This window comes from Osmerus eperlanus, chromosome 13, assembly GCF_963692335.1.
Source record: "Osmerus eperlanus chromosome 13, fOsmEpe2.1, whole genome shotgun sequence".
Classification (NCBI taxonomy): domain Eukaryota; kingdom Metazoa; phylum Chordata; class Actinopteri; order Osmeriformes; family Osmeridae; genus Osmerus; species Osmerus eperlanus.
Window position 1 is genome coordinate 15597940 of NC_085030.1, and position 60948 is coordinate 15658887.

Sequence of the window (60948 nt, forward strand, 5' to 3'; positions counted from 1 at the left end):
TTCACACTGAAAAGTGTTTGAATGCATTACGGACGATATGGACGTTCCCCGATTAACTCCAACCTCTGATAACACCAGTGGCGAAAATCTGCTATCAACTTTGGGGGGGACAATTATATGACATTTTCTCAAGAGCAATTTCTGAGGGGGACACCAAAATTACTGCTGTAACACATAGCACAGTAAAATGCGCCATTGTGTCCATAATCAACTAAGCGCTTTCATTGCGTATAATTAATATGATTGAAATGACATATTTATGTTTACAGTGATTTATTGGGGGGGACAAATCATATTTTTCCCAGGATGGGGGGGGTCGTGTCCCCCCTGTCCCCCCCCGGATTTCCGCATATGGATAACACCTCCGAAGACTTCATAAGTGTTGTGTGATTTGGCTTTTCTCTCTTTGGGAGATTTTCATTAGCTTCTCTGAGGATTTAGGTTGCTTAGTAGGTGCTGATATGTGGGCATCATGGGGGTCAGATGGCTGAGTGGTTAGGGAATCGGGCTATTAATTAGAAGGTTGCCGGTTCGATTACAGGCCATGCAAAATGACGTTGTGTCCTTGGGCAAGGCACTTCACCCTACTTGCCGCGGGGGGAATGTCCCTGTACTTACTGTAAGTCGCTCTGGATAAGAGCGTCTGCTAAATGACTAAATGTAACTGCATCTGTGAAGCCCTCTGTGTCATTGCTTGTATATAGGGTTATAAAAATAAAATGTGATTTGATTGAGATATGTTTTACTGTTACATTTTAGAAAAGCAATAATATGAAAATATCTACATGGTCGAACACAGGAATACCCTAATGTTAAAGCCTCTTGTTCTTTCAGGATAAAAAATATCAATATTTGTCCTAACTTCTTGCCACTGAATACTGTTGATACAAAAACTGAAATCGATTTTGCACACCATTCTTGGTTTTGGTTTTCATCAGTGAAGACAAAACGTTACAAAAGCCTTTTCACCATCGGTCCAAGACAAAGTATAGAACCGAGTGACACTGTAAAATCGACTAAATAATGGTTTATTCACCACTAGCAGGCCTGTGTGCTTGTTTGTGATCATTCTTATCTGAGCAGGGCCCTGCTTCCTAGGCATCAGATAGGCTACGGGAGCTCGTTTTCTTCTTAGTCTTATCGGCTCTTCTCATAGCAGGAAGAATCTGTTATCTTTAAATCAGATATCTGTTCTGGTCCATCTCAACCGATGTGTCATACCTCAGAACGGTGCCGTGCTGCAGGAAGATAAAAAAAGGTAATGTTGTTTCGGTTTCAAGGGCTTCGCACACTCTACGAGTGTTTTCTAGAGCGGCTACATCAAAGCCATATAACATGCTGTCGAAATGGAAAGGGTTAAACCCTTCATACCGTACACACTTTGCTACACATGACAATCGCTCGAGAGTTATGGTTGCACACACGGCGAGTGATTCCAGACACATGCGTTCAGAGTGGAATCTCAAGCTACGCAAGTAGGCAGATTTATGACACGTCCTCTCGCACGTTGCTGTGTCTGTATGCGAGTAATTGTGTTTACTCTGCACCTGTGCTGTATTTCACACCGATACACGGTTAGCACAAGCACCACATGGTCTCCTTCATCCCTTTGATATGTTAGGGAGATTTTGTCTTTCTCACCTGGAACGGTGAGACAACCAGTTTAGGTTCAGTTTTGTTTTTAAATATAGAACATGCCTAGAAATAATACAGGCCTAGACTACCACATCTGATGCATATCTTCAGATTAACAGGGAAAGATTATCCATAGGAAATAATAATTGTCCCTTGTTGTTTTTGGTTTTGCCCTGCCCTAGTGTTTCCCTGTGTCTGTCATTGTCTTCACCTGTGTCTCGTTGGGTTAGGGTTCTCTAGTGTGGTTTCAGTTCTCGTTTGTCTCATCATGTCCACCTATGTCTTGTTTGGTTCTGTGTATTTAGGTTCCTGTTTTGTGTCCAGTATTTGTCTTGTCCTTGCCCTTTTTACTGTGATTATCTGTTTCCCCATTATTAATAAATCCCTTGTTTTGAACTCAGCCTGCCGACTTCTCCTGTGTTTGGGTCCACCATCCCCCCCACCCACACTCCTCGTAACAATAATATACAAATGTATACAAAATGACGAAAGGCATTACCAAAGACTATCCAGAAATGATGAGTGAATACGTGAAAATGAAAACCAAGACGCACTTGTTCCGGGAGTACAACGGCACTTAGGAATGCTTGGCTGGACCTGATGTTAGTTTCCTCCAGGATCACAATGACTCGTATTGAGAGACTTGTTGCTCTTGTTGGTTAGTTGTAACGGTTTTTAAATTCTTGTACTCGCTGTGAAATATTTTTACTGTTGATTGTTTTTCTACAGGTACACTCTTGCACTTTTTGAGTTTCATGTTGTTTAATTGTAACTTGTTTAACTGCATGCTCTTATGGTTCTTCCCTTTGGCACTTGTTTGGTTTTTCACAATATGCTTCATGTTTTGGCTGCTCGCAATGTTTGGGGCTATCTCGTTGTTATGATCATTGACCTATGCTCTTTTGTAAAGCTCTCTCTTGGAAGTCGCTTTGGATAAAAGCGTCTGCTAAATGCATAAATGTAAATAAAAGCGTATACAGCATCTCACCCTCACAAAGGACTGGCATGCACTGTGCGACATTCCTCTTGGTTTTTATTTATGAGACAGGTTATTATTCCCTGTGTTCCTCCAGGCAGGATAGACGGAACCCCCACGCAGAGAAACCCAGGGGACAGGAGACCATGGAGGCTTAGTTCACCTCCACACAACACCACCTCCGGGAGCCGCAATCTCCCACACATCCATCCTGAAAGCTCCCATCTCCGCTTAATGTCTGCAATAATGCCGAACACACACAAACACACACATACAAACAAACACACACATGTGCAATCACACGCACACATACAGGGACACACACATACACAGCGTCTATACACACGCGCGCACACAGACACGCACAATTGAGAACTGCAAAGACGGCAGACGCCTCACACAGATTCCATTTAATCTCACCAACTTTAGCAACAGTTGGGGGATTTAAACTGCAGCAATAAGAGAATCAGAGCAGCACTTTCCTGGGATTTCTCCTTGTTTGGCATGCAGCTGTACTCCCCCACATCACCTCAATCACAGGAGCTTCCTTGGTTAGGATACATCAAAACACATTTGACAGTGCGACTTGTCTTTGTCAAACTACACTGGCTTCAATGCCAACCATAAAAATAACATGCATTCCGGGCCACATTCTGTATTGTGTGGTAACATTACTGTGTCAGAGAAATAGAAAATTATGACACAAAAATTCTAAACTATTTCTATAGATTTAAATATACAGAATTACAGTGATACATTTAGATTTAGCAGATGCTCTTATCCAGAGCGACTTAAAGTAGGTACAGGGACATTCTCCCTGAGGCAAGTAGGATGAAGTGTCTTGCCCAAGGACACAACTTTATTTGGAACGGCCGGGAATCGAACCAACAACCTTCTGATTAATAGCCCGACTCCCTAACCGCTCAGCCATCTGACCCCCTCAGCGAAGCAATAATCATTTATAGTGATTCTCCATGCCATTCCTTCTCCAAACAACTGTCCAAGCATTCTAGATTGCTGTCCAAGCATTCTGGATTGCCTCGCTAAGTCTCCTATCATTTTTATCAATTTTCTCCATCTGTCATTTCCCTCCTCCATGTTCCTCCTCCTTTCACAGCCCTCGCCAGTGACCCACCCCGCAGCGAACCTCCCCGTCAGAAACTACACCAGGAATTGCTGTCTGTCTGTCTGACGATCCTCTGCAGCAGATCCTGCTGTCCTCCAAGATAGTGACGGGTTCATGCTGCTCACTAGAGAGGCCGTCAGCCTTGCTCTGGTGACTGCTGACTGAACATAATACAGTGTATTGTATTTCGGGAACGTCCCTGCTGTTGCAGAGTAGGAGAGGAGGAGAACAGCAGTGGATGGCGTGTGCGGCAGTCAGCACAAGTGACTATGAAGTAGGGTAATATCTCAGAGTGTAATGAGGCTTTCTCCTCTCTCTCCGGGCCACCCATGGGCATCTGTGAGGAGAGAGGACTAACGTTTACAAAGTGCAGTGAATACATGGAGAGCAGCTTCGTAGCAACCTGTGTTTATCGCTACATCACAGAGGAGTTGAGGAAGTGAGAATCACAGCAGCCATCTTGTCTGGTCAGAAGCAGGACTTACTGAAGTGAAGATGTACCTTAGTGGTTTCACTATCCAGCTGCTTCATGTGGAGGGTTTTGGCATAACTTATAGTAGATATTCATGGGTTTCGGTTGGCACTGAGAGTTTCAGAAGAACTGCAGTCTAACAAGAACACACTTTAGAATGCAAATTAGAGCATGCCAGATTGTAAACTAGTATAGCTTTTCTGTTTTTATACAATTTGGACAAACAAAGCCCTCTGTCGCTACATACTTGTTGGTTGTTGTTCAAGTTAAACAGAACAAAAACACCATTACGAAATACAGTACATTGGATTATGAATTAAAGAAGTGCTTAAACCTGTCAGATATTAAAAGCTTGAGCATTCTTGTTATTTTCCAGGGAAAATAGCACAGCAGAACAATAATGAAATGCATTGCATTACAGTATATGCTAAAAACTGACAATTTCCCATACCATGAATAGTAACTACTAGGGGTGGGAATCTTTTGGTACCTCATGATTCGATTCAAATCGATTCTTATGATCACGAATCGATAAAAAATCGATTTACGATTTTTTGCGATTTTGAAAAACAAAAAAACAAAATATTTGTGAATCGGTAGAAAGACTGAATCGCGATTCAAATGTGAATCGATTTTTTCCCCCACCCCTAATAACTACACAGCATCAGTCTCCTTCTTCAGGTAACCTGAGGGAGTGGATAGCTCAGGGATGGAGTATTTCACAATTCAAAATCAACCCCATCTATTAGATAAAATTGGATACACACAAACAATCAGAGCATCATAATGTCTTCTTAGTTTCTTATGAAAATGCCTCAACGGTGCTCTTCTGCACAGTCATCGTGTTAAACCCTCCCCATATCAAATAAACGGTTGTGATTGGCCAAGTTAATTCCAGGCCAGGTGGAAGTCTGGTTGAACGGGAGGATGGCCAGACCCATCTGCCAGAGCAAATAAAACATGAGCTACCAGATTCGTCTGGTTCCCAGGGTAATAAAGGGCAGTCCAAGGTTGAGTTACCAAAACAAGATCAATGTTAACATCCAATTACCCCTGGAAAGCCCAGCCTCTAACATACAAAGTTTCACTTGTACAACTACACAGCAGTCCTTTTCAATGTATTATGTTACGACTTCGGGTATTGCTACATGGTAGTTTATGTACTTGATATAATGTGTTGCTCAAATATCTTCCTGTTTGATCAATTTCCCACAGTTCATCTATGAGTCTGTGCAGTGAGATACATCTACACCCCCCACGTTTAAATGCAGAAGAAAGGAGGATGACAACCAACCAGAAAAGGCTGTGTAATTATCCGGTTTTCCAACATTACCAGATCATATCCTAGACAAGTCTGCCCCCTGCTAGATAATTGACCCTTTGATAAGCACTGAACCTAGGACCAGCATGAAGACTAATGACTAAATAAGCAGGCCCCAAAGCCCAGATGAAAGCATTGTGTTTACTTCACAGCTGCAGTTCTCCCAGGTCTTATGGTTCACACTTCCCCTAGGGTGGATGCTGTGTATGTTTGGCTACCTGGATTTCAAGTTCTTTATGGTCAGGTGCACAGAACAACACAATGTCAGACTGGGCACTGAAATTCTTGGGACAAGTAAACCCAAGCAACCTGGCATAACATAACATATAAGTACTAAGAACATAGATGACATCTATGATAAGCTAAAATAGAATATAAATAAAATAATAATAAACCTCCTAAATATACAAAATAGTATGCGATATACAATATAATATACTAGACCTCTAATACACATAATGACCTATACTAACCTTATAGACCTAACTAACCTAAGACAAGACCTATACTAACCTAAGACAAGTGGGGTAAGTTAGTGCAATAGTGGGGGGGGGGGGGGGGGGGGGCTGCCCGGCGCAGGAGACGAAGGAGAAGATGGGGGTCAGATGGCTGAGCGGTTAGGGAGTCGGGCTATTAATCAGAAGGTTGCCGGTTCGATTCCCGGCGTGAGAAATTACATTGTGTCCTTGGGCAAGGCACTTCACCCTACTTTCCTCGGGGGAGAATGTCCCTGTACTTACTGGAAGTCGCTCTGGATAAGAGCGTCTGCTAAATGTGAATGTAAGAAGATACACGTGTTTAAGAAAGATGTCTTTATTGGTGAGAAAGTCCAGGCCGTGGACATTGCTCTGCGGTTACAGCTATGACTTCAGAACAAGAGGTTGCAGGTTTACATCCCGCCTGCACTGTATATCACCTTGGATGAAAGCGTCTGCCAAACTAATCCGTCACAGCAGTGGTCTTCAACCCTGGTCCTCTTGGCCCACTGATTCTGATTCTGTCCTGTATGTTTTAGATGTCTCCCTGCTCCAACACACCTGATTCAAAAGACTCATTCATTTTAATCAGGTGTAGGTTGAATCAGGTGTTCTGGAGCAGGGAAACTATTTATATTTAGTCATTTAGCAGACGCTCTTATCCAGAGCGACTTACAGTAAGTACAGGGACATTCCCCCGAGGCAAGTAGGACACAGCGTCAGTTGGCATGACCGGGAATCGAACTGGCAACCTTCGGATTACTACCCCGATTCCCTCACCGCTCAGCCACCTGACTCCCCATTTAAACACATAGGACAGTGGGCCCTGAGGACCAGGACTGAAGACCACTGTGTTACAGGATGATCGGGCCTCAAAAGACCAACACCTTGTTTCAGACACAAAGGGAGAGCCCAGTAGACCAAGCCCATAGAATTATTAGTTTTAATACAACATATTCAAAAAATGTATGATCGACTAATAAGATAAGCTTGAAAAATCTGAGGGTTTTATAGTGTTGAGATGAACCCACAGGAATTGTCCTCATGCATATTGGATTCCTTATCTTGCCCACATCGAGCCTCATCCACCTTTTCCTTCCAATTACGACTTTATATTCTGAGAAATAAACCTTTACACGGTGAAGAAGTATATTTCTTTGAACTGCCAATGAGTAATAGGTCCCATTGCTCATAACCTGTATTCAATCTGCTTTTTTACCAAGAACTGAAGGAATGTGTCAATCATGGACTATTCATTATGCATGCCTACAGATATGAGTACAAAAGAAGTCAGAGAAATTATGTTAAATATATGTATTTACATTTAAAACATACCACGCTCTGTGTATGTGCATAGGCATGTCGTTTAAGGATAGCTCTATGCCGAAAACATCATAACAAATATCATAACAACATGGACCTATAGTCATAGACCTACGTGTTGCCACTGAAGACCTGCTGGTTGGTATCTATTCTCCTCAAGATTTGTTTTGGGCTCAAGAGATTTACATACAGAATTTGGTATAATGAGACGTAGGTGTTCCATCTGCTTCTCATCTTTCCAACACTCTCGTGCAATTTGGCAGGATAATTGATCTACAAAGAAGGCGCTCCGCGCACGTGCCTCCGCTGTCGCGCGCGAAAAGATTTACGAAACCATTCGCAGTCCATCAGCAGGACCGTAATATGTGCACTTTAGGAAGGGCTTGGCAGAGAGGAGGGAGATGTTTATCATGCGTGTCACGAAGAGAATGACTGAGATCGTCTGGATATCACTGTCTGTAAGGGCTTTTTTGAAGCTATTGTTGTTTTAGCCCTTTAGCCCGTTTCTGGAATAAAATTGTATTTTCACTTGTCTCTGGGGTCAGATGGCTGAGCGGTTAGGGAGTCGGGGTATTAATCAGAAGGTTGCCGGTTTGATTCTCGGCCGTGACAAAGGACGTGTGTCATTTGGCAAGGCACTTCACCCTACTTGCCTTGGGGAGAATGTCCCTGTACTTACTGTAAGTCGCTCTGGATAAGAACGTCACTATCTCTGTAGATCTGTGTTATTTATCCTAGTTACCTATCATTGATGAAATGGCTCTGGCTAGAATCAATAGGATTTTTCTGAGGATACACAGGTACAGTTGTAAAACCAAAAGCTGTTTTGAAAGACCTTCTTTTTGAGAGCCAGTGTACATTTAGACTTTGACAAAATTAGAAATGTCAAGGAATCTCAAACTATGCACCAGCCTTGCTCCACATAAATGAGGTGTGGGTGTAGCACAGCGCTACAGCCCAGACTGCAGATCAAGAGGCCACAGGTTCAAACCTTATAACTGTTGGATGAAATCGTCTAATTACAAAGCACCTTGTTTTAACCTATGGGTAAGTCCTATTGCTTGTTAACTGTAAATCAGAATTGACCTCAGAGTGGATTCTGAGGTGTGAGCTTTTGGTTATTCTTCAGAAGAACTGACCCAGAAAGTACATGGAACAACTGCCTCATGTTTTAATTATGAGAGGATACTTTAAAGTGGAAAAAGTAGTCACACAACAAATAAAGAGATTTGTTTTTGGAGATGAATCAACCCTGAGCTTTTTAACCAGGGATAGGGTTGTAATTCTTTCTTTTCTTACCTACAGTACCAATAGAGCGGACTCGCCTGTAGCAAAAATCTCTCTCTCTCTCTCTCTCTCTCTCTTCTCCTCTTCTCTCTCTCTCTCTCTCTCTCTCTCATCTCTCCTCTCATCTCTCTCTCATCTCTCTCTCTCTCTTCTCTCTCTCTCTCATCTCTCTCTCTCTCTCTCTCTCTCTCGTCTCTCTCATCTCTCTCTCTCTCTCTCTCTCTCTCTCTCTCTCTCTCTCTCTCTCTCTCTCTCTCTCTCTCTCTCTCTCTCTCTCTCTCTCTCTCTCTCTCTCTCTCTCTCTCTCTCTCTCTCTCTCTCTCTCTCTCTCTCTCTCTCTCTCTCTCTCTCTCTCTCTCTCTCTCTCTCTCTCTCTCTCTCTCTCTCTCTCTCTCTCTCTCTCTCTCTCTCTCTCTCTCTCTCTCTCTCTGCATTCAAAGACCAACCGCAGTCATGCTGCAATCTTGACTTGCCATTGCTCATCTGGAGATTTGGGAACGCGCATCACATGAATATCAATGTTTAAAACACCAGGACCAATACTCATATTTAACACGGAGCATGCCATGCAGAAATAGATACACAACAACCCTGAAATACATACACATATAGTGTGATATGTATACACACAGTGATGCCTTTGTCCAGTATTCAGAATGTGTGTTTGTTCTGTCGCATTTAGGAAAAAAACAACACTGAGCTTCAGCCTTCTACCTGCTGGCTGCATGTTTTCCCAAGATGTGACCTTTTTTGATGGACTGTCTCATGTCCTTGTCTCAGGTAATATGATATGTATTCACCCAAGCGTCACTAAGACTTCCTGAATGAAGAAGCTTGCTTTCACACGAAGATTGCTTTGCTGCAAACACTCATTGGCAGAAATATAGTCTCACCATTTCAAAGACTCCCTGTATTATTGTTGGGTCTTTTTTGTGCTTGATTTACCATGACAACAATATTAGTTTTTTTTCTGTGTGTCATTGCAATTTACAAGGTGATTTTAGCTGATCGTTGATATAGTGATGTGTTCTGAACAGTTCAGCAATAAACTATATTGACAGGAAATGTTCTCATTTCAGTGGCTAAAACTGGCCTTTGCAAGACACTGGTACAGTTTAACCCTCGTGCTGCCTTCGGGTCACATGACCCAAAGGTTCATAACGAACCATTGTTGTGTTTACCCAATTTTACCCAATACAAAAACAAATAAAAATAATTTTCTTTTAACCATTCCAATGTGGGGGGTCTGAGACAGCCCGACAGTTAAAAGAAAATGCTTCACTTTGTTTTTGTATGAGGTAAATTTGTCGCAATACGACGGTGGGTCACAATGACTGATGGGTCAGAATGACCCAAAGATAACACAAGGGTTAAGGAAGAAAGTCTGTATTGCTGTTGATAATCTACCACCAAGGGCAGCATCGGTTTCATATTATCATATGGATGACGAGACAAAATGGTAAGTAATTTATGTGATATCTCAAAGGCCTATCTTAAAATAAATTGGGTTCACAGGAAGTAGAATTGGCCATGCACAATTTTATTGATGAGGCCTTGTGAATTGCATCTCTTTTTGAGACGCAATGCATGATGTAGGCTATATCTTTATCAAATGTGTGTAAAATTGCAGTAGGCACCTCAGTAACCTTGGAAGTAGTGACTTCCTTCATTAGGAAGAGACATCCTTTCCAACAGCTCAGACATAAAAAACAATTAATCAGAAATGAGGGCGAAACTTCATTTCCCCACCCACATTTGAAGATAGTAATTAGGCCTACCAGTTAAACACAAACCACAAACACTGAACGGGAAAGATTTACTGAAAGCAATACGTTTGTTTTATTGTGATTGATTCGTTTCTCATGATAATGTATTGTTTTGCCACGGCTGGAGGGCACCTGAGAGGCCGTCTCCAGCGCTCCTGCGAAACTCATTACGAGCCTCTGGGTCGTGAGGGTCCCCATCACACAGCGCTTATTTGATTTGGGGAGAAGGGCGAGATCATGTTATGTCTTCTAATGAGAGGAAAGCGCAGCGCCGGGAGCCAGCCGAGACAAGAAGGCGCGTCTCGCACTTTGTCTCGCTGACATTTCGTGCTAGCTCACGGCCAGGCTTTTGAGAGGAGACCAGGCCGAGGTTGGGGAAGGGAAGTGAGGCGAGGATCCCGGCGGAGCGGCTGTTGACGGCGTGTCATCCTCCACACGTTTCAGCCATGAGCCGTCTGGTCTTGGCTGCGCTAACGAGGACCCTGAACCCTCAGTGATCGGTCATTACCCATGCAGAAGCGACCCAGGTGAGATTATAGACACTGGGAGGAATGGACCAAGAGATAAAATGCAAGATCTGTCGGATGTTTTGCGAATAAGCCACAAGCTGGCTAAAACCCCGAACTAATCAGTTTCCCAGTCAAACATAATCCATTCATTAAAATATTATTGTTACAGATTAAATACGACTGTACTAATTCAGAAATGTTGTTTTGTTTTGAGTGTAACACAAAAATAAACCAATTGCGGGTCCATAAACAAATGTTTAGTTTGTTTATTGGGTCGGGTTGGCCCTGCCTGCTGTGTTTCATTCATTGTGAAATGTGTGATTTCACATGTTGTTTACCCTTGATGAAAATTGAGATCAGTCCAACCATTAACATTTTACACCTATCAGGGGATGATAATTACTGCTTGTGTGCTGTAAGTTATCCTGTCACAGACCTCATTTACAACAGAGGATTTGAACCTGAGGTACTACATGGAGGAGGAATGATGTCCCCTATATCAGGGAGGGTTAGTGGCCTCAGAAAGAGAGATGGTGAAGCCAGGTTAAAGAGACAGGGAATGGAGAATTGGACGTGACTTTGCAGTAAACAAAATTTTGTGCAATTTATGGCCTAACGGCCTCAATAGCTATTATAGCTGCTATTCTCACCAGCTAGAAAATGAACGTGCTGTGTGTTTTATGAACTGTAAAGTAAAGGTTTCATATTAATGATGATTCTAATGTGAGATCGGTGTTCAACAGGGTTGGCCTCCGTGAGTGTATGGGTGCCAGGGCAGGTTTTCATCTGGTTGAGGTCATGTGTAAACGTGCTCTGAATTTCACCCCAAAGCTGCCATTCCCTCTGTGGTTGGTCGGATGTTTAAGATTTTGGTCAAATGTGTGATCATTAAATATTAATATTTTCTAAAATTTAAATTGCATGAGGCCACAGCACGGAAAATCTCTGTTTCCGATTGATCACTTTAATCAAGGTTGTGGCCTGGAGTGGAAAGTCTTAGCGTGTTACTGTTAACTGAATGATGCATTGATTTTAATTCCAGGGAGGTGTGTGCGTGTGTGTTTGTAATCAATCCTAAACACAGAGCTGAAAGTAATACATCCCCTTGTATCCATGGACACATGCAGGCCAGATATCGAGTTATAAAACACTCATCTCACAATATAACTAAGCTTGATAATAAACCTTTCGCTTAATACAAATAACAGCTACACTATTAGACCTCACTGAATTCGACTGCTGCAAACAGATTTAAGCAGATATACATCTTGAGAGAGGTTACTGAGGAGGCAAGCTCAGGCAATCAGTAGATTTGATTAGAGCCTTTTAGTTTTGGAGTTGGAGCGTCTTTAGAATCACAAACGGAAGGAGACTTTTGAATGTTCTTTGGCTAGCCAATCTGATAATATAATAACAGTATCCAATTATTTCAACCCTGGAAAGGGTTTATCACACTGTAATGACCAAGGAATGACATTTAAAAGTCCACTAGTTAAATGTCCACTGACCCCCCCCACTGGGGGGGTCAGATGGCTGAGCGGTTAGGGAGTCGGGCTATTAATCAGAAGGTTGTTGGTTCGATTCCCGGCCGTGCAAGATGACATTGTGTCCTTGGGCAAGGCACTTCACCCTACTTGCCTCGGGGGAATGTCCCTGTACTTACTGTAAGTCGCTCTGGATAAGAGCGTCTGCTAAATGACTAAATGTAAATGTAAATGTAGTTCCTCTCCTCATGTACAAACAATAACATGTAATTTTATATATTCGTTCCTTTCTGTGTGTCTCAGCAATCACTAGAATGCAGGTGATGAAAAGCTGTGCCACACATCCTACAATCAGACTCCCTTCTTCCACATCCTGAGCACAGGAGGGAGAGGAGGGTGGGGAGGGGAGAGGGGGAGGGTGGGGAAGAGGAGAGGAGGGAGAGGAGGGTGTGGAGAGGAGAGGTGTGTGGGGAGGGGAGAAGAGAAGAGAGGAGGGAGAGAAGGGTGGGGAGGGGAGGATGGAAGAGAGGAAAGAGAGGAGGGTGGGGAGGGGAGGAGGGAAGAGGAATGTCGGGAAGGGGAGAGGGGGAGAAGAGGTGAGGGAAGAGAAGGGAGGAGGGGGGATCGGAGGGGAGGAGGGAAGAGGAGGGGGGATGAGGGAAGAGGAGGGTGGGGGTAAGGAGGGAGGATGAGGGGTAGGAGGGGGAAAGGGGGGAGAGGGAGGAGGAGGGAAGAGCGGGCAGGAGAAAGGGGGAGGGGAGAGACTCAGGATTTAATATCAGTCTGTGCTCTACAGTGACTGATGACTCGCCAAGTTCAAAACAGTAGGGTCCTTTACAGACACTCCCACCAAGCAAATTAAACAATACCAATCTTGCTTTCTCTTCCCAAGACAAGGAGTCAATTACACACAACACTTACACTTCTAACAAACACAGGCCCCTCCGTCTCTTACTCTTTCCACCCTCTCCAGAGAGAACCAGACAGCTTGTCAGATTATACAAGTTTACAGCTATTCAGTTTATAAGTAAAAATGTCATCAATGGAGCAAAAAAAATGTTAGGATATCTCTGTAGTTCTGTTCTGTCTAGAACAATAAAATGATCTGTTGGTTATCTAACAAGGAGAATGAAAGGTATTTTGTTGGATATTAAAGAACCTGGAGTTTGTATTTTATATGTTAGTGCCTTGAGTCTGTTTACTACAAGGTCAATGCTCAAAACTCTGTATGAATCATATTGACAAAAGTTGTCCGAAGTGCGTAGTAATACTGTTTTACAAATGTTCTCCAATGCATAAACTACTACAGTTCTTACTGAATTCTACGGACATTTCCTTGCTCTGATCATAAGAAATATCATAAACATCTGCTGCACAATCACAGCTGCATCTTTGACGTACCCCAAATCCAGTCCTTGTTTTTCTGTGATTCATCTTAACAACCCGTTCCTCTCCCCAGAGCACAACTTCAAATTACCGTTCATTGTCCAGAAAAAAACCTCCGGTGCCACAAAAACCAGATGAGAGAAAAGACAAGAAGTAGTCCCCGATGCCATCTCACACACAGGCCCAGTCCATATCCATACACAGATACGTCATCACATCCACACACAAACATATCATCACATCCTGCCAGGACTCGATGAGGAAGGGGGCGGGTTGTGGCACGAGGATCTTTGTTTTGCTGTGTGACCCAGAAATAATGCGAGAGGAGCCTGGGGAGGGCGAGGGGAGAGCTGGGAATGAGAACGGCAGACCCCTGGGAGACAGGCAGGTGGGTCGTTGGCAGCACCGCCGTCACGAGCGTGGGAGCCCGTCGAAGCAGAGTTTGGGAACGACTGACTGCATGTGTGTCCTTGAACAATGGGACCATGGAACAGATAATTTAATGGCCTCAGCTTTGAGCGGTTCACAAAAGAATATTTCACAATGTGGAGTTCGGGGGAACCGAAGTGTCGTTTTTATATCCCATTTAAGTGAGCATCCTCTAATCAGAGTGGTGACGGTGTTACGTAATGAATTCATGCGCAGCATCAGTGTGTTTCTCCAGAGCCCCATTAAGAAGTAGCAGTGAACTAATCATGGGAGCAATGATAGGAAAGGGCATGTTGTGACTCACTGTCTGAGAGCAGCCTGTCTGCGTGCGTGTGTGCGTGTACGTGCATACGTGTGTGTCTGTGCGTGGATGAGTGTGTGTGCGCCTGTGTGTGTGTACCCTACACAGCCCTTTTGGCCAATGGGAGTTCCAGGATAATTGACCATGATAATCGGAGTGTCCCGTCATTACTCTTCCCACCTTGACTCCCTGCCACGGCGCTCCCCAACTCTCCTGCAAAGCCAGGAGCTTAATGACCCCTAACTGCTAACAGAACACTTGTACAACCTACATGTCTACAGTAGCTATAGTACGCCGGCACCAAACACTGCTAATATGGCAGTTAATGGCAGCCATTCAGTCTGATGCTAACCGTAACCAAGCCAGTAGATCTGGATTTGACAAAACGAACTATTTAAGCTAACTCTTGATCATGGTTTCCAGTAAGATCCACGTTTGACTTTTAATGAAGTGCGGTTTAACTTTTCAGTTGAGGTTTCCACTGTATCTGATATTTCGATGAAGTCATTTGGGTGTCAAATCACCACACGATTACTTTCTCATTAAACTGATAACCCAAATCTCCCATGAACAACTTCAAGGTATATTATTTAATACTGAAAATTCAATAATTATAAGCGCACATCGAAAAGCCCCTTAAGCCTATAAGTGCAACTTCAATAAAATGCTGTTACACCAAAGGGACAGGCACTTCAGGGACGGTGCTTCAGTAATTATCCAAGTTAGATATTAGACAGGTTGATATTAGACTTCATTGACACTACTTGCACTGTACAATGCTGTTCAGCTGTTCAGTCATTTAGCAGACGCTCTTATCCAGAGCGACTTACAGTAAGTACAGGGACATTCCCCCGAGGCAAGTAGGGTGAAGTGCCTTGCCCAAGGACACAACATAATTTTGCACAGCCGGGAATCGAACCGGTAACCTTCAGATTACTAGCCCGACTCCCTAACCACTCAGCCACCTGACTCCTCCAATGCAACTGCATTCCTTAATGAGTTTGAGTGCTACAGAGAAATTCATTTTACAATTGTGAATTCCCGGATTCAATGCAAAAAATAATTTACAAATGTCAGCACCTTGAGTGCATTTTAACGTCTGGGTGAACCAAATTCAAATTCAGGCACAGAGGTGCAATCATGGAAAAGATTATGCAATTGTTCTACTCACAAAATGTTTATCCAAAGAAACTTTTATACCCACCCCCCCCGCCAGCACCCCTGCCCCCCTCCCTGCCCCCTCCACCCCCCCTGCCCCCCCCGCCAGCACCCCTGCCCCCCTCCCTGCCCCCTGCCAGCACCCCTGCCCCCCTCCCTGCCCCCTGCCAGCACCCCTGCCCCCCTCCCTGCCCCCCGCCAGCACCCCTGCCCCCCTCCCTGCCCCCCGCCAGCACCCCTGCCCCCCCCCCGCCAGCACCTCTGCCCCCCTCCCTGCCCCCCTCCACCCCCACTGCCCCCCGCCAGCAACCCTGCCCCCCGCCAGCACCCCTGCCCCCCTCCCTGCCCCCCTCCACCCCCCCTGCCCCCCGCCAGCACCCCTGCCCCCCTGCCAGCACCCCTGCCCCCCTCCCTGCCCCCCGCCAGCACCCCTGCCCCCCGCCAGCACCCCTGCCCCCCTCCCTCAGGTAATACTGGAGGTCAGCTTGGTTCAACACCCAGAGAGAACATTCACCATCATAGCTAGAGAGGACTAGCAACTGCAGCAGGACCTGAAGACAGCCCATTGGCTCGGTCAGGCCAAATAGTGTCCTAGGGCCAAATAGTGTCCTACCTGACGTCACAATGCCGTTCCGATGCAAGGACGCGTCCGTCGCTATGCCGACCTTAAATTCCTGAGATATCTACGCGTGCTAGCAGGAAACTGTCATGGTTGCTATACTGGTTACTAGGTTTGGCCTGACAGCTCCCCTCTGGAAACATGACCCCCGAATCTATAACATGTCTACAGCTCCATAGCTGAAATGTTCAACCATCTCAGGCCAACTGCTCCAAGTTTCACCCATATTAGTTGTTTGCATTTATATCGTAAACTGCTGAACACCATTCCTTCTAGCACTTTGAGGAAAAGATTTGGGTTGGTCCCTTTGTCCGAATGTCGAATCAAATTCACTTGATGAATGGGAATCAATATTAATTCTGGATCAATCTCAAGGGAGTTTTAGAGGTGATACATAGGTGACCTGAATGGACCTCATGTCAATCAGCAGTTTTGAGATTGAATCAACTACAAATCCCTAAACTGTGCTGAGTAAGAAACAGACCTTGAATCAACCGAAATTCAGTAGTAAACGTGGTTTCTTTTTTGATGATAAAATAGAGTTAAATTGCATCAGTATTGAGCTCTCTGTATGTTCTGTGGACTTAACAGTGAAGTTTTACTTATTTCAATCACAGTAAAACAAAAGCAATATGGCTGTTTGGTATATTTTTTCTTTATCTTCTCTTTTCAAGTCATAGGGCTTTGGAAAAGCCTCTGCAGGGACATTCGGGGTACGTCTAATTACCTGTTTTTTGGCAAGCCTGTTCAATCCATTGTTATTGTAATTCTTCAAATGAAGCGAGTGAGAGCGATAAAAAAAACGTGAGAGGATTAAAAATTCCTTACACGCGCCCTAATTTCAGGAAAGGCGTCAGTCTATTACTGACTGAATACAGGCCTTCGAAAAAGATGAAATTTACATATGCAAATACTTTAAAAAAATGATGCTGCCTGTATTCACACAGGTCTTTAATTAGGTTATGGCTAGTTCATGGACTGCAGTACAAAGCGGCTACTGTACAAAATTAGAGTTGAATATCGTCGTGCAATTGGATATTTGGAATCCCTCCTTTAGACTTCCCCCTGACCTGAGGGAGATCGTAGTATGTTGGATTTTCTCTCTTTGAGCGAAAACGTTGACTTCAAACTGCCAAACACCCGATCAAAAAACGCAGCACATTTATGTAATTAAGAAAAAAAAAAAAAAAAAGTTATCCTGATTCAGTTCCAAAGCATGAAACATTAACCCGTTTGTTTTGCCCTTCACACTGTCTGTGTGTGGGGGCCTGATTTCACGTGGGCGCGCGAGAGTACATCCGCAGATAACGGTTTTCTGCTTTTCCACACTCAGTGGGTGGAGAAAAAGAAAAACAGTAAATGCCAGGTTTTGAACTACAGCAAGAAACATCACCCACGTCGATCTGTAATCCATGCTATTACCAACGTTTAGTCTTTGAAGCGTGCGTCATCTGCTCTGGCATGAATGCAAAAATATTTGAAACAAGCTTTAGAGTTTTGTATATTAGGCTACTTCATTGTCATGGCACCGCGTTGATTGGTCGCGGATATGCTGGGAGTGTATCTGTGTGTGTGTGTGTGTGTGTGTGTGTGTGTGTGTGTGTGTGTGTGTGTGTGTGTGGGTGTGTGTGTGTGTGTGTGTGTGTGTGTGTGTGCGGCACTCAACAAACGATCCATTACACCAAAACAAGCCTACACATTTTAGACAGCATATACCCAACACTCATAAAAGAAAACACATTGGGAGGTTTGGTGATCCTGTTTAGGGTGGCTCCATAAACGAGTTGGTTCCCCTTTAAAGCAACACATGATCAAACCTACACATAGTAAAACAATTAGACCTGGTGAGAGACATAACATAGGCTAATTAAAAGGTTGGTCGTGGTTAAGAAGGTTAAATACAGTCTAATGAGTGTTTGCTACATGACCTCGCGCAAACTAGTCTTGAACGTAGCCTAGTCCATTGCAACGAAAGGGGCGGGTGCATAACGATTGACCGACGTAAATAATTGCTCGGTCTCTTTCGGTCTGAACGTGGGACGTTTCAGATAGGACCAGCACTCCATGTGATTCAGTGAGTTCGTTCATCATCAGCCGCTGCAGTTCCCTTCCTAAACACTCATACAGCTACTGTGCACGAAGAACCAAGGACGTCCTTTCTTGCCTGGAAGCTGGAGGTGCTAGGAGCGAGCATTTAACAGCCTATCACAATCTTCCATTTTATGACAATTTCATTTTCGAAGATCAGTAAATAATCGTATTTGAAAAAAAAGATTCCAATCGCCAGAAAGGTAATTATGAATGCATGAAGAAAATGCTTGCTGAACGGTTTACCCGGTTAACGGATGAGAAGGGAGCTATCCACAAGCTATGGTGCTGAAATCAGGCTTTGATCGAACAAGGAAGTGGTTTGAATCACCGATATCATTTGCACGGGGGTTTCACTATCAAGAATGCATTATATAATCGGATAAATGATACTATGATGGATATTTAAAAGCACGTTTGTGAAATTCATAAAAAGACACAGATTTGTGTAAATACCACTGTCATCAAAGGACACTGGTTTCTTATTAAGCTCATGTGCGATCGTTACACTTGGGATTGTTCATAAAACAACAGTACCAATTTCCCGTGTAAGAAAATTGAAAGTTTTTGTGTTCGTTTGGTATTTTTATATTCACCCTTAAATCATTGCATCTGGGGGGAATTGAAGACCTCCACGAGTATGAATAGTTGGGGACTGGTTTAAGTTATAGTGAGCGTATTTCAGCCTGGCATGAGCAACACGCTGGATTATAAACATCACACTCAAGTGAACTTAATGTTCTGAAAGTGAGTGCGATGGTTTCTTTTTGGTAAACTGGCTTCGACCCTGAAAGGATAGGTCTGCATGCTCGCAGTGTCCTATAAGCCTGCGTTTAGCCTGCGTGAATCTATTGACCTTGGTGTCCTTCATTTGGTCCTTTGTACCGTTATCGGTAGCCTTTTCCGTTGACAACCTCTCTGCAGTCGTCACCCTATGGGATTGTCCTTGTCTCTAACATGCAGTGATATGTAGTTTATGTTTAAAAGTTCGGTTGAGTAACAAGTTCCTACATTTTCTTCCATAGATCTGGCCTTAAAGGACTATTTCTTCTGTTCTACCTGCATGTAATATCGTGAGGATAAAGAAGGCAGGAACTAATAGTCATCATCATGAATTTTGTTATGAAGCAAGCGTTGGGAGGTAAGTGCCTTTTTTTTCCCGTCGATCGGCAACATGCGATTTAGAGTGAGGAGGTTGGTCAATTGGTGTGGAAAGCCCCTGGTCCAGCTGTTTGACTATTCGATTGCTTGTCAAAAAATAAAAAATAAAAATTGAAATCCACATGTTATCTGTATTTTGACTTGGAACTCCAGTGTCCAAGCCTCTACTACAGTTCCGTGTGGTTGCATGGTCAGACAGTTTGCGCATTTTCGCGTCTGCAGGGAATCTCTGTACACAAGGTTCAAAGCGCTGGGCCAACATAGCTGTTAACGTGAACCAGTTGCTGATATGTAACATATGTTGAACTATTAACGGATATTCTGTTCAAGACAAACCATTTTCCACATTAGCTAAAAAAAATAACGTTATTGCCTTACTCATACACAAAAGTGCTGTCATTAGGAAATGCACTTCTCAGCACAATAGAATTTATGCACATAACAGCTACATTAATTTCTTAATTGATTGTGGCAACGAGGCCAAACAATAGTATTTTAGGTGAACAGAACATATTCATTTGATATAATAATGCATACCATTGCCGTTTAAGGTGACTTATTGCCTAGGTGGCTTGTGTAGATAGATGTCTCCAGTCTAGGTGGGCTCCAGTGACAGGAACCTTTGATAAATCCTCCAGAAGCCCTATCAGACTGAAGCTGCTCCACCATTAAAATATGAGCTAGCGTGGCATCCTCTTACACAACCCTTCATCATCAGTGTTCTCCGTCACCAGGGTGACCCCGTCACCAGGGTGACCCCCTGGTCAGGCCTGTGGTGTTAGGTGAGAGAGATAGTCATGCTTCAGGAAGAGAATGAGGAAGGAAGGGAGGAGGGAGATTTGCTTCATCCAGCCAGGTGATGTCAGGGGAGGTGGGGGTGGGAGGGTGAGGGTTGGTAGTGGATCGGTGCCCCCCCAACTTCCCGGTCCAAGACACATCTCCATCGATCGAAGAAAATGACTGGAATTCACTGAGCTGCGCGTGAAGGGATTTTACGCTTGGAAAAACTGAGTGGTGTCAAGGTCCTCACCTTCAGCTGTTTCTGAAGACAAGTTTTGTTGTGTCGCCCCGGAATGGTTTCTCTGGGTAGTTGATGAAGTTTCTCTGCACCAGCCCCCCCCTTCCCCCTAAAGAGCCATCCCCTTGGTCTGCCCCCCCCCCCCCGCCCCACCGCACTGTCACTGGACCCTGTCGTAGCGTCACCATACAGCAAGGTCGTGCCTATATGGTGTGTGGTAAACAGGGGTGTGTGTGGTAAACAGGGGTGTGTGTGGTAAACAGGTGTGCGTTTTGCGTGTGTGTGGTAGACATGGGTGTGTGTGTTGCGTTTGTGCAACACCGAGTCTCATGTTACGGACAGCGTGAGGGGAGAACACAAACTCTCCAATCCTGGAGTGTTTGAATGTGGTCCGATGAGTGCCCTGGTGTACCGTAGGTCAAAATAGAACTGCGCGCTCTGCTTATTACAAAAGGGGCCGTTTATCGTGCATTACATCACCAAAACTGCTCATAGAAAGACAGATGACACCCCACACATCCCTCTACCCCCCTCCCCCTCCCATCCTGCTACTCCCAGCCTTCCAGACCGGTCCACTCCGGAGCCGGGCAGAAGATACAAAAACAGACAGATTGATCTTTAAACCGGGTTTTATATCATCTGGGTCGATGTGGCTGTAAATGCCCTGTGCCCTCTCAGGGCATCTCTCCTCCTCGGAGGTGGAGAGACCCCGCGTCCGTGACTGTAAACCTGAGGACGAGACGACCAAGTCGTTGGGGATATTCCCGGCAGGGGTGAGGCAGAGGGTGGGGGAGGATGGGGGAGAGTGGGGATTTAGAAAAAAAGACCTTTGCCAGTATTAGGTAATAAAGTCAGGGCTGAGCTGGAATGATGAAGGGGACATTAGGCCCGTGTTAAATCATCCTGGGGCTCAAGGTCACCTCAGAGGGGAGGGAGACACCGAGAGCCCCAATCTTGGAGTAATCAGGGGGGTTAGCCAGAGGCCTGCCGAGGGACTAGAATGCACAGGGAGATTGTGTGTGTGTGTGTGGGGTGGTTATGTAGACACACACACACACACACCACATACACACGCACATTGACACAACAGCGTACCCATTCCCTTCCCCAATCGGTTACATCAATAGTCCTGCATGGCCTCTCCTTTCACTCCTCTCCCTCCTCTCCTTTCCCTCCTCTCCTCTCCCTCCTCTCTTCTCCTCCCTCTCCTCCCTTTTGCCTTCCTTTTCCCTCCCTCCCTCCCTCCCTCCCTCTCCTCTTCTCTCCCTCAACTCTCTTCTCCCCCCTCCCTCTTCCCTCCCTCTCTATCCTTTCCTCTCTCTGCTTAGACAGGATGAAGGGCTGAGGGCACAGAACCAGCCTAGTTAGCCCAGTGGGCTAAAGGCTTGGTCCAGCAACAGTTACTGGTTTAACTCCCTGGCTGGGAACTAAGCAGGCTTCGACTGGATTGGTTTTCACATCATAGCTTGACTTCTGGTTAGAAGCTTATTCCAGACATGCTGCTCATGTGCAATGTGGGAAGTGTTGAGGAACAGAAGGGATAATTCTGAAAGGGAGTTGACCATCCAACATGCAAAACAACTGTAATATTGCACTGTAAGCAGGAGCTCTAGACCCAGTCTGGTCTCTCCCTGGACATGTCTAGACTGTAGACTTAAAGAAGAAAGGAAAAAGCAGAGTATACATGTTTGATTCAGAGTATCGATATCAACAGGCTCCTGTTCTCTGCCGTGGAACAGAATCGAATCAAAATCAGATCACATTTTATTTGCATAGCCCTTTTTGGTTTTTTTTACAAGCAATGTCCCAGAGGGTTTCACAGATGCCAGGAGATCGGCTCATGTAACCAATCCAGACCCTCGAGAAAGACAAGGACAAACTGTCTCCAGAACAGAAGTGCGAGGGAGAGAGAGAGAGATGGAGACGTGTCATACACCAACACCATTCCAGGATGGCGGTGTGGCAGTTTCTCCTCCATGGTGTGGACCAGAGCATGAGTCCCGTGGGCCTCCCTGCTGTACTGCTGAGATGCCAAAGGACTCGGAAACTGATGGATGGTCATAGCTCAGTGGTGGAGAGCAGATCAGGTTGCAGGTTCGAACCCCCCCCCCCCCGTAGCCTGTTCTACACTTCGACACAAGCGCCTGACGATTAAATATCTTATTTTCACTGTAAAAAACAACAACGCTGCCTTAACACCTTCGTTTTGCTGCTAAATGATTAAAAATTAAAAGCGCATACAGTCTAGTGTGCGTGATAACATGATGGTGATGATGCAGAAGGAAGGAGATAGTGCATTGCCCAAGGACAGAACAGAATTTGCACGGCCAGAATCGAACCGGCAACCTTTTGATTAATAGCCCGATTCCCTAACCGCTCAACAATCTGACTCCCTGATTGATTGATCACAGTCCTCAGCTCAGTACGGAACCAACAGAGCTAAGGCGGGGCTAAGGCGGGGCTAAGGCGGGGCTAAGGCGGAGCTAAGGTGGGGCTAAGGCGGAGCTAAGGTGGGGCTAAGGCGGAGCTAAGGCGGTGCTAAGGTGGAGCTAAGGCGGAGCTAAGGCGGGGCTAAGGCAGAGCTAAGGCGGAGCTAAGCGGCTTTACCAGACTGCTCTAGACCGGCCCAGAGGTGAGAGGAGGAGAGGGCCGTCTGAACATGATCGATGTATTGGTGGGTGTCCATCAATCCCTCGACGTCTGTCCTTGCTGCCTTCCCTGAAGGAGACAGCGTGAGGCTGTGTGTGACGGTGTAATCATGATAGATTGAGGAGGCCCAAGCCGGGTCTTGGGGCTGTTCTTGGATGTGATTGGCCTGTGAGGTTGGTGACTAGAGACTAACTGTTGAGATCCTCTGGTGGATATTCTTAGACTAACTGGCTCATCTGGTTCCCTGTGATGGAAACTGTAAAACCATGAAAGCCTTGGGAGTAAAACATTGTTTGTGTTTTAGAGCTTTTCACTGTGGATCAGGGTCGTTTCAATCCAGTTTGTCCATTGAATTCGGCACTGTGTGTTGTTTTGTACCAGTGCCAGTCTTGCTTCCTCACAAAGAAATCCTAGTTTCAAATCAAGTTGGACTTTCGAATCAGTTTGATCTAAAATAAATGTTTAGGAACACTGGCATAATTTAAGGTTATCATTTTAACATATGAATGATGTGAGGAAGTCTAAAAATCAATATGTAAAAAGCACAATCATAATGGCATTATAATAACCACCATCAGCATCAACGATAAACAAATAAACAGCACACACGCACGCACACACACACACACACAAACACAGACAAACACACGCTAAAACCACATCACAGGGCTTTTGCCCAGTCATCTGTGCAACCAAATTAATTCTTATTTGTATTCAGGTTTTTTTTTATTTTATTTTTTTTACCACAAGTACAAAAAAAACATCTTTGGCTCCGTCAGACTAATTATGTTTCCAAGTGGCTTCTCTTCTCTCTGGCTTCGAGAGGGGGCCTGGAATCCAAACAGTTGACCTGAGGCTGCGGGGAGCCAGGCGTGTATTACAGCACGCAAGCTTTACCACTCACTGATTCATGCATCGGCCTACAAATGGCTAATGGCTCACACTGAGATGGGCTGTTGTTGTTTTTAAACTGTGTTTTCTCTGCCTTTATCAGCTTTTATTATTGACATGACTATTATGGAGAGACAGGATAATCATTCCGATTCGAAGCCAGGCACCTTGTGTTAGAAATGAGCCCTAATGGTATGCGCTCTCACCAAGTGAGCTCCCGGGACGCCCCCGGACTGTTGTTTTAATGGTAACGGTTGACCAGGAAGTGTGTGGTGGGAGGACATCACACTCCAATGAACAGGCTCCCTAGACAAGCTGCTGCTTGTCACAGTTCTTGATTGTGGTGTGTGCGTCTCAGGCGAATAAAACGGCACGCACACACACACACACGTAGAAACACACCCACACACAGACATACACACACTCAGAAATACACACAAAACACACAAACGCATATTTACACAGACAACAAACGCCGCCGTCCCTCCTACAGTACACCTGCAGCATCGTCTGCCAGTGTTGACTGTCTGGCTCTCCTCCCCGGGACAGGCAGGATGTGTAGGGGGGTCAGAGGTCAGGGCCCAGACAGATCCCGCCCAGCCAGACCCAGAGTCCTCACCAGGGCCTGCTGCTTGTCCTTGGCCCAGCCCACCAGGCAGAGCCAGGGCTTCCTGGCGTCGGCCAGCGGGGATTACCAGAGAGCTCCAGACCCCTCGCTGCCATCCTGAGAGCCCTGGTGCATCAGGGAGTCAGATGGCTGAGCGGTTAAGGAATCGGGCTAGTAATCAGAAGGTTGCCAGATCGATTCCCGGCTGTGCAAAAATTACGTTGTGTCCTTGGGCAAGGCACTTCACCCTACTTGCCTCGGGGGGAATGTCCCTGTACTTACTGTAAGTCGCTCTGGATAAGAGCGTCTGCTAAATGACTAAATGTAAATGTAGTGCAGACCACAGACTCTCTTATGCACCATACGTGCATGCACACACACCATACGCACACATACACACGCACACATGCATACACCATACGTGCATGCACACATACACACATACCATATGCACACTCATGCACATGGACACACACACAAATACACCATACGCATACAGGCATACACACACACTATACACGCACACTCACAGACACACCCCAGACACATTACATTTCCATTTCCATTTAGTCATTTAAGTCATTCCCTGAGGCAAGTAGGGTGAAGTGCCTTGCCCAAGGACACAACGTCATTTTGCACGGCCAGGAATCAAACCAGCAACCTTCGGATTACTAGCCCAATTCCCTAACCGCTCAGCCACCTGACTCACAGCCACATTACTCCCAAACATTGCACCATGTGGTCTTTCTCCCGGCTGCAGTGAAAGAGCCTCGGGCGAGTGACTCATTTGTTTGGCTTGGTTGTTTGCAGTGATGCAAGCTTGCTTTGTCATCCGTATTTCCTTACTCATGGCAATTTAGCATCTAATGGTTCAGTTTAACGTAGGAGATGGTGTTCTGGTGACGTTCAGTCTGGGACAGACATATGATCCGACAGCCATGTTGTGTTTGGGTAAGAAACACACATAACAGTAGTGGTGCTGTATGTTGTAGTGTTGCTATGAACACAATATATGATATCAGTGCATCAAATAAAATGTTATTTGTGTAGACCGTTTTACGAGCAATGTCACAGAGGGCTAGGGTACAGGGTGAGACTTTAGTCAATTGTGCGCTTAAAAAGACTAATTACTAGGTGAATACTGCGCATTGGAATATGAATTGGTTACAAACGCCTCGGATTTTGCCATGATTCCAAAAGGAACCACTGTGAATGTCAAATATAGACTTGTGACGTAGACTCTTGGATAATAAGAATTTTCCGCTCAGGGTTTCCAACGCGGCAGGCAGCCGTACCCTAGCCCTTCCAGGGACAGGAGTGCGTCATCTTCTGGCAGGGTTGAAAGGTTCGAGGTCCAGGACCGTGCTGGGTCTCCTTGACCGGCATCCAAGATGGCCACCCCCCCTCGTGTGTCATCTTGGCAGAGGAGGCCTTATCTACCACGGCCAGGTTTAAACCGACCGATACAGCGTTCATGAGACCGCCTCCCTTAAGGTTCTCTGGGAGGTCTCTCTGTGGTTCTTCCCTGGCCACCGCCCCCCCGGCCTCCCCCCGCCTCCCACCTCCCCACCTCCACCTGCTCTCTCTGTGTCCTAGAACAAACACAGAGGCTAATCAGGTCCTCCAGGACTCAACTACAGGTCTACTAAATGATCTCTCTCTGTTTGGTGAGCTAGGCTGTTTATCATGTGTACTTGTGTCTGGTTGGATTGTGTGTGTGTGTGTGTGTGTGTGTGTGTACACGTCTGCATGTGGGCTATGCACACACATCCTTGCCTTACTTGTGTGTGAGTGCACAAATGTGTAATTATCTGTAACAGTGAGACATAGGGAGTGTGTGTGTTTGTGTGAGTAGGGGGTGGATTTGTGTGAAATATAGTGCAAGGTAAACATGAAGCGCTTTTGGATCCCTGTCGTAGAGCGATAGACCCCACGCTAGTTCTTCCATATAGGAGGGCCTGTGTTATCACCCTCTTCACACGCTGGTGGTACTGGCAGTTGATATGGCAGGGCGTCAGCAACAGCTCATGTATATTTCACCCAACAGAAACAATCAAATGACCATTCAGGGATGGCCGTTTAATGTAAATGTGCCTGGCCGTCAAAAGCTGCCGTAGGAGTGGACCCTGGAGGGGCTCCCAAGAGGGTCAAAACTCAAATTCAATTAGCTCAGTAATCCACTCAGTGGAGTATAGCTCTAAGCGTCATTAGATTACGTGCAAGTCTGCATGTTATTCAGAAGGGTAGGTTTGTTTTCAAACGTGGGTGGGACATCTCTTTCTAATAAAAGACGATGCCTAATAATGAAACCTCCTCCACCACCATTTTGTAACTCAACGTGGTGGATTGTTCCTTTTCCCAGTCGAAGCCGGGCACGGGTGGAGCCCCCTCGCTGGGTGTCTGTTTGCCGAGCGGGCCTTTGGCCGCTCCGCTCCACCGACTTGCAGAGTGGGACATGAGGGACATGTGGGGCTGGCTGGGTGGTGCTGGAGGGGGCAGAGCGATGCCCTGGACTCTGCTGGTGATGTAGAGCACTGTCACACGCGCCATCTGTCCTAGAGAGTGTCCTCCGATCGGGCAGGGTCGAAACTGGTCTGGATCGTCACGGAACGAGGATCAAAGGGGGATGAATTTAGCTCAGTGGTGGAGGGGTTTGACTGCGGATCGAGAGGTTGCAGGTTCAATTACCCCTCGTGGCGTGTCTGAAAATGTCTGCAAAACGACGGGAGTCAGGTGGCTGAGCGGTTAGGGAATCGGGCTAGTAATCTAAAGGTTGCCAGTTTGATTCCCGGCCGTGCAAATGACGTTGTGTCCTTGAGCAAGGCACTTCACCCTACTTGCCTCGGGGAGAATGTCCCTGTACTTACTGTAAGTCGCTCTGGATAAGAGCGTCTGCTAAATGACTAAATGTAAATGTAAAACGAACACTATTTTGTTGTTGTTGTTGCGTTGCGATCGTCCTCTGCTGCAGCGACTGCAGGAAGAAGTGAGGAAGGAGTGATGTTTCTGTCCGGCGGCTGAGGAGCCGGTAGGTTGAGAGCAGTATCGTCCAGAAAGCTCTGATATTTTGTTTTGTCAGGTTAAACGCTACCCCCCCCCCCTTCCCCTCCCCCCGGCGCTGAGTCATCCTATGATTCATCTACCCTCAGAGTAAAGATATAAGTGGGTCGGGCTGGGAGTCAAAACTCCACAACTTGCAGGTCTGTCTCTTCCAGTCGTGGTATGCGGGTTATATGGTGTGGTATCGCAGCCCTTCTGGCCACAGCATCTGTAGCCTGTTTACGTTCCGGGCAAATATGATTATGCTGCGATAAACAATTCAGAAGCCCCACTGTGTTCTTTTACTGAATGTGAAAATATGAAAATGAGTCCTTCTGCTCTCCATGGCTCATCCACACCGAGTCTAATATTCCCTTCAACAAATCTGCTCTCATAATTCATAAGCTGTATGGGTGAGGGAGAGAGGCAGTTATTTACTGAGGATGTTATTTATAAAATATTGTTTCACTCATCGACGGTTCTGCCTGCCTTGTGGGACTCACAGACACGTTCGTGTGCAGGCTTGCACTTCACCTTAAAGGATTGTTTTTGGTGTTTACCTAGCCAGATTGTGTAGAGAATGTCGACCAGTAAAATAATAAGTCATATTGTCTAAGCCTAGATAGTCCCCAGATTTTTTGGTTGGAAAAAGTTATTTTCCAATTTACGCTAGGTATGGAAAAGTTGATTGCTTTGTGTGTGTGCGATAACATTGTCCAATTTTCAACTAAAGTTCCCTTGCTGCTACAGTATACTACTCTGTGCCCTTTAAACCTGAATAACGGAGACACATTTTGAAGCTGGGTTTGCGACTTTGCGATTGGTGCCTTTGTCAACAGACACACTTGAGAGCCCTGGGTGAGTGAGAAAAGACAGCCGTGGGCAATCGAGAACCAATGTGCTGACCTCTGAAAGCCTGATGAATTCCCTGAAGCTCTCTGCCTAAAAGCCTTGCCAGAGGTGGAGGAAAAAACAAGTTCAAACCATCACTGCAGCTGTAGGGGGTCAAGGTTTAGTTACTTTTTATAACCTTATTCGCAATGCATGCAGGGTATGGCTGATTGACTGGTTTTACAGGAATAATTCGGCAAATCTCTACTGAATGTGAAGGGAAATGTCACTTTGAAGTCTTTTGATATGTAGGCCTTGTTGCATTATTTTGCAGTGGAAAAAAGCTTACGTTATTAGCATAATATTATTAACGTATGTGCAAAAGAAATAAATTAAAAAACAAATAGGTTGACAAAATCCCTGCTGGCTGATTTCTGGTCATGGGTAAACACAGTCTAAGCTGCCATTGCAAAGGGAGATACTTCTCAAAAACACAGAACAGCCAGAGGACACAATAGAGCTCTAATTAGTTTGCAGATGTGAATTAGGAGGCAAATGCCACACTTGCCACAATTTGGGGATTTTTAATTGTGCCAGTGGCTTGGGAAGAAAGTGGTTGGAATTTAGCCACTTAGCTCCATGTCCCTTTCTAATCACGAACAGCCGGCCAAACAAACCCGTCCGTTTTCGCCTAGTTTGGAAATGTCCTTCTCTGAACTATAGTGAATCAGATCACCACATCAAATGGATTATAAATTGCGGGGCTAACCTCAGACACACGTCATCCTCTTTTTCAAACACTAGGATCACGAGAGGATGAGCGAACCTCAAGTTCAAGTCTTTTATTGTCAGATGCACAGAACAATACAAAGTCAGACTGGGAACTGAAATTTGTAGGACAAGACAACACAAAGCAACCTGGCATAACGTAACATAAGTACTCAGAACATAAATGACACCTATGATAAGCAAAAATATAATAAACGTCCTAAATATACAAAATAATATACAATACAGTATACTAAAACTCTAATACACATAATAACCTACACTAACCTTAGACCTATACTAACCTAAAGACAAGAACCTCTGGCGCGATGGCAATAAGGCGTGGAGGACACAGCGGAGTGGAGATTGTTTCGTTGTTTGGATTTGTTTGGTGGCGTCACGAGCGCAGATCAAAAACAGCACTCTCCCTGGAAGAACTTTCTAGATGGTGTGATCTCATTGCACTAACATTGTTTCCACGGCCATTTAAGAATTTGATCAGTTTCCTCCACAGTGTGTTTCAGTGTGATAGCTTGTGTATGGTTTTGAATAATTTCTATGGACTGATTACAAAATATAAACACCCTTTATTTTGGAAACATATTCAGAATGTCAGCAACGAAAAGAATCGTGTCTAACGCAAAAACAACCTGTGGGTCAGGGGACTTTTTCATGTCCCCATTAGATAACTTTAATGACACGAACAAGGAAAGTAGCCCACAGTGGTCTAACTGACCACCTAATAAGGGACATGTAGCCTTCACTAACAACCATCACAACTCATAGAAGGTTCCAGACAGTGGTTTGTAAAGATCTGACAGGTTCCAATAGGAACCTCGACTTACAGCGGATGTGATGAGAGACAGGCACCTGGTTGAAAGGTCATCTGTTCCTAAAGGACCTCCCACCGGATAGCTTTTGAGACAAAACTGACCTGGATAACTGTCACTTCACAACAGGTCACTCAATCGATAGCGACTGCGTGCCGGTATCGTTGTTATTTGGTGCCCAGTAAACAGTGACTGACTGTAGGGAAGCACTGACAGGGCAGCTAGCCGCTCGGCTGAAACACAGGCCCCGGGCTTTTGTCCAGTACGACAATGGCTCAGCTGTATCTCCGTGATCCGCAACCAGGACAAAGAGACACTCCCCTGTGGCCAAATGAGCTGGAAGAAAGCCTTTTGTGTTTTAGTTGAATGTGGTGACGTATCCATGTGTGTTGGGGATGAGCTGACAGAACAAAGGGTTGTGTGGGTGATGTGTAATGTGCGGATTTCATATTGACGTGAAACGGTTTGGAATGGGCAGGGGACAATTTCATTGTACATTGTGGGCTAGGTTGCTGTTTGACAAATGTCAAATGTACACAATGTTTTATTTTACAATAGGCAAATTTACATCTCAAATAAATACATTTATAGTATGGTTATCCATAAATGCATGAGCGGGTTTTGCACAGTAGCACATGACCATATAGAGTTAGAAAGCAGTATTGATTGCCAATACTATGACCAATACCATGTGGCTACTAAGAAGCAGTGGATCAATCTTGGCACGCTCCACAGATTACAGATTACATTTTCAAGACGCGTCATTTCAGCCCACAGGGATTCTCTCAAGCAATGGATCAGAGTCAGGGTGACTCTCAGACTTTCATTACAGCTGTCCAATTGCTGCTAATGCAGACATAACAACCTAATGACACCAAATGGGGGCAAAAATGAAGAAAGTCTGTGCTTCACAGATAAATGGCTCCCACAAGAGATATTGCTGTTCACCTCGCTCTCGACTTATTTTAGATTTAGCACCTGTGTGAGTTGATCTACATTCAACAAGTTACATAAATTATGTCAGAGTTTTTATGTGTTATGTTCCATAGGGAATAATTCAGAATTCACAACAGCGCTGGCTCAAGCACTGAACCTAAAGAGTCGTTTGTGTTATTTATCTTTTTTTTCGCTTTCCATTTTGGTGGTAATGAGTCTCCTGAATGCTACAGATGATGAATGATACAATTACATCTCAAGAAACTGTGTTCGTTATTAAGAACCAGACATATTTCAAGCCACAGAGAAAAATGAGTCAGGTTTGATTAAAACGGTAAAACACACAGGAAAGGAAGAATCCTAAAATGAGGAATACACAGCAGAACAATTTGATTACTGAAAATATTGTGCCTCCTCACCTTGGGGTAGAATTGGGGTTTAAACATAAGTCATTTGGTCTTTGATTGTGCTTTGTGCAAACATACAGTACTGTATTAACTAACAAGTGTGAGAAAAATGGTTTCACAGGATTTGGGGTAAACATTTTTATTTTACTTTGAAGTGCAGTAGTGATGGTGATGTTAATCTTAAACCACTAATTACCTGCCTGGGAGTGTTGATTAATTCCTGTGTGCTCAGTGACTGTGACAACAACATCCACCTGTGCTACGTTTCACTGCAAAAAAAACCTCAAAGAAAAACAAAAGAACAGACAGAACAGCTACTTATGCGATGTTACATATGCACCAACTTCAGCCCAATCTTTGAGATCTCTCAGGAGTTTTTCCTTGTCTTCCCTGAGGGTTTAGGTTGGTTACAGGTGCTGCTGGTCTGTGGGCATTTGTGAAGCCCTCTGTGACATTGCTTGTAAAAAAGGTAACAAATTGTAACAAATTTTGATTTGAGATGCAACTGTGCAGAATCTGTCCATGTGTACGCCACACACACCAGAACAGGGACCTGTAGCTGGAGGCCAGGGTGAGGCGAGGCGAGGCCTTCTGCTTCTCATCTCTGCCGTTTAGCACCAGCTGAGATGAGCGTCACGCTCCTCTGATAGGAGATAACTCCACATCTGACACCTTCCCTCTTCACACTCGCCTGCGTTACACCAGAGTCACAAAACCTCCCCCCCCCCCCCCCCCCCCACGGAAGGATGAGAGGTTAATTTTCCAAGCGAGCAACTCCTGTCAGATGCATTAAAGTAATGATACATAAAAGCCAAGCGGAGAGAGGGCATTGTTTTTATGTACTCTGCAAGTTGCGAGCGCGTTTCTCTGAGTGAGAGGATGTCTTGAGTCACCCGGCGACAGACGCTACTGCCTGCCATCCCAGAGTGCGGCGCGGACATCCAGCTCGACAGAGCGCCCGAGTGGCGGCTAGCGTAGCTGGCATGGACTCTGAGAGGAGTTGACCAGGGCGCGTGACGATGAGTAGAAGGAGTGTGGGTGACGAGGGAACACCTGATGCTCACTTCAGGAGAGAGCCAGGCCTCCACAGAGACGCCTGCTGCACGACGAGCTAAAAATCTGTCATGGCCGCGACCGCCCTGCCACTTTCACATCAAAGTCTTTGCAATTTTCTCTCTCCCGAAAAACACACAGAGTGTCAATTTCAGGGCACTCTTGTCGCAAGGATGCCTGACTCTTCAGATGCCTGACTCTTCAGATGCCTCTGACTTTAATGCTACACTTTTTGTTCTGTACTTGTGATGTCAATATTCTCCCTGTTTGTTGCTGACTGTTGCTTTCATGTCTTTCTTTGAATTCAGGCTCAGTCTAAGACCCATCCATGATATAACACCTCTTTGTTCTGCGCCTATTTATACCTCCAGTATCCCAGCTGCCCCGGCCTTCACTGCCTCCCATGATACACATTAATTGCTCGAGGACTCAGGAAGGTGTTTCGATAAGGTGGAACATAAATAGAGCCCACAGATCTAGATACTGTCAGTACCTCTTTGTCTGCAGGACAAGGTCAGCCACACACACACACACCTGAGTCAGCATCTTTAAAGCCACCGTCCTTCTCTGAGTTTTGTCTCTGTCATCTCTGGGGCCAGTCGCAGTTCGGTCTAGGCCTGACTTGGGGGATTTTGCTTTTGACATTTAGAGCTGGACGTCCTCCCAGCTATGGCGAACTGAATGCGGCTCCCAAATGACCTTAATACAGAGCTTCCCTCTCTCAGAGAAACACTTCAAAGCACCCGGGGAGATTATTGGCGTGGCGTTATTGGCGTCTACTGAAGAGGAGGGGGGAAAGCTCAAATGGCTTGTCTAAATGTTTGGATTCACTGATACCATGGTAACCCCTTTTCTTCTATGGATGTGTGTGAATTTGGCTATTACGTGATTTTCTTTTGTCATGGTTCAATAACATAATTGTTGTACTTTTACTTTGAATATGTAGAGAATCGTTGAAGCTAACTTATAAATGGGAGAAAAATATGCTGTAAATCTTCAAGTTAGTAATTGTTCAAAATATATGTTTAACACTTTCACAGCAACATAATCATGAATGTTTTCTGACGTTTAAAACTAATCTTCCTGCTATTGATGTTTGAAGAACAGTAGGCCTATGTAGTATGCTTCAGAGGATTATTTAGGCCATGTACTTTTTTAAGCGGAGGACATAAAAGGTTATGTTGCATAATATCTCACCAATATCTCATAGTATCTCACTTTTATAGTGTGGCGTCACAGTTCTGAAGGAGACAGACATGAAGGATGGTAGCAAAGTAGCCTATCCTTCAGACTCGGGAGAAATGAGTCATGAGTAAAACAGAGAAACGACAGTCAGTAAGACCCACTGCCACGGATAAAAACTAAACTGGAAGGTACAAAACATCTTCATGGATAGATTACTGAAACATAATGTTAATCCACATATTTTTACGGAGAGAATTTTGTGGATCTCTGGAGACTTTGCTCGCAGACATGCAGCAACCTTTCAGGTTCCGAGATGATACACTCAGTGCCCCCACATGCTGTGAAAGGGATCGGCATAACACACACACACACAGAAACCCACCCCATGAATGACAGAAGAGGGCGAATCCATCTCATGTTTATATAATGGTGTTAGTTTTTCTTAGAGAGATCAGATTGCCCTGTGCGATCGCTGACATTTGCGGCGTTGGCAAAGAGACGGTGATTAGTCAAAGACGGAGCCACTAGGGTCGGTCCACAGATTCATTTGGAATAATTCTCCAAAAGCTAATGGAGGCACGGGCGTTAGCTGCCAGGATGGAATCACAGCGCCTGACGACTCGGCAGAGGCGGGAGGTGAAACCGGGGCTCGGGGCTGAGCTGAGGCTGAGAGGAGAGGAAGGGGCTCGGGGCTGAGCCGAGGCTGAGAGGAGAGGAAGGGGCTCGGGGCTGAGCCGAGGCTGAGAGGAGAGGAAGGGGCGTGGGTCTGGGGGCTTAGTATTCAACGTGCGTTGTATTGAAAAATCCATACCCTGAGAGGATCCTGGAATGGTGTTCTTCAATAGGCTACTTATGATAATGCCTGTTGCCCAAGGAGATGGGTGCACTCCTATAGTTCCCCCAGAGGCCAGAAGGTTGAATTCAAGAGGGACGACAAGCTTGGCGATCTTATTGCGGAAAGAGGACGAAATATTTTTTCATAACTGAATACATTTTCATAAATATAATAGAATACAATTTACACCTATATATGGCCAGTTGAATTTATCATATATTTTACTTATCTTTCATCTCTGAATCAAATCGGGGTACTGCAAAGCAGGTTTGTCAAAATCAATATTATGATTGATGCATTCATCTGTGTATGAGTTTTAACCTTAGACTTAACAAAAACAATGAGGTTTTGGTATTTATAGTTACTCCTTAAGGAAAGGCTGAGAAGAGACTCAAAAAGCCAACTATTAGGCTGAGAGCGGTAGCCTATACAGTAGTGATGGGATAACTCCCTGAACTGCTGAACTGGAATGAGACCAGTACCAGCCCTCTCACTCATGCAGAAAATATAATTACAACAAATGCCAATCTAAAATGGATGACTCCGGACCACTGCTCTGCGCTGCCAAAATCCCTTTTGAAAGTCCACAGGCCGACATCTGAACGTGTTTCGGCTTTATATGCAAATTCTAATTTCTGACTGCTGAAAGTCGTCGTCAATGAGGAAGGTATTTCTGGGTGTTTCTAAGGAGGCTGCTGCAAGCAGAAATGTACATTTAGTCATTTAGCAGACGCTCTTATCCAGAGCGACTTACATTAAGTACAGGGACATTCCCCCGAGGCAAGTAGGGTGAAGTGCCTTGCCCAAAGACACAACGTCATTGGCCTGGTCAGGATTCGAACCGGCAACCTTCGGATTACTAGACTGATTCCCTAACCGCTCAGCCACCTGACTCCCTTAGACCCTGCTCTCTACTACTCAACATCTAAATAACATAAATGTCTTTGTGATTATTTCTTGCCTCTGTGTTGCGTAAGATTGTTTTCTGTAGTCCTCACTTTGAAACCTTTAATGATTTCTACATTCCATCCAAATGCCACACCATTGGGAAATGTATGAAATGAGATAACGAATTTAACTGTTAATTGCTAGCCTAAACTTACATTTACATTTAGTCATTTAGCAGACGCTCTTATCCAGAGCAACTTACAGTAAGTACAGGGACATTCCCCCGAGGCAAGTAGGGTGAAGTGCCTTGCCCAAGGACACAACGTCAGTTGGCATGACCGGGAATCGAACTGGCGACCTTCGGATTACTAGTCCGACTCCCTCACCGCTCAGCCACCTGACTCCCTTGTCAGCTTTTGAAGGTGGTAACTTGAACAGGTAGCATACTGATTTGGAGGTGTCTCTTCCTGAGGTGTTATAACACTAATTTGAAAAGAAAGAAAAGAAAGGGTAAGATTATTAGTTCCTTAATGGATGTGGACTGTGTTTTTGTGGAAAAACCTTAGCATTATCAGCGTTTTTCTGTTGATGGAACAACAATTTATATACACAACTCCAACACACGGAAATTATTATAAGGTGCGGAACAATTTGTAAGATAGCTGAACGACCGCGTTAACAAGCTAATGCATAAATTGTTTTGCATGAGCAGTTCTTATTGGCTGCATTTTATAATTGTCAACTGGGTTTGGGATTGAGAGGGTTACAGATATAATGCAAATATAATAGCTTGATTTCACTTGCAACCTTTTTGAACCACCTACAGTTATATTGCAGTTTGGATAGGTGTGTCAGATCATACCAGAAACAGATATTAGAGTTCACACTCCACACTAAAGACCTTCTCTCAAAGCTCTCAAAAAGGTATCCTGGATTTGACCCGGCGCGACCATCGTTTTGATCTCGTTCTCTGTAGAGTGTCTGCTTCATCCTCTATGCTGTGGGGGTTGGTTCCGTAGCTGTGTAACCCCCTGCGTCTCCAGGGTGACTGGTTACCCGGCGACACGAGTGTAATGGATTATGAAGGTTGGCAACGGCCCTCGATGATCCCTGTCAGGCGACCAAGTGAACCATCCCTGGCGTGGTTCGCTCAGCTAAAGGCCACGCTGCTCTGGAAGAGGCGAAGGGGTTATGAGAGATGAACTCTAGTTAAAGGAAGATAGCATTACCTCCAGTGCGACGACTGTGGCCAGAAATACACGACTGTCCCTGTGACTTTGTGGAGGGCGATGTAAATCTGGGTTCGGGTTGTATTGATGAGGTGACAAAAGGCCGTCAGTGACCTGCGTTGACGGCTAAGAGACGTTTGATGGGTCCTTGGTTGTGGTGCTACTGAGGGTGGAAGCCACAGCCCTGCACTGGTCATCTAAGGCCTTGCGGCTGTTTTTCGGTGATAACGGCGGTTGATGAGGGATAAAACGTTACATTGATGTGCTTCCGGCCTCCCTTTTCTTTCTACTCCAGGAGATGAACTATATCACGCGGCCATACCTCACCTTAGCACCCATGCTCTGGTCTCCTGTTTGTAAAAAAATAAAAAAATAAAACCCTGGTCTCATTTCCAGCCTGTTGGCAAGTCAAAAATCGTCAACCATAAAGACACTCTTTCACTCATTTATTCCCTTCCCCATTGCGATAGATGTACAATTCCAGACAGAACCATTAGTTAGTCCCTGCAAGGTGCAAAGGCAGAGCCAGTGCATCATCGCAGCTGGAAGAGAAAGAACCGGAAAGAGTCAGAGAACGGGAAATTGCTTTAAGGAATTTAAGATAGGAAATGAATCTGGCTCTTCCAATCTAAATGGTAAATCAACTTCATCCACTGCAGTTTTTTTTCATTTTCATCCATGCAGCTGTTAAACCCACAGCCACATACAGTCTGAGCTGATGTTGAAGTCAGCTGTACACCTTCCTATAGAGCACAGTTGCATTTACAGGGACGGTTGATCAAAATGACTTGATTACAGGATCTCGCATTCGTGACATCATCTTAAACTGCTCGTGTAACTGAGTTGGATTGGTTTAACTCACTCACTCAGTAAAAAACAGACCACCCACACCTTCTAAGCGCTAGCTTTTTGGTGACACAGGTGGTTTACACACAGCCTTTGCAAAGGGTGTAGTCGGTATGCGTGGAGCCAGCGGACCCAGGTTCGAATCCTAGTGTGGGAGGACACAGCAAGAAACCATGCCGATGGGTGCCGTGACGACCGTTATCACACACGTGCCATGACCAGCAATATTAGCCAGGTCGACCTGTCTGACATCTCCAACCCATCTCTTCGACAACACCAAGTCAGATAACGCCTGCAGATATCTCACTTCAGGTTGTCATTCCTATACAGATTTGTCTAACTAGATTTCACAACTCCATTTCCCGTTTATTTGCTTGCTAGCAAAACAAGCCCCTTCCTCCCCCCGCCTCCTCTCCTCCATCTAGCATGTATTGTCTTCCCATCACAATGAACAGAGGCTCAATCTTTCAAAGCTCTTTTTCGAGAGCATGTCGGCCCTCCTGCTTGGCCTGAGGGGGGAGGTTAATGGTGATGGGAGGGCTCGGCGTGGAGGGGGGCCCTGGTGGTGGTGCTGGCTGGGCCTAGCTGCTGGCTGAGCTCAGCCAGCAGCTAGGCCCAGCCAGCAGCTAGCCCTGGGACAGGTGGAGGCCTGAGACAGATGGAGGAGAAGAGGCTTGCTGTCCAGGGCCTGCTGCTTGCTCGCTCTGGCTGGGGCAACGTGACTCTCCCCGCCGCTGGTCCCGCTCTCCTGCAGCCTGGGACAGGCAGCCTTCTCTCTCTCTCTGTCGCTCTCTCTCTCTCTGTCGTTCTCTCTCTGTCGCTCTCTCTCTGTCGCTCTCTCTCTCTCTCTGTCGCGCTTTTTCTCTCTCTTGATCTCTCTCTCTTTCTCTCTCTATTGCTCTCTCGGTCTCTCTCTTTCTCTCTATATTGCTCTCAATCTCTATTGCTCTCTATCGATCTCTCTCTTTCTCTCTTTCTCTATATTTCTCTCGATCTCTCTTCTCTCTTATCGCTCTCTCGATCTCTCTCTCTCTTTCTGACAACAATCTCTCTGTTGCTTTCTTCCTCCTCTCTTCCCCTCCCTTGCTATTTATGACTCTCAGCACTCACTTTCTCCCTTTCTCACACACACACAAACAGATACAAAGACATCCACAAAAATTCAGGACCAGCATTCTGCCAGTAATGGTACATTTTGTTCTTTTTCACCTACAGTAGACCACATCCACACACCCACACACTGTCACCTACTCTAGAAAAAGAATGCAGTTGCTCGCTAAAACATGCACACACTGAAGTAGGCCATCCTCCTCTCCTTCACTCACTGACACATTAAAATTCCACTGAAAGATTTTACGTAACACTGCAAACTTTAAGCAGAAAAAGATTAGGCTACACTTCAACCTTATTTAAATGTAAGAGTATTAAATTACAGAAACATAAATTCATTTTATTTATTAGTTTCTACACAGTGGGAAGTGTACTTAAAATTTACTGATTTTATATTCACATTTTGACAACTTTAACACAGGGCTGTACATTTTATCTAAAGTTTAGCGTGAGATTTTTAATCTGTATAACTCGAGAAAACCATAATCTCAGTATGAGATCCAGTCTTCCCGATTCTTTCTTTCCTCATCACCTTGTGCCATCTCGTCTAAAATTAACCCTCGGGCCGGAACTGACTTTGAATATTTCGTTCTGTTCACGCTGTTAACAACGTCCTAGCACCGACTGAGACTCTGGGGTCTAAGCAAAACCACTGGAGCGGTTCCTTTAGCATTCAAACGACACAGCTGGCAGCGATCAGTAACGCAAGACTTCAGGGACGGTTGGTGTGTCATGCTGCCTGCTAAGCACCAACTTTGTCACAATCAGACGAGCTAATTAGCCTCGAGAGCGGAGATTAGCCATGCGACGTACCGGGAGAAACACAACAGAATGTGCGCTAGACGGAAAGTGATTCAGAAATAAATATCAGATCATTTTACCCATACTATATGGAGGACAGGTGTTTAGATGCAGATGGTGTAATCAATACAATAGCCTATTCAGACATCCCAAGTCTCCCGGAAGTTCCGGGGGGGGGGGGGGGGGGGGGTTGAGAGACACCTCTCTGAAATGAGTCGGCAGGTTGGGATGTCTGGCCTATTGAAAACAAGCATCTAACTAGCAAGTATCTATCTAAATGGGTTTTTCGGCATTTTTTTTTTCAGATCTCCAGCAGACATTTTCTTAACATTTCATTTGTATTAATTGCAGCATAATAGTGTTTGACAAGATGTAACTTCTCTGTGGGTTTGCAGTGGAATTCTTGTTCTGAAAAATGTCTGCTCTTATTCTGTAAAAAAACAAAATGAATGTATGTCTCTGCAAAAATTATCCCCGGGCCCTCAGCAACCATGAATAGATTGACAAGCGATGTCCACTGGTTCAAGATTTGCTGCAGGGAAAACACTGACAGTGCCAACTACTCTGTAAAGAGTTAAGACAGCTTGATTATTTAGACAGGAAAATACTTTATTCACGGTGAGATTTTTTTTAAATAAATGCAGACTGAGTGAATTATTCCCTTGTTACATTGACATATTTTGACATAAGATTTACCGTAAAGTCATCATCTTATCTATAGTTAAAGACAGCAATCACACTGCACATACATGTAGATTTAAATCTGAACAGGTTAAAGTGGAAATTCCATCAATTTGTCTAGTTTTTTCATCCACTCTAAAGCCTTATGGGCAATGCACTGCCAAAAGGGTAAAGCCCATGGATGCTGAATATCGCATCAATACACTGAGCAGTGCTGACAAGGCAGACACAGGAAACCTCAGAGTCCAACACTGTGAGATGCCAACATAACCAAGCACACGAGCTGTGTTTATTAATTAGCCGAGCCCAGTTCACGATGAGCAGAGATCTCCCCCCCCAAAACAGGAAGTTGAGGATCAGCCAGCTGCCCCAAGGTCATGGCAGGCTCCTATCAGCTCCTGGTCGGAGGCAGATGGCCGGGGAGTCAGGTGGCTAAGTGGTGAGGGAATCGGGCTAGTAATCCAAAGGTTGCCAGTTCGATTCCCGGTCATGCCGACTGACGTTGTGCCACTTCACCCTACTTGCCTCGGGGGAGAATGTCCCTGTATTTACTGTAAGTCGCTCTGGATAAGAGCGTCTGCTAAATGACTAAATGTAAATGTCTTTGGGTTTCTCCTCTGGAGAGTGTTGCAGTCTGGCTCGCTGGAACCGTGCGCAGATTGGCAAAAGACGGAAGCCGTTAATGGCAAGAGAGGAAGGCTTGCAGTCGGTGAGAGAGAGGATGGGCGGGTTCTGAGTGAACACCAGGCCGTTGGGGAGACACAGTCCTCATTAAAATCAATTTCCGTCGAGTTGGGGCAGAGAGGAGTGTCACGGAGCCGCGGTGTGGGTTCGCTGGAGCGGACGAGGCCGCTGGTGTGACTCCAGCGCGTGAAGGAAAAGGAGGGAGAACTTTTGAAGGGAAAAGTCGCTTCTCTTACTCTGTCTTACCAGCGGACATGCTTGGTGGCAGACCTCAGTGTAGTGTGAACGCTCTCTGGAGACGCCACCTTCTTAAACATACTTCCTCTCCAGCAAAGTTTTGTACTTGCCGTTTTGTAGTGAAAAAATATATATATACCTGAAATATACATATATTTCCCAGTCCAATGGATGTGCTGTTGACTAAGACGTGCCTGCTGCTGTAGTCTACCTGCTCTGTCTCTGGCATGTGAAGTTAAGCTCAGCCGGGCTAAGGGATCAATGGCAGCAGGAACGATCTAATACGTTTATTATCAACCATCTACAAATCCTGCATGTGCTATAGAACTCTAAACCACAACAAAGCCCTTTGTTCTCACGTCTTGATCCCACTGGCCAGTTAGAACGTTGTTGAACACGTCATAAAAGCTTCTGTCCAAGTTAGCAAGGGGCCTAGCACGCTAATGCAAGCCACCCATTAGGGGGATTTAATGATGCTTTTCCAGCAGGCTCTGTGATCCAGGGCTGTATCTGTGTCACTCACCTCTGCTTCTCTCCCATCGTGTGATACTCTGGCTCGGGTTCAGTCTGATGCTTTGTGTTCTGCGACTTCAGAGGGGTTATTATTTGCGTAGCGCCGCGGATGAAGAGGCACAACACAAATGAAACACTTCTGTGAATGTGTATCTATCATCACCGGCTGATTGAATTCCGTCAGGTCATTTCCCCCCCCACAACAGAGTCTGTCTGAATCTTGACTTATGTTCTTGTTGTTGTCGCTTGTCTCAACAGGGGCCACCAAAGACATGGGTAAGATGCTGGGTGGAGAGGAGAAGGAGGACAAAGACCCAGACGCAGAGAAGAAAGAGGAGGAGAGACAGGAAGCGCTGAAACAACAGGAGGAGGAGAGGAAGGCCAAATATGCAAAAATGGAAGCGGAGAGAGAAAATGTCAGACAGGGGATCAGGGACAAGGTAAACATACTATGATGTGGATGATGAATCTGATGTACTGTTTATACCCGCGATCCGGTTGGCCTGTTTGGCACCGACGTGACTCATCGTGACACAAACTCGTAGTTTGCCTGTGTGCCAGCTAACCAACTATGCAGCACGTGAGAATATAAACTTTCTACTTTAGGGAGTATTTTACTTTGATGTTGGTTTGAAGGTATATTTGAGGCAGTGCAGCAGTTGGATACATCCTGATGGTATCTATTTACCTTTAATCCCATGTGGGAAACTTGTTTGAGAAAACTTGCAGTTTTTTGAAGCGTTGAGTTTTTGTTTTTATGGTTTGACTTGTTACCCCCACTGCAAAAAGCCGTGTTTTTGGGGAAGTGAGGTTGAATCCTCCTTGAGGATGCCCGTTTCGGGGGGCAGGAGACAGGAATGACAGCAAAGCTGTGGGGAGCACTTGCTGATAGAAACAGGAGACAGCAGAGAGGCCAGACACTGTCTGGGCCTGGCTGTCTTCCCTTCAGCCGACGCCAGCTTATGTTAGCACAACCCAGAGAGAGGGTTGAGTTTTAACATGAAGGGTGTTGAGAAAAGGAGGAGGAGGGATGAAATCAGCGGTCATCCTCCACGTATACTGACCTGGTTCTGCATATATTTAACAGCTATGCAACTCCACCAGACTGCCTCCTATGCAAGCTACCAATATTACATTCATATTTGACAATCTAATTATATTTACAGATGCCCTTAGTCAAAGTAACATACAGCTATACAACCGTGACCTTGTGATGTACAGACAAATTCCCTACCAATGAGCTATATCCCTCACCCCTCAGGTGTTTGTTTTCCAACAAGACTTAACAGAGCTTGATGTACATCAATCAGTCTGTACTACTGATGATCTGGTGTTTGGGGTTACAAGTGTGTGGAGCAGCGCAAGATTGACCCATAAGAGATAGAACTCAACCTCAACTTCCTAGTTTGAGGCAAATCACTCACTATGCAAAGAGGTCATGTTGTGAGCCAGGAGAGGAGGAAGGATCATCTCTCTGGTGGAGATGAAGCTGTTGTGAGGCTCTCTTGCTGCAGGATTTATACGAAACGTGACTGCTTCCCTGTTGACCTGTTCTGTGCGAGCTGTGATCCTGACTGTGGTGAGCTGAGACAGTCTCTGTTGGGTTTTCGTGAATAGCAGTCTGTGATGCTCAAAAGAAACTACGAGAAATGGATCCCCTCGTTGCTCAAGCCTCAAAGAGATTCTCTTATTTCCTGAGAGGACCATCTTCTAAAATATCAAAAAGTAACTCAAGGTTGATTTGGCTGTGAAGTTTAATACTGATAGTCAGCCATTAGATATTTTAATGGAAGACGATTTTGTATCAGTAGCGGTTGTCGCTCGTTATTATAGTGCAGGGTTTCCCGCAGCACTTTTCAGTTAAGGCCGCCTGTGTTCTCCCTTCCATTCCAAACCATGACCAACGCCAGTCTCCCTTCTCTGCAGAATGCATTGTGATTGTGCGCCCACCCCCCCACCTCCCACCCCCCCACTCCGCCCTACCACCTTAACTAACACATTTTCTGCGGGAAACCCTTTAGTGGATACCAACATGTCTGACTCCTGCCACTGAACACAGAGACATACACATACACGTATGCACTCACAATTACACACATGAATACCCCCACCCACACAGACACAAACTAAACTCATAAATCACATACGGTAGCGTATCCTCACTCGCTAAAAGTGCCAAGTACTGCCATCCTTAAAGATATTTATTGGTCCATAATCATGTCCTTTATACTTAAGAGGGCAGCAAAGGGGTAAAGGGAGAGTCTGACTCATTTTCTGTGTACCCTCCCCTGAATTCAGCCAGACTAAACAGACAGATCCAAAATGGCTGCTCAGTCCTTCTCACTAAATGGGGAAACTACCTGCTTAATGTCACACTGTAGAGTACAGTACTTCATTATGGTGCACATGTTACATGTTTGAATCTGTTTGATCCCTGAGAAGTTGAATTGTTCCTGCCGGTCATCTTGCTTTTGAAACTGAGACTTTTATTCATGAAGAAATGAGGACACAAGGTCTGTGTTGTACTTGACTAACGTCTGGCTTTGTCAAGAGAGCCAGCAGGCTGTCTGCCAGGCTATTGTTACATGAAGTATCTTGGCTGGCCAAATTGCATCCATTTCAGGGCAGTTAAACCTTCACACCCTTGTATATTTACAGAATAATCAATGGCAAAGACCACACACACACCTCACACACACACCTCACACACACACCTCACACACACTCCTCACACCTTACACAACCTCCCCAAACACTCTGTGTTGCAGTGCTGGTGTGTCCTGTCTGAGCTTGTGTCACTGTGTTGCAGTACTGGTGTGTCCTGTCTGAGCTTGTGTCTCTGTGTTGCAGTACTGGTGTGTCCTGTCTGAGCTTGTGTCTCTGTGTTGCAGTACTGGTGTGTCCTGTCTGAGCTTGTGTCTCTGTGTTGCAGTACTGGTGTGTCCTGTCTGAGCTTGTGTCTCTGTGTTGCAGTACTGGTGTGTCCTGTCTGAGCTTGTGTCTCTGTGTTGCAGTACTGGTGTGTCCTGTCTGAGCTTGTGTCTCTGTGTTGCAGTACTGGTGTGTCCTGTCTGAGCTTGTGTCTCTGTGTTGCAGTACTGGTGTGTCCTGTCTGAGCTTGTGTCTCTGTGTTGCAGTACTGGTGTGTCCTGTCTGAGCTTGTGTCTCTGTGTTGCAGTACTGGTGTGTCCTGTCTGAGCTTGTGTCTCTGTGTTGCAGTACTGGTGTGTCCTGTCTGAGCTTGTGTCTCTGTGTTGCAGTACTGGTGTGTCCTGTCTGAGCTTGTGTCTCTGTGTTGCAGTACTGGTGTGTCCTGTCTGAGCTTGTGTCTCTGTGTTGCAGTGCTGGTGTGTCCTGTCTGAGCTTGTGTCTCTGTGTTGCAGTGCTGGTGTGTCCTGTCTGAGCTTGTGTCTCTGTGTTGCAGTGCTGGTGTGTCCTGTCTGAGCTTGTGTCTCTGTGTTGCAGTGCTGGTGTGTCCTGTCTGAGCTTGTGTCTCTGTGTTGCAGTACGGCATAAAGAAGAAGGAAGAGAAGGAGGCGGAGGCCCAGGCAGCCATGGAGCAGGCGTCGGAGGGAAGCCTCACGCGCGCCAAGAAAGCCGTCCCCGCCGGCTGTGGGGATGAGGAGGAGGAAGAGGAGAGCATAGTGGACACGGTGATGAAGTTCCTCCCCGGCTCTCTGGTCGACATGTTCAACAAGAAGTAACCGTGTCGAGATCGTTCACCTCTTACTGTAACGTGATTCCAACCCCTCACCCCGCCTTCTCACCCATGCTCCTCCCGACGCCACACTTCCTCCAATCACGATTCTATGTATGGATCTGGGCAACGTGTCGTAGGATTCGTCTTTGAGTTGATCTTTCGGGTCAATGTAGTTGTTACATTATTCACGTCTAGGGTGAGGCACCGTTGTTGATGTAACAGGTTAAACCAGAAGCCAGAAGATTCTTTTCTGTAACATCTTCATCGACCGAGTGCCTCGACTCAAAGATAGATCTTACGTCAGGTTATCAAGACCTCCAGGTCTTAGGATGTGATCTGATGTGATCAGATGAATCATTAACAACACTTTTTGTTTGTAAATAGCCTCTGGTAAAAAAAGAAAAGACAACAAAAAAAGCTTCATCTATGTGAGTAAACTATACAGTATATGACTAAGAGTATAAGCCATATTTTTAACTCTAAAGAAATTCTCCAAATCATATCAAAATGTAATTGAATTATATTATGTTCGTGAAAATATTGATATATATATATACACACACATGTAGATAAATATACATTTTTAATTGTTGTCCATTATGGGACTTACATTCATGTACTGTAGTGTCATAGATTCAATTGTGAAATATGACCACTAGTAAGAGTATCAACATTGTTAGCTAGAAAGGAAATTGATACTTCATTCGACACAAGATGTTTCTCAAGCATGCAGTTGTTAATTTTTGTGAAGTACAGATCATAAACAAATATCCGCCTATTTGTTATGGTGAAGTGAAATACATGAATATTTGAGGCAATAACTCTGGATTTCATAATTTATTCCATCAACTCACAACCATGTACAGTGGGGCTATACATGAATAAGTGTCATAACTGTTCTTCCATGAGATAATAGATGTCCTCAACAAACAAACTAAAACGATCGTCACAAAACAATTGGACAACATTTCTAACATCCTGTTATACTGTAATGATTCACAAGCTATTCCTGTGCTTTCCAGACCTTTGAATGGCTGTGTGTCTTGGTCCCTGCTGAAGGATCAGAGATGACCCAGCAGACCGACTCAATCGGACGTAGAGGGCTATGTATTTTCTCTTACCATTTCCATATTTGTAAATATTTCTTATTTTTGATCTTTCGCAAACACAACTATGTTGTGAACACGCGTGTGTAAACAGACAGTGACAATGGTGCAATATATTGTAAATGAAGTTGTGCTGTGTCCGTTGATAAACACAGGGGAAAACACCTGGATCAGCAAGAGCAGACAATCTTCACTGTTATGTGTTCCAAGCTTATGTTGTAGTGTGCGCGAGTCAATGTAAAGGCACGGCATTGTCTATCTAGTTACAGTGAAGCCTTTGTTAGTCAGAAGTGTTTGAGAAAAACGTTGATGTGGAGGTGAAGAGATGGAAATTGAGTATTTGTTTAATGTATTCGGTCGCACGTTTTATATAAAACAAACCAGTGTGGGTCCTTGTCGAATAGAAATACGATGTTAGTTTTACATGGGAAAACACAAAACAGAAGCGCAGTTGTTTGTCGTGTTGTGATATAGAAAAATATGCAGCGCAAGACAGGAATCGGGCTTTGAAACTGTTTTTTTCTATCTGCATTCAAGAAAAACAGATAGTTAGACTGTGGGGAACTGGGATTCTTCATGGATATTTACGTGTGCCTCTTTTCCCAAGGGTTCAATGCACTTGTGTGCGATGGAGGTCTTAGTAAAGACAAGCTACAGTGTGAAGATCCAGTATCAGGATATGCATTCTAAAATGCTAGTCTCTTAACAGTTCCTCATTAAAAGCGTGTTTTTTTTGTTCTTTCAGCCGTGGCTTATTGGAACATTCCAAATATTTCAGACATTCCATTTGACTTTGCTCTGTCTACGACATCACTGTAGCGATAATTCCTTTGTTGCTAGTAGCCGAGGATGTGGTTTGATGATGTACTACTGGGGACAAAGTTTATAATGGCCTATTTAGGCTACAGAAGATACGTGACCAAGTAAATGTTAATAGCTATCTAGCCTGCCATGTAAAGAAAAGAACCTCGTTAAATTTAAGGATGAGCGAAAAGCGTTACCCAGTAGTTTGCTAACTAGATTTTTTGTATATAGTCTACGGAATTTATCCATAGCAAGCTGTAAAAAAAATAATAAAAAAAACCTTGACATTGATGCGATAGTAAAACTTATCTTTAATCGCACAGTTTTGATTCGCACAGAAGCAAGAAACAAACTAAAACATTAACGTACAATCTAACGGCTTTCAGAACATTCCTCGTTTGCTTACAAAGCACTAACATTTGCTGTTTCGCAAATGCTATTAAAAAAGATTACTGCCAGAGTTTGTATTAGAGTTGTGATGAAGCTAATTGTATGTAATGTAGCTGCGAAGTTTGCCTTTAGAAACCTGTCATTTTGGACTTGTGAGCTGATAGGAAATATAAAAGGATTCAGCATGACTAGCAAGCTCAACCCTTTCTGCCAACCGCCTGCCATGTTTCTGAATGTTTGTAGGCCGCATTACTGAGAGGCCGTTTATACAGAACATTAATCGTGATTTTTATGTGTACTTGTAAACTGCCTTCTTCAATCTCCACTTTATTAATGTGCAACTACAGACAGTAAAGACCAATACTTGTTGATCACTTATCCCTTAATCATTGGCACATTGACATAAACAGCATTCCAAACTATCCAATTTATTCATTTTTATTCTATTAAACCAAAGAATAGACTTTATACTTTCATTTAACTCATGTTTTGTTTATTTGAAATTCTCAGGTATTCTAGTTTCCCTTTCTTCCCTTCCCAAATCGATTTTTTCCCCCAAAGAAATTCCTAATGTAGTAAGAAAGCCATGGACCACATGCTAGTTGGGTCCAATTTTGTCATATTTATAATTCATAGTTGCCAAGCACACATCCCCTTTATTGTTTAGATGATTCATGATACCGTTGGTTCTGGATGATCTGATCTGCCCCATTTTTATACAAAGCTAGGTTACTGCCCAATGGTTCAATAGCACGTCCCAACAACACAAAGTTGCCAAATATTCTTCTTAGGTAGCTTGTGTAGCATCCTCTCTACCTGACTCAGATCACCACTGGTCAGCCACAGAATAGCTCAAAACAAACGATTATCCGCACAGCTTCAGATTCACTACTGTCACCAAAAGCAAAAATGTGTCCTCATTCAAGTTCATAAATACTGCCCACTTATTGCACATAAACGTCTTACTGGCAACTGCTTAAAAAAACTACAGCATGTGAATTAGTTTTGCATTCAAACAAATGCCATATCAGAAAGGCTAATTGTTGTCTTTCAAGGTATACCCCCATTCATTTGAATTCACTGTGGAACCATTGGTAAAAACTGCCTGACAAATTTGCCACTTAGAAATATTCCTTTGTCGTGATTTGAATGTATCTGTATGAAGTTTCTCGTTAAGTCGTCGTTGGCCATGTCCTTTGTGTTGAGATTATCCTGGTGCAGTTTATTGTCTGTAGCCAGTACTGTTTCTGTCCACTGGTGATTGTACTTAAAAATATGTTTATTTGGTGTTATTTTTGGTGCTTTTTGTATTGTAAAATGTCCTTCTCTCTCTCTCTCTCTCTCTCTCTCTCTCTCTCTCTCTCTCTCTCTCTCTCTCTCTCTCTCTCTCTCTCTCTCTCTCTCTCTCTCTCTCTCTCTCTCTCTCTCTCTCTCTCTCTCTCTCTCTCTCTCTCTCTCTCTCTCTCTCTCTCTCTCTCTCTCTCTCTCTCTCTCTCTCTCTCTCTCTCTCTCTCTCTCTCTCTCTCTCTCTCTCTCTCTCTCTCTCTCTCTCTCTCTCTCTCTCTCTCTCTCTCTCTCTCTCTCTCTCTCTCGTTGACAAATGTATGCATGCTTATGGTGAGCAATGTAGGCAAGGTTGTTAAAAAAATTGTGTGTCTTCTGTGTTGAAACGCTTCACCTGTTAGCCTCACTGCATGCCATTTTAGACAGATATTTTAGTCTGTAACATCCCTGCCAAAATGGAATCACCGCACACTAAGAATAAAGTGATTTCATATAATTGTTCATCGTCCTGTGTTTCTGCATAAAAGAAGATGGCTGCTTCCCATGTGCTGTAAATCACAAATCACCTACACAAACAAAGGCAGAGACTGTTAGATGCTAGATGAGACACACAGGAATTCTGGGAGAGCAGAGAATCCACATAAAAACCGTCAACTCGGATTCCACTGCATGAGGTACATGTGCAAAGGCTTAATCATGTATCCCTTGTAACTGTCTCTTTCTGTCAGTCACTGAACTAAGTTTCCCATCTCGACATGGCTGTTGTGCATTTTCCAAGGAGTTTGACATCTATTCAATAAAAGCGAAAGGGCTGTAAACAGAAAGAACTGTGTCGTGCAAATGGTGATTGGATCCCTTTGTCCAATAGATTTAATGTAAATGTTAAATGTTGCAGCAAGGGTGGTAAAGAGACATCAAAGCCATGCAAATGAAGCCTCTCTCATAACCAAGTCTGTTTGTCGTAATTGAGTTTTAGATAGGGAAATCAGGCTACCTAGAACATCAAACCAGCCCACAAGAAAGAAGGTGGACGTATGCCAAGTTAGGAGTATAGCTTTCAGGATCATGGAGAAAGCTATAGTTTAGGATTCAGACATTTACATGAATCAATGATAAAGCCTTGCTGTGACATTTTGAAGCAGGTAGCCGGTAGTTTGTGTTGGTTTTAATGAAGGGTGTTTAAAGGTTGCTGGGATTATTTTTGCAATTATTCATAGAGTTTCAGTCCGTTTCCTTCCACTTCTCCACGGTATTTTGAAGTTCATTATTTCTTTCTGAAAGGTTAGTTGCAACTCCATCCATTTCTTCCACTTTGTTAATCAACCTTTTTGTGACTAAACAGATGAAGAATGACTTCTACCAGTACAGAGACCAAACTAATCCGCCCTGCATTTTTGAAATATGATTGTGTTAATAAGTCAATAAACACTTAACTGTTTTTAAAGACAGTTCGGAGAAGCATTTACATTTACATTTTACATTTAGTCATTTAGCAGACGCTCTTATCCAGAGCGACTTACAGTAAGTACAGGGACATTCCCCCGAGGCAAGTAGGGTGAAGTCCCAAGGGCCCAAGGGTGGGCCCTTGCCCAAGCATGGCGAGACGATGACTTCTAAAACTCAACACTTAAATCAAATCAAATTTATTTGTATAGCACTTTTTACACGCAAGCATGTCACAGAGGGCTTAACTTTTCTTAGGTTTCTCACACATGCATACAGTTGAAGCTTGATTTAATGGACTGCAACAGCATCTTCCACAGTTTAGACTACAACAAGATGGTTATGTGCTCAGCGATACTCTTGTCTCAAAAGTTTGCTTACAGGGAACAAGGGTCCCGTTTCAAGTGAAGCTGTAAACCCTCAAAAGACACAACGGAAGGCTGGTTTCATAAAACGCATAACCACCATTATCCACTTAAAAAATTAACAAATAAATAAAGACTAAGTGCTGTGTACAAACAAACCCGCAAATTATCCTCAAATCGCCACAGAGAAAGCTGCTGTTGTGTTGGGCAAAACATACTGTTTAGCACTCAGAGAAGTGTCAGTCACTCCTTGGCGATGCTGGGCTCGAGGTCTCACCGGAGGAAATGGGGATATAAATCAATTCCATTAGCATTCATGCCCATGGGGGACCTTTTCATCCCCACCAGCCTGCCTGATCTCCAAACACCACTCAGACTGCAGGGAACCCTGCTTTCTATTGGAGTCCTGCAGACATGCAAAGTCAATGTCAATTAACTGTTCTTTACCGGGCGCTGGCTGGTCTGGGCGGCCAGGCCGAGGGCCCTAACCTAGCACCCCGAGCTTTGGCTCGATAGAGAAGGATACTGTACAGCCTGCTGAGGCTGGCTGTACAGTACTCACTGGGGCTTGGATGGAAATCCTCCAAATTCTAGACGCGGGGCTGTTGTCGTGTGTGTGTGTGTGAGGAGAATGGAGGAAGTTGAAATACTTGATCACGTTTGGCAGCACTTGGGAATTTGGAAAGGCAGCAAAACAAGGAGCTTCCCTGCTTTTCCTTGTGGCAGCCGAGCGCCTTGGCAACGAGTTTTGACCATGTGAACATCTGCCACATTTCTGTTCTACATTTACATTTAGTCATTTAGCAGATGCTCTTATCCAGAGCGACTTACAGTAAGTACAGGGACATTCCCCCCGAGGCAAGTAGGGTGAAGTGCCTTGCCCAAGGACACAACGTCATTTGGCACGGCCGGGAATCGAACCAACAACCTTCTGATTAATAGCCCAACTCCCTAACCGCTCAGCCATCTGACCCCCATCTGACCCACTTCTGTTCTCAGAAGTTCATGTCTCTCCTCTACATCAAAGAGCATTATGCATCGGAATTACAAGTCTTACCGCAATGCAAACACGCACCAATCCCTTTGATTTCTATTCAAAGTGTTTCAAACAGAGGCTACCCACAGACAGCCTTCAGTACACCCATCCACATAGGTTCCCCTCCGTTTTGCATATTGATTGCATGCAAACGAACAATGGAGATTGACAAGGAGGGGCACAATCCCATTTCGGAGCCGTCAGACCTCCATTTGACTGTCAGCAGACACACAGAGGCCCAGAGACAGCCAGGCATCACCGAGGCCGAGGGTGTCCCAGATTGACAAGTCCACATTCAGGATATTGGCGAGGCAGGGGTGGCCCAGATGAAGCTATAATGGGCTTGGTTAATGAATAAAGTAGCCCAGAGACCTTCCCTGGTATTAGGGACAGGTGTGGGAGTCCATTCCCGTCCGCCGGTGACAGGAATCTGTCGAATTAAAGGGCGTTTAATTTCAGAGGGGACCCCTGGAGGACGTCTTCATTTCATTGTGTTAAAAAAGAGCAGTGGATGGCAGGAAAAGGATCCCGGAGTAAAAAAAAAAAAAAAGATATTAAAGTCCCGTTTGAAAGATCTTCTGACCTCAATTAGCGGGCTCGTCCTTTCAGAGTTGCAGGGACTGTCACAGAATAATGGCAGGCGAGTCCGGATGAACCTTCCCAGTGCCCTGTCTGATTTAAGGCCCTTGGCAATTCAGAGCCACCAAATTTTGAGGCTGACGATTGCGAAAAAATGCATCCGAAAATTTCGCACTCAGTGTGCAAGGGCCTTTAGAGTCAACCCTACAGTTAGAAGACCCTCCAACTATAAATACAGCTTGTGGATGGTCTGGATGACACTCTGGAAGGAGATGGGTTTTGCTAACAAGATGTATTTTATCATCAATGTAATCATCATCATCATCTCTATCAAATCTTCCATCGTTAAGGTTTTCAGTGTAACTTCCTGTCGGGGAAAGTGGACAGGAAGTGGTTTTAGTTTTCTGCCTAGTAACAAAAATTCTGAATACTAGAAGGATGTTGTTTTTTTACATGACATAACGTTATTGTTAATGTTAGCGAACAACGTTACTAGTGAAGCTAATGGCTTGGAAAATATAAAAACACAATATAAAGATACATACTGTATTTCCTTACACCAGTGTATTGGATTGACACTGCAGAGACACGTTCCTATGCAGATTCAAAAAGCTGCATAAATGAGTTTACAATAAGTGGAAACTGATGACGAAGTATACCTTACAATGTGGCTTCTTCATAAAGATTGTTAAAGCATATTTTCTTCACAAGGCTTTCATTACCTTTAAACTCGACTCAACATTATACTTCAGTACATTCACCGATTCACATTCTCCATATTTTCTTCTCAGACCTGCTGCTTGGGATTAAGCTCTGTTGAGCTGCAAAATTGAACTGCCATTCGTCTATAGAAATAAGATAACAGAGGGTATACCCAGAACCTGACATCTGAATTTCTCCTCTGCTGCCAGGGAACCGAGCAGTAAGTAAATCACCCTTCCCTGCTTATTAAGGCTTGGAGCATGTAAGTAGGAAGAAAGGGGGAGGGAGGGTGGAGCGCTAACGTAAATGCAAGTGCATCTTCCCGTTTCAGCGGCATCCTCGTTCCCAGAAGAGGGCTTTTGATATCTTATTATCTAGCTGATTGATGATCCATCTAGATCACTCAGACCCAGTGTCCTCTCTCTGGTCTTCCCTCCCCCCACTCTTCCACCCTGCCAGGGCCCACCATCAGGCTGTTTCATCCAATCAGAACACCAATTACGTATTGTGGAAGCCTAATTGTCTCGGATTTAACAGAAGACACTCGTTTGTTCCGCAGTCGAGAGACGGGGCTGTGACTGGGCGTGGTACTGTAACATCAGTCCTCGTCACTCACAGTAGATTACTTGCTGCAAAATTAACATTTGGGCTTTTGTTTTTGAAATTTGCTTTGTTGTAGCTGCGTTTGAAACATTGCAGCTCTTGTGATGTAGAGATGTTCAGACTTGGTGTGGTACATTTAAACTGTGTTCTGTAAAACGTGAGGTAGCCTAAACTACTAAATCTCTGTTGATACAATGTTCGCGGTCACATGCTTGTGAAGATAATTGCAAGTATTATTTTTGTACAATATATAGATTAAATTGTATTCATTAATTCAGTCGGGGTTTGGGAATAGATTAGTATTCCATTACTTCGCTTATACAGTACATTGCTCACCTCACATGCAATTTCCTTCACAGTTAACATATTTCAACAAAAGAAGTTCTTCCATTCAAACAAGATCAAAAAATGGCAACAAGACGAAAACGGGGGGGTGAATACTGGTACCAAATTATAAACAGGAAACTGAAACAGCTGAGTTTGTCAGGAGTCGGGGTAAAGAGGGCAGGGGAAACATCAACGCTTCACTTGTTAAACTGACACCAAATCAGTGGGAATGAGCTGTGTGAGGATGTGTAATTGGGTTGGAGACGAGGAGAAAGCCAGACTACGCAGCAGTTTCAGTCCCACAAAACCGCTGGGAGCATTAAAGAACATAGGCCTACTGGTCCTTATAATAATTTAACACAGCACCCCGGAGAACCGCCGGGTATATGAATATACAACACCTCAGTTTAGTTGTTACTTACTGGCCTCACTCTGAACTCCCGTCTGCCTCCGTAGCTTAATGCAGATGATATTGCTGATATAAAGACGTAATAGATGCTTGGTTACCAATCACGGTATTTTCTCTTCAAGGTAGGCTACATGAATAATACAGAATGTGCAGTTTTTTTCAATGTGCTTCATATCTTCGAATACTGCACAGCATGTACAAATACACTAGTACATATCTGTACATGAGTATGGCTCCCCCTTTCCACTCCTCTCCTCTCTCCCTCACTCCTCTACTCTCTCCCCTCCTCTCCTCCTCCCTTCTCTCCCACGGTCGGTTAGAGAGAACAGTTCTGTGGCTTCTTTAAAACAAACCGATGAGATAAGCTCTTCGCGTTCGCCAAAAAGCCAGATCCTGGCATTTAATTTTCACTTTAAGCATCGACACAAAAGAATACCAAAGCTACACATCGGCTGAGGGAGTTTCTTATTTCTCCAGGTGGCGAGGTGAGTAAATAGTTTTGAGTTCAGAGAGCACAGGGCACAATGGATCCCCCTGCAAGTATCTGTCTCTTTCTCTTTGCCATTTTTAATTGGATTTCTTTGAAAGTTCAGATGAATCTCAGGGGACGCTCGTTCACATTTATACCTTCACACCCCCCTGTTACAACTTGGCTGTGTAGAAAGATGATTAAATTGCAGAGTGATGCTGCTTGGGAGAAGCCTACAACTCATGTCAGGACCTGTTTTGATTGATTCTTGTTCGGAAAAGTCAAAACCTCCCTCCATCACAAAACCTAGAAGAAGTAAGCATTTATCGACACAGGTTTCTATGAGGTAGAATAGGCAACAAACTTTGACGCATATGAAAACCCACCGAAGTGACAAACCCCTACTTTTTAACTTCGACTTCAGATCAACTTTGTGATGTCAGAGTGTCCAGACGTCCTGATTGGTTAACGAAAATCGGAGATAAGAAGTGTTCTCTTTAGCAGTCTACGTTAATTCCCAAAAAACTATAAATCTTTATCTTCTCTGTAATTATCTTGATTATAATCAAGTGTTGAACACTCCTATGTAATTAATGCTGCTGGGAGCAGGAATCCCAATATAGCTTCGAGCAACAGTCTCACATCCTCGTTAACAATTAATGAATTCAACTATTAATCAGCAAATCATGGCAGATGAGGTGAAATGTATTCTAGGCTTCTCACCGAGATCTGTGGCAATGTACCAAGTCTATTAGTTTCAAATATTAAATACCCTGAAAGGCAATTTCGTGTTCCTGACGTTCACGTTGAGGCCAGAACCTACACTTGGCAAGAACGTCACCAACGGTGGAATCCATGACGGAGGAAACCACACGAGCGAAGAGGAGAGCTGCGCACGCACTCGACATTTTTGTCTCAAAATCACCCCTAATCTGGTATCCTGATTTTTTCAAACATTTAGTACGTGCATAAAACAGAGGGCTTCACGGGTGCCATAGATCAACCAACGTCAAAGAAAATGACAAAAAAACTCCCATAAAGCTCTCAGAATGAAAGAATTGAAGAAACCTTTGGAGGAGCTGACATCTTCTCATCCAGTCATCACTTTACAATCTGCTGTTAAGCAATCTTTAGTTAAAATATTTTGTTAACCTTTCGGAACCACTTTTCAAAAAAGTTTTGAAAGTTTGAAAAAATATGTTCGAAAACATGTTCTTTTTTATTTCAACCTTTAGAAAAATTTTTTTCCTAAACTTATTTTCAAAAATATTTTTTTAACCTTTAGAAACTTTTGTTCAAATTTTTTGGTTCATCCTTGAGAAACTTTTATTGAAAAATATGAAAAAATGTTTCCCCCCAAACGTTTGTTTGTTTGTTTTGAAAATATTTTTTTAAACTTTCTTAACATACACACACAAATCTCATTTAAGATGTGTCCTTTATGTGAATACAGGCGTTTTAACTACCCCTTACAGTCGTTTACCCAATGTACAGTATGTGTATGTCTGTCAGTCACAGAGACAGTCCTGTGAGAGAGTTAGTAGGCTAGGTGTTCATCTGATCTCATCAGTTGACAAAGCTCACGAGGCAAGAGCAGGGAACCACTGAAAAGCCAACTGCCACGAAAACCTGTCCGACGTACCCCTGAAGGACGACATCTCATTAATTCTGTATTGTTTTACTCCACCGGGCTTTGAGATATCCCATGATTTATTCCTGATAAACTCTGACAGCTGCCAATGTTTTCTTCTCTCTCTCCTGTCACGAGCGCAGGGATTCCCTGTGCTCGAGCGGGGACGACGTACTAGACAAATATTTCCGTTTACGAGTTTTGGATCTCGTCAAATCATCACTATCAAGACGTTGTAGACAATCGAATGTAGAGTAGGTTTGCTGGGCACTGATGCAGAAACCTAGCTGCCCAAGCAAAGCCTGAATGGAAAGTAGGCTACAACTGCACTCCAACAAGCAGGGAAACACAGGAGTCCCTGTAGACGACGACAAACGACTTCATGACTGGCGGCCTTTAGGGGGCTCTTACATGGGTCACGTTCTACTTTTTCAATACAGCACTAAGATTCAGAAATGTCAGTTGAATGTATCTTTTTTGCGGCTTGATACGAAATGACAAAAACAATAAACAAAAGTTACTGAGAAACTAAGATGCAGAAGTGAAACCACATGAGGCCAAGATAAGATGATGCCATGAACAAGGTTTTTTTTGTAGAATCACCCCCACAATGAAATGGGCCTTTGACTGTGTGTGTGTGTGTTTGGCTGTGTATTCAGACACGCTGCCCTAGTTCTTCCTGCGGAACGGTTCACCACATCCCACAGGGAGGAGAGAGTGTAAATAAATAATGTTTCAGGCTGCTGAAACGATTGGCATGACGTGTTTGTGGAAGAAGAAAAAAATGGCTGGGTGTTTTGCTCTTAAATCTCCCTTCCAAAGTGGTTAATGACAATAGATCACCCAAGGTTGTCAATATTTTTGTCAACACGAGCAAGTTGAGAGCAGGATACCCCAAAAGATATATTGCTGGAGGAGAGTTGATGTCTCCCCTCAGGTCTTCCACCCACTTCTCTTAGGCAGAGATCACTCAACTTCCCTCACCACAGTCCTACAGCTCATGAAGCGAAACAACTGCCGTAATGTCCTCGTCCGGCTATAGCGAAAGAAGCTATTCCCTATATCATCGCACCGCACGTACAGTAGTTTCCAAAGAAACTTGACAGAGAAGGATTCAAAAAAGGGTCAGCTTTGAAAAAATTTGAACTCTTTTAATCAAGCTTCAGTCGTTTGATCAGGGTTCATAGTCAGAGCACTGGCAAGAACCAGCCTCACAGAGAGAAAAGAGGTGGACTTGGATATTTTTTTTAAAGATATGAGAGAATTCATTAATAAGGCAGGCAGACAACCCTCCTATGGTACCCCAGCCCTCATCCCCTCATTCCCTAGCCCCTCATCCCTCATCCCCTCATTCCCTAGCCCCTCATCCCTCATCCCCTCATTCCCTAGCCCCTCATCCCTCATCCCCTCATTCCCTAGCCCCTCATCCCTCATCCCCTCATTCCCTCATCCCTCATCCCCTCATTCCCTAGCCCCTCATCCCTCATCCCTCATCCCCTCATCCCCAGAAACCCTCGCTGGGTTGGCAGAACACTTGTGCTTTCGGGGGAGGCTTACAACGCTTCCACAGACGTTTGCGGTGACGGTGACAACATTGGATTTTCCATTATTCATCATACATCATAATTAAAAGGATGGAAATTAATGATGAGGACCACCTTTGGTTTTGCTTATCAATTTAATTTCAGTGTATAATTTACACCATCCCCATGGAGAGAGCTCCCAGACAAGTAGAACGAAGATACGATTGAGAAATCAACGGGTTCGGTTTGTAGCACATGCCTAAAACATGGGGCTTCCCCTGTGAGACAATTTACCTCCTTCTCAGACTCTCTCTCTCTCTCTCACACACACACACACACACACACACACACACACACACACACACACACACACACACACACAGGCTCCCTCTCAAAATCTCACTAACTCAAACACTCTCAATATCTCTCTCTCACACACACACACACAGTCGTTGTCATGGCATGTCATTAGTATTCAAGTCAGTGTGCAGGTAAGTGTCTAAACCAAACAACACATATGAAAAGAATACACATATATACAGTATAGTTATATGATATATCTATATCCATAGATATCTATATCTATATATATCTACATACATACGTGACCATACTGTGTGATATGTGGGAGACAGTTGCCCATGGTATCCCACGTGAGACAGACAAACGGAGAACAAAGCTGCCCTCTGGGTTGGAAAGGAAGGTTGGTGTCCAGGCCTGCCAGAGACGGGCAGGATTACCATTGAGGCGTGGCAGGATGCTACACTGCAGCGCATCAATCTCTCCCGTCTTTCATCCTGAAACAGAGGCACAACTGGGGGCTCTCTGATGAGAGATGGGCCCCCCTCAAACTGCCCCCCCCAAACTGGCCCCCCAGACTGGCCCCCCCAAACTGGCCCCCAAAACTAGCCCCCCAAACTGGCCCCCCCAAACTGGCCCCCCAAAACTGGTTCTGGGAGGTGGATGAGAGGGCTGTTTGGCAGGTTGTTATGTTACGTAACGTTGCCCTGAGACACGCTGAAACCTGGGTTAACTTTCGAGTCTTTCGATGTTCACGGATGACCTTCAAATAAGAGTTTTCCGCTTAACACAAACGTTTTCTTTATTCACAATATCTCTGCCTTTATATGGAGGTAAGCAGGACATGAAAGGTCCGTAGGGATGTTCATCTCCATCGTTTGTAGGTGAGATAAAGGTTACAAATTGTGTCGGGAATGCACAAGTGAAAACAGATCACACAGGGTGGTTGTTTTGCTTTCCAATTATCGCCATTTGCCCAAGATAAATTTTGACTTCCCCTTGCCACATAAACGGGCAAATGGCCTATTAGTTAAATGATGTGATCTTTCCTGAGTTCACGGCTCACTTTAATTGGTTAATTTACCTGATGCAGACCCACATGGCTGACTGACCTTGGAGTTCTGCCTCTTTTACTTACACTGGTAAATTGGACGGAGGGCATCCTCACAGCCTTTTCCTTATTTTTTCCCCTCATCGCCTTCATCCTTATTTCCTGACTACTTTTTCCATCATTTCCTCATTCCTTGTTTTCTGATTCCTTAATCCTAATTGCCCTTCTCTGTACTTTCTTTGATGCTTTGTCATTCCATTTCTCCACATTCCATTTCTCCACATTCCATTTCTCCACATTCCATTTTTCCACATTCCGTATTTAAAATCTTTAATATATTCACATTTTGTATGTTATTGATGCTGCACACAATGTGCTTACTGCTCTTCTTAATTTAATGCGTCACACTCATGGTTCAGATGACACATTTCAAGATCATCTCTGCTGCCATCTTGTAATCTGCATGTTCACAAAGTATAGTTTACAAAGATTTATACAAGCACAAGAAAAGAGCTTTTACTCTCATAAGCTACATCCACATCAGCTGGTAGATTTCCAGAAAAAAAAGAAAACCGCAAATTCTCAACATTTCACAACACTATACTCTGTCTCTCCTCACAGTGACACGGTTTAAAACGTGTTTACATGTCCTCACTTGGACGGTATTCTGTGTTATTCAGTTGGGTCTCTCTAGAAAATATGTCCACAACAAGCCAAAAAAATTGCTGCAAAGACTACAAGAGACATGGACTGAACTGTACCAACACTGAGCATATTAACTTCATATTTTACCCCTGAAGTTATATGTACAGCAACAACCACAAATAATTCCAACTTCATGCAATTCCATTATACTCTATACCGGTCCAAGAACCTTCCCCAACTGCACACAGACGCAGAACAAACAAGAGAGAGAGAGTGGAACCTGGGATCACGAGGGGTAATCTACCGTGTGTTCGTATCGCGGCCCAGAATATCCAGCTGTCAAACGACGACAGGTTGAACTTTGCGCGAGTACATTTTGTATAGCATTCGACCGGTCTGTCTGTTACCAGACAGCATGAGAGGAGATGGAGTTTACAGGGGAGTTCTGAGTAGTCTGGTGACTAAACACAGCCCTCCAGCCCACCGCTACAGCCACTGTGCTCACAGGGTGTACAATTCTGCCAGGCTGGGATCAGAGGGCTGTCAGCCACAACCCAGTGCTTCCTGGGTAACGTGAGATGTTGTCTTCAGGAGACAACAGGAAGACGTGATGGCAGGTGGTCTTATGGAACTGAAACATCTCCCGGCACCAATCGTGGCTTGACAGGTTTTTCAATTCCAGAGCAAACCTGAAACAAGCCTTTGTAACGAGACGGCCAGGCTTGTTTCATCCTGCAAAAATAACAAGTCTTGATCTTGTAGACTCTCCCTCATTAAATAAAGGTGTTAAAAGCTACAAGGTGAAGAAAGTGTTGGGAACATGTTCTGCCCCCCATAAATATATAAAGATATATATATGTATATCTTTTCTTTTCTTTTTTAACAAGGATGGCTGAGAACATGTGTTAGGTACCCAGTCACGTTGAGATGACAGGTCTTTGACTCAGAGCAGAACAGTCTGTCACAAAGCTTCTCCAGTCTGGGCATGTCGACGTAGTAGTGAAACCTGCTATGATGACATCCTGGC

General features: G+C 44.5%; 1 protein-coding gene across 1 annotated transcript; it reads left to right on the top strand.

Moving 5' to 3' along the window:
- Nucleotides 1-18304: 18304 nt before the first annotated feature.
- LOC134032044 (complexin-1) lies at nt 18305-47496 on the top strand. The gene is made up of 4 exons (XM_062475836.1): nt 18305-18559; nt 19382-19497; nt 41814-41995; nt 45062-47496. Exons 2-4 carry the CDS (start codon nt 19467-19469, stop codon nt 45257-45259), a joined length of 411 nt encoding a protein of 136 aa, XP_062331820.1. The 5' UTR covers nt 18305-18559; nt 19382-19466; the 3' UTR covers nt 45260-47496.
- Nucleotides 47497-60948: the final 13452 nt, after the last annotated feature.

Excerpts from the sequence above, each read along its gene's own strand:
- LOC134032044 (XM_062475836.1), top strand. The coding sequence starts at position 19,467 with ATGAATTTTGTTATGAAGCAAGCGTTGGGAG. Across the intron at positions 19,498-41,813 it reads TATGAAGCAAGCGTTGGGAG|GGGCCACCAAAGACATGGGT; the intron begins GTAAGTGCCTTT and ends TTGTCTCAACAG. Across the intron at positions 41,996-45,061 it reads GACAGGGGATCAGGGACAAG|TACGGCATAAAGAAGAAGGA; the intron begins GTAAACATACTA and ends TCTGTGTTGCAG.